Genomic DNA, 71,402 nt, shown 5'->3' with positions numbered 1-71,402 from the left:
CATTCTCAACTTACAGGTTACAAAATGGGTGCTCAGTCACCTTTGGAGAGCAGTGCTATTGGACCTTTAAAATGAGGAAACACTGCCATCTGGAGGGAGTCGTACTCTGTCGTGAAAGTGGCTAAAAGCATGTCAAACAAACCGAGATGAATACTGGCTTTATCAAAGTTATTTCAGGAACAGTGTGTCCTCTGGAGTGGCATAACTCAACTTCTGTTAAGTTGGAAGCACAACAACATGTCAACTAGTCTCTATAAATAATAGAATATTTAGAACACTAATAACTCCATAAAATAATATTTATATTAAGCTGACATTTCAGTACAATTATCCCAAACGATGAAACCGTGGGATAAAACGCTACACATGCATAGTAAATGCACTATTTATGCCTTGTCAGAAACATAAGAAACAGACGCACCATTTGGTCATTTACAAAGTGCTTTTTTTCCCACCCTCCTTGCTGGATGACTCTAAAAATGGCACCCTGCTTTTTCCTGACTGAGAACATAAAGGATACCTGGATTTGGTGGCAGCCAGTTCAACAAATCCACAAGCCTAAATAACATTCCTTCACTGAGGGAGAGGAGATCATTAATTGCGCCTCTGTGGCATTTTTATGGAGTTTTTGGAAATGGCTGGATGGCTCCAGCAAAGAAGAAAGAACGGAGGAAAGGTGACAGAGACGGAGTGCAACGGGAACCCGCGAGGGCACCACATTCATCAGTTTCGAAAACATATGGAGTGGAAAGCCATGTCTGACACACATCTGAGCCAGTGGGATCAAAGAAACAATGCTGTTTGAGGTCATCCAAAATATATCAAGACTACGTCCACGCTAAGCTGGTTGAAGATCATTCGTCCCCCTGCGTATTAGTTATCTGCCATCCTGAACTCAGCCTCTGTTTCTTAACTACCAAAAACAAGCTTTATGCAAAGGCAAGAATTTTCGAAACAGTAGTCTCTCATGTTACTGTGGATTGGGAAAATAAAGCCGCTGCAAAATAATCAGCGAGTAAATCCCATCGTCTTAGGCTGTGCGACAGTTTAAAGGGAAACTCTAGAGAAGACACGCATCCAGGATAAATGCTGTTGGTTTTTCCAACCAAAAGACAGCTGATTGTGAATTTCTCCACCGCTTTTTCTCACTGTTGTTAGTAAAATAACTTAAAATGGTTTGTGAGGTGACAAGCCATTACACAGCTAAAATGCATTTTTAGCTGTATCCACCATCGTCCAAAAGCTTAGGACACAAACTGCTTTGACAAATCCGTCAAGGAAACAAAGTTTTTTATTTTTTTTATGGCGGGACAGTCCTTTACATTGTCAAGTATTACCATAGCTCATTCAGCAGGGTGAAACAATAAGCCAGGTTCAACACAAAGCTTAGAAATAAGGATCAGTTTTAGGTGCTCACCTTTGGTTAAACATCCCTCTGAAGTTGTAATTAGCTCTGTAGTTGGGCATGGGCTTGGGATCCAAAGGCCTGTAGATAGCTGGCTCGCCCCTCTTCATGGCCAGACCATTGAGCTCCACTGTGGGTGTTATACTGCCTGTGTGCAAAGGCAAGAACAGAAACATGAAAACCAGGACGATGACAAGTTTTGAGCAAACATAGACGTACAATGATTTGCAAAAACAACATATAAAGCTGTGTTTTGTCACATTAGCAAGTAAAGCCTTTTTCTGAAAATCATTGAAGTCATCTCTGAGGAAATCTAAACACATTGCATCACATTTTACAAAACACACACAGGAGCAGCAACTGACACCATGTTAAATCATGAATGCCTGCTTTCTACCCCAAAATTGTCAAGCCTCCTTACCTGCCTGATTCATGTACCGTTAATCCCACAGGTTCCCCACTGACGTTACATAACCTATCACAGGACTTCCTTAATCTCATTAAGAGCTGGCACTGAAGTCTTTTACTACTACAACGCCACAGAGGGCAGGAGAGGTAAGACCAGGCTATTCGGCCAGAGATAAAACATAAGCTCACCATTGGGATTAATTGAGAGGGTCTGTACAGGCTTTGTTCTGATTATTGATTTTTTTTTTTTAAATAGCACTCGTGGTTCGAGGGCTACACCTGAAAGCCTTACTTGTTGACACACAAAACCAAAATACCAAAACATTCCACTAACAGTGGGGACAGAAAGGCGTTGCAGGGATTATAATGCTTTGTCACAACTCATCCCTTCTCCTTTAGCACTCTACTTTATAATCACATGTGCACATGAATGTAATGCAAAACTTGTTCTGTGATAAAACATGTGAGTTCTCTCCATCTCCCTGCAGTTCAACATTGTATATTTCCAAACTGCACCTAGCTGCAGAAATAAATGACCAGTAGTGGGCACTAATCCAATAACAACGAGTTAGTTTTACAGTTTTCTGGCATAAAGCACAAGGAGTTACTCATTGAAAGTGTAAATGCATGCACTCTAGCTAAGGATAAAAAGTACTGCAGATAGAAGCATGTAGAAAGAAACTGCAGACATTCTCAAAAAATGGTTTAAGCCACAACAAACAAGTAAAAACTGAGCTAAATGCAATACAGATGCAAAGGTTTAAAATAAATAAATAAATAAATCCCCTATTTTTCTAGCAGGTCTTACACTGACTGGCTGCTATAGCCAGAATTAGCTTTCTGTAGGTGCAGCTAGTGGAAGCATAGCATTAAAAATATTAAACACTAATCTGACATGGATAAGTACATGCAGAAAGGGTTATGTGCATTTACTAGATATATTCCAGTTGGAAAAAAAAAAAACCTTTCCTGAGTTGACATTAATGCTGATGAAAAACAAGCATCGGTTTGTTTTGCAGCTTTTTCCAATTCAATATTACTCAGCTAAAACTGTAAAAAATAATAATAAATAAATCTATGCATGTGTAAATAAATGTATTCCAGGCATATCACTTCATAACAAGTGGATTTAAAGGTAATCATTCTCGTATGCATTCATTGTTGACAGTATAATGAGACTTTGTTGTGGTTGCCATACCTGGGTTGCTGTTGACGTCAACTTTAGGGGAGCGGGGCGCTGGCCTGGGAAGGACGCTCTCAGCCAGTGCCTTGGCAGCTGTGGAGTGCTGGGCCTTTTTAATGCTGGTGCCCTCTGCCTCCCACACCTGCTCCCCAAGAGTCAGCTGCACTGTGAAGATCTGGAACAGTGACACCCAGAGGGGAAGACGTTACCCAACAGCGTCTGCATTTTATTTATTTATTTTTTTTTACCATCATTCCTCAAGAGCCCATATGGCAGGAGGATGTAATCAGCATGACCAATAAAAATGTACAAAAAAAAAAAATAAATTAAAAAGTCAGAATCATATACTTCATCATACATGTATGTAGCAAGAACAAGCATGAAACTGAACAACCAAAAAACCACTAAGATGAGGATTTCTCCTGATATTTACATCGTATTACTTCATGTCAACACCTGAACTCTGATTCCGAAAAAGATTTTTTCTTCTGCACACATACAGATGACTGTCATGTCCCAGCTCCTTACCTTAGCATGTGCAGGACCTCTCTCATTGAGGAGCTTGTACTGTGGTTGGATCCTGTTGAAACGGGCTAACTCATTCACCAAACACATTGGAGTTTTCTCTTTAGGGTTTGCCATGTTCTCCTGGGGCGGGCCTAAGACAGAGCACAGCAAAACATGATATATGAGCAATATGGTAAAGACATGAGAGACAGACATGTATGCATGAATAATCATCATGTTTTAATATTGAATTATATCATTTTAATGAGTGAAAGGGCACGAGTTATTCATTTATTAAAGCAAGCAGCCTGTGCAGCTGTTACATGTAAGAAATGCAGCATAACACAACTTTTATATCCAATTAAGTCATACGCAAAAGTGAAAAATTTCATTTGATTTGTATGAGAGTATTTAAGCTCTTTTTCCATTCAGCAGATGTGCAGCACCTCAGGGGAGGCATCTTGCTGTCTAATGATTGAGACATAAAAATGTGGCTTACAGTGCAGTGAGTTAGTAATAAAATTAGTAAGAAATTAAGTGTATAATAGGGTCACAATATCATGTAGCAAGCATTTGTGCAGAGATCCTTTTGAATTTAGGTTAGGTTATGAGATTCAATAAGCAGTGAAGAGAGCAGGATCTGGAGGGATTTATGTCAGCCAGTTAATTGGCTATTTTAGGGCGACCTTTTTACTATAGAATAATAAATAGTACACACAGTGGTACTACTACAATGTTGAGGCAGGTTGTCTACATAAATTTTTCCTTAGGGCTTGAATCAATATCAGTATTACTTAGATATACAACACAAGTGCTAACAACACTGAAACACTGCATCTCCCTCATATGACCAGCAACAATTCCAAATAAAAGCTGATGAAGAAATAAGACGAGTCCATCATTTGTTGGAAATCACAGAAATTAACAGAATAATAATTAAGGCCACTCGTAATGCAAAATAATAACTAATATCCCCCAAAGGGAAACTGTTCTGCTGGTGTTGTACCTGGCGGTGAGGCAGACACAGGGGCGTCCCCATATCCGACTGCAGGAGCAGGGCAGGCGGGTGTGGGGGCCGGGCCTGTGCCGTTGACGGAGGGCTGCAGACCCAGAGATCCTGCGCTGGCCATGGCCGTCGGGGGAACTCCGGGGGAGAGGCCAGGACCAGCCAGGGGCGCTGAGGTCTGTACTTTCACTTGAGCCATGCTCTATTCCTGAAACAAGGCCACATGTAATAACTTGTAACTCCATTAGACACACTCTCCATTGTATAGACTGTAAACAGATGAGAATAGAAAAGTCAATCACTAATGAAGTGCACATTATACTGTACAGACACCATTAAGCATTCGTGCACGAGTCTACATTTGCATGCACAGATAAATACACTCTACTTTTTGCACAATTTAAAGCTCTTTACTGTCATTTGACAGACTTCTGCGGGCTAAGCCTAGAGAACAGACTTCGAACTGAGCAGCCCTCGGCTATCTCACATTCTGATCCACAAGCAGCTAATACACCCAGACAATGAACCTTTATTTGAAGGAGCTTTGCTCATGTTACTGCTGCCAAACTCTCCGGAAAAAGGAGGAATCCTGTGATAGTGGCCCGAACAAGACAATGGATGTTCAATCAGATTTTGTTTGGGACTAAAGAGAGGTACATGGGCGTACATCCAGCAGACAGAGGTTAGCATTGACAGTAGAGTGGGCACAACAATGCAGTGAGAGTCAGCAAAACACATATTTGATTACTTTAGCTTTGAAGGCATGTGTGCAATATTATGGTCACACAGTTGGTGCCTGTGGCTATTTCATACAAGTAACATAATATGCTAACCAGTGTTTTTCATCAACAGAAGATGAAGACGTAGATAACTGCAAAAACTCAATTAAAAAGAGACAAACCACATCTACCAAAAAACGGCCCCAAGACTGGTTTACATCAAGCACTGACGGGGGAAATGAGGGAAATTTATTTCCACGTCCCCACAGAGGTCAGAGCAAAAGGTTGGACACAGAACTGAACCCCTGGAGTGGAGAGAAATTTACTGTCTTGCCCTTGGACACTTGATGAAATGCCAGTTTTGAATCTGGCACACTGGTGATTGATAACGCTGTCAGAAATCTGAGTCTATCTCATTAGATAATATCAAACACAACAGGGCTGTAGATATTACACAGGCCATAAAGACAGCTTTTAGATCCCAACTGTTTTCATGGGCTTCACCCTGCAATCATGATTACAGCTGCCACCTGTCCATACAGCCCAGAGACCAGGCTGCACAGTAAACAGAGCGGTTTGCATTGCTATATCACACCCGATATCGACAACGTGCACCAGATCAAATGCATTTTTACTCTGGTGTGTGACCTTTACCCAGTGCATGCAATCAAGTTTTTCCCTGTCCATGCATCTTGCGTGCTCGTGAGGTTCTCGGGGTCACAAACCCTCTTTCCTTTACTGTCTTGCACTAGCGTGCACGAATTGCACAGCAAAACAGCAACCTCGGTGCATGCTCGTCTTTCGCAGCAACTTGAATATGGAGGTTGCTGTAACGTTAGGGTTGACTGACAGAGCTACAGGGCTGTCTGCAACCCCTGAACCTACATTACAGCCTCGACTGTGTCCAGCTTTAGCAAGGAAGCTAACGTTACCACCAAGAAAACGGCGCTTCCTCCAAATGTCAGCTGCTAAAAACACGCCAACAGAATGGCCAAGCGTGCATGCTGTCATGGATATGCCGCTGTGATTTCTCCTGATGAACATATACAACCCAGCCGCCTCCAGTTACGCTAGTTTAGCCGGTTAAAGCTCATCATGGCTGATCGGCCGAGCACCCCTCTTGCTAGCATCTCCATACCGCCCCATCCTCCACGAAAGTCTGGGGGAATTTCAGCCCACCCAACATCATACACGGGCTGGCGACAGCGTGGCAAATAACCCGGAGACTATCCGACGACAAAGGGACAAATATTTTAGGGTATTTTTTACCTTTGTCCAGGGCCAGACCCCAGTTACACCTCCAACATTGGCAAACACTAAAGAGAACTGGATGGAAGAGGGAACAGACCACGTTATTTTTCTGGGTAAAAAAAAGGAAAAACTACCCATTAGAAGCAAATGACTAACCATTGTGATATTTCATGTGTAAAGTTTGTGTTGTGTCCATTTTTTTCAGTGCGAAATGTTGCAAATCGTTATCTGTGGATCGTCGGAGTTTGTGGTGAATCCTGAATGAATCAGCCACCCCCGCCGCGACAGGAATGGTTTGGTCCTGGTTTGCTTCCTCAGAGCTTACAGTGTAACTTTTGATTCAACAGCAAAATTAACCTTTTCAGACTTGTTTTCTGCACAGGGGACTTACATTGGGTGTTAATTTGGTTTTCCAACCTTATTTTTACTTTATGCATAATTATCGCTAAAAGTTAATATGAAGATCAGTGTATAAAACTTGGAAAATATAATTTTACTGTCCATATTTTGTTCTCAGGGAAGCCTTTCCATCAAGTGAGTTTAATTATACAGTTAATTCTACAACTTAGAGGTGGGCTGTCATTTTGCTTCTTTTTTTTTTTTCTTGTCGGGAGAACATAAGCTCCCATAAAAGAGTACTTTCTGCTGCTTGTGAGGGTTTACAGCTTTGGCTCAGGAGCCCTTCAACAGGAGAATTCAAAGGAAGAGCAGCAGATGTGTCTCACTAACCACAAGACCACAAGGTCTGGATTCAGAAACACCAAGTTCCTTGTGCAGAAATCACAGTGGGGACTGTTGTGTTCTTGCAAAGAAGACAGGTAGCGATGATTCTGGGATCCCACAGATGCAAATAAAGTCCAGTGTACACCTTTTATCTATAATAGGGAATAAGGACCTACAGGTTAAAATACACATGTAATGCAGAACCTACAGAGCCTGCAGATATCTGACAGGTACTGTTGTGTTACAGCCAATAGAGGGTGCCACTACACCACTTTTGCAGTCCTGGTTGGCTCCTTCACAGAAAGACATGAACAGAATGCTTTCCTTTACAAAGAAAACTTTGTACTACTGTGCATAATAAAACCCAGGGACTAATCATTAAATGAGAACACAGTAAAACATCTGGCATTATAAAGGGCACAAACTGGACTTGTATTTGCTTGAATAAATAATTTTAGCATCTACAAAACCTATAGAACCAAGTTAGGTTCAGATATTTTTTCTCAAACATATATAGCACAATTTCCTTTTTCAAATAAACACAGGACCTACAGTGAGCTGAATAAAGTTTAACTCTAGAGCATCTGTGTCAAATTTTAATAATCATTTCTTAAAATTCGACAAAAGATGTAATTTCACCTGGTTGATGTCACATACTGCTCATTACATCCGACTAAATGAGCATCACATGTAAGCTTGTCCACTATTTCTGCAAGATTATCTCAGTTTCATGTTTCACAGTTTTTATCCACATGCATATTTGTGGATACTTCTGGCAAACACAGGACAATCCCACAAACAAGCGCACAAGCCGTGTCCTTCACCATTTGTAGACAGACTGAATTCCTTACGTTTGAAATATCTGATAAAACCCACTGACCCAATGAGTCACATTCAGGCATGCACTTTCTTTCTGAGTTTGTCAGTATTGTGTATCCCTTTTGAAAGAAAACAATACATAAAAAGGCTTTTACAGGATCCAGAACAGACACAGAAAAACGCATATTCACATACTATGCAAACCAAGGTTGAATAAAAGTGAATCTTTGCTTTTATTATTGATTATGAAAATGAACAGGCACCTATTACATGGAGCTTGCACATCCCAGAACAAAATTTCAAATATAAATAACACACCCTCATTAGTGTTGATCACTCACAACAACCTGCAAGCTAAGAGTTCAAACCACATTGAAAAGGAAAAAAAAAAAAAAAAAAAGCAACCTAAGAAAAAAAAGAAAAAGAAAAACATCACATCCAAACCCTTGTAACATAGTCACTCAAGTTTTTTCAAATCTCCTCTGATCTACTGCCCATTGGATGAAGGCCTTTTGTCTCTGCACGGATGCTGTTGTGACTGCATTTACACAAGCATTTCAGTCCTACTGTCTTTTCCTCCGAGCACAGCGACAGCTAACTAGACCCATTGCAAAGAAGCTAAAAAAAAATAAAATCATTGGTTAAATAGATGTCTTTAAGTTATCAATATAGTATTTTTTTGTTGTTGTTGTTGTTTTGAGATAGCGGTGTGCTGTGGTAATCTCCTCTACAGTATAGAGTATCATCACATTCACTCAAGTTCATTCAAGAAACTCAGCTAGACCCTGGGAAAAAAAAAAAAAAGTAAATACAAACAACCCAAGATGGAAAATTCAAGTATCTCTGACTGGATGGCGATAAACATTTCTTTAGGGATGGAGTGATTACAGTCTAAAATGACCACAGCCTCTGGAGGTGAGCTTTGTAAGATCCATCCCATAAAACATTACCTAAGGTATGGAAAGACTAAAAGTTGCCACAATGTTTGATGCCAATAAGAAAAAGTAGGGTTTAAAATTGCATGCACCCCCACTGTAAAACTACTTCTTTTTTTTTTTTCTTACCAACTTACATGTTTGTAGCTGACTGTACACATCCTAACTAGCAAAAGATGCAGACTAACTTCCAATGAAATAAAGCACTCCTATTATCATTCTGCTATAAAGTAAATGCATCCTCTGCTAAGTTCTTTCACATCATCCAACAATTTAAAGACTTATATATACAATAGTTTCAGACGTGTTATACGTTTACAACATAACAGTCTCTTTTGGTGAAAATATAGTTAAATTCAAAATATCTGATAGGTATCTTTTTAGAGGTGATCTCTTTATTGAAAAAAGTACCTGAGCCAAAACTCTGACCAGGGGGAATCACAAAAGCCTTGTCATTCATTGCCGTTCTGGAGATCAAACAAAGATTTAAATTAAATAACAAATACAAAAAAAAAAAAGAAAATCAAAAAAAACGTACTGACCCATCAAAACAACCCCCCTTTTCAAAGCATCAGCTAGTCAAAAAGAAAAAAAAAAGTACAAAAAAAGACATTTAAAATCAAACATTTTAGAAGATTAAAGCATGAAATTAAAAAACAAAACGGTATCATACAAATAAAAATGGATCATGCGACAACGTTCTCTTGCAGACATTCTTTAAATGGAAGAGAGGCCGCTGCACATCCTAAAGGCTGGACTAGTGAACACTACACGAGTTCGGCCCAGCGTTACGAGGAGATGTACACTGAGGTCATCGGATGACTACAAGTTCTATCGTCATATCTGTTTTTATTCCCATCTGTACTGACATTCTGTCCAACGGCAGGAAGAACTGCAACCCGGGTTTCGCCTCGGAAGATGAAGAAAACTGCGTGTACTCTTGATACAGTGGTTAAAAACTAAAACCTTTAAACCTGACAAGTGGAGGACTACTTACAGTACATCTGCAAGTCTGGAATAACGTACTAATAGTGCCTTTTTAAACTAGATACTTTCACAGTGCATATAATAATAATAATAATAATAATAATAACAATAAACAAACAGATGAAGCATTTTCTTGGGGTGTTGATGGTCAGATCCCTTCCAGAAGACGATTAGATTTGGATTTCTCTTTGTAGGCCCAAGCATGCATCCATCAGTTATTATTGCACAACACAAGGACCTTAAAATGCACCCACACACAAACGAAAAAGTAACAATAATAATCTGAAAACAGGAATTATAATTATCTCACTACAAATCCACCTTTCGTGCTCGCTGCAGTACGATCTTTTTTGCCAAAAATCGGTCCGTCTTGGGTGCATCTAAACGCTCCTTTTAATTCGTTTTCTATTTTACAACCGACTAAAACATGCAGCCAACTGCACCGCAGGGGGGAAATGCAGTCGAGAGCCTCCAGCGCATGGTGTCCATTGTTCCAGTCAAAGGTCAGAGTTCAAAGACTGAATGATTAAAAAGTGCTTTACGTAGGTCAGTAGGACTTCTTTCTTCTACGGTTATTACAAAGTTTGTACATTAGCATGTATCATCTGTGAAGGCAAACGAAATATATTTAAATTACATCATAATTACAATTAAAAGCATTAATTATATACCCTAACCAAAAAAAAAAAGGAAAGAAAACAGCTTAAGATTGAAAATACTCACCATGATACCACCATTTTGTTTTCTTTGGATTTTTGTTACATGTTCTTACATAAAAGGAGTTATCAGGCGGTCGTCTCTGCAGAAAAAGCAAAAAAGCATTTAGATTTAACATTTAAAAAAGGGAATCATTTACATCAGCTACTGTTATTTATTCTTGGCACAGTGCAGAGTTACCTTTTCTTTGCAGCTGGACAACATGCTGATAATGCTAAGACAAACTGATTGCACTGAGAGCGCTGGCGACCAATCTTCCGTTAGAATAGATAGACAGATGTGACCATTGCTATACACATGTGGGTGGACAGGTATATTCTCTCCTGTGAACATTACCTACAAAGAAAAATCAGTCAGTGGTTATTGAGATCATTCAGTGAACATACAAGTATAGAAACCCTGTAAAGGTGGTGAGTGATTAATGCTTTAAAAAAAAAAAAAAAAAAAAAGCAGACTAAATCCTTTTACATTTTAAACGGAGTTCAAAGATACAAGTTGGGAAAGTACTTGTCTGGAAGAAGTTGAGATTTTTTCATTAATGACAGAAAATAATGAGACTTGCTGCATAAGCTCAGGCTTAGCCCTCTACAGCGACATGAGGCTCTAGGATTAGGACAGAGGGGCCGGGATGGGGTGAGAGAGGAGAAGGGAGTGTAGGGACAGGAGACTAAGAGAGGACATATGTTTAATAGGGAGGGAAAAAAAAGAGACAAGTTCTATAAAAAGAACTAGTGAATAACAGCCATTGAAATTGTGTAACAGTGAGAACCGAACGGGAAGATACAGCAAGTGTGAGAAGACAGAAACTCAAGACTGAGGTGCTGAAGTATAGAGAGAAGGGGGAGTGGGGTAGAGAGGCTAATGAAGGGTAACAATGGGTTGAGGCAGTCTGGCACCAGACAGGGCCTCACAGGAGAGTGCAGGCTCCACATCACGGGGCTGGAGGGGGTGACGGGGTGAGTGTTACCGATATGAACACAAAGTAAAGCTAGCACTGCGCCCAAAACACCAAGATAAACAAAAGCTCGTCGCTTGCAAAAACTAGCATCTGACATACACAAAGCTCTGTGAACCTGGCATGACCTCACAGAAAACAGGCACTACAGGTAATCTACATGTTGGGTTTCTGCTTTATGTTTATATTGCATCTAATCCTTTGCTTATAATGTGCTCTGTGCAAAACAAATCACCAAAGGACAGTTTATTTTTCAGCTGCAGGTTAGATAGCTAAGGACGTTACCTTGCGCTTCAAGAAATTTCACTTTTTCTAACATATCATTGACCAAATAACTAAATGTTTAAGAAAGAAAGCAATCATCAGGTTAATTAATTATGAAAACAATACATTTTGGTTGCTGAGCTGCCATTTTGCCTGAATGAATGAAACAATTTGAGTTGAATAGAATTAATTTGTAAAGTTTTTCTGGCTAAAACTTCTCAAAAACCTTCACAACCGTGTTTGCTATTTAAGTAAACTATGCAGCCAGGAATATCAATTAGTGAATAAACTAGACAAAAAACTGTCACATTACAATGGTGACAATGTGTAGCCCATGGTGTGTTGCAAGGTGCCAGCCAAGGCTCTGAAGATTGGCAACTTAGGCACAGGGTTCCAAACAAAATAACCAACGATAGTACTATGTTTTGGTAGAAAATCTGCAGTTTCTTGTGTAAGCATGTAGCAGAAATAAGTACAAGGTGACCACTGTAACAGGGTTAAACAGAAACTGAAGCTACAAACTGTTAATGCAAAAGTTATCAACTAAGTTTGAATAGGCCAATGGTCACAATGGTTTTTTATAGGCCCTAATAGCATTTGCGACAGGAGGAGTGTTTGTAAGTGCAGTACACTTGCTTTCAGAACTACATGTTTGTGCAATGCAGCGTTACTCACACAGCCAATAATGCACTGCAGCAGTTGATAGCGGAGTTTCTCTAGAGGCCCCAAGAGGAGTCAAATCGTGGACAACTCTGACAGTCAGTCCTTCCCATTAGAGCGGGGTTGTGGCTAAGTAGCTCAGTTTATCTAATTTTCTCTACAGTGACTCAGTGCCTATTTTTAGGTGGCCAGGCTCCTGATGAGTCAAAAAAGACTGTTGAGTTAAACTAATCCCATCAAACATGGCTTCAGTAGGACCTCTGCACTGGTGTCTCTGTCAGTGATTCCAGGCTCCAGTGTTTCCAAGCCAAGATTCATTCCACTAACAACTACAGAGCCACAGTGTTTCATGTGATTATTACAGGCATCCAGACAGTGGATATAGAGGATTGTTTGCACAGGTCTTTTGGTTTTTGATTTTGTTTGGAAAGGGGCACCTCTGTACTTCCACACCGTACCTCCAAAGCAACAGTGTATGACTTTGTGTCAGTAACCGCTCTCACAAATGTCATTCTCTGGTGTGATTGGCGGACATTAAGTGCAATAGAAACGACATCAAACCATGCTAGGGGTCAGTTTGTAACTCTGCTAATAGCATCTTCAGTATTCAACAAAGGCACTTGCAGACAGAAAATTCCAGGTTCTTAAGACAAGATGGTATACTAACTAAACTTAAATAGCTCTTTTCCACCTGAACAACAAGACACAGTGCTTCACAATACATCACATTCACTCCAATATGAACACATGCACATACAATGATGGCAAATCAGCTTACCTGAGGTGAATCAAAAGGATATCGACTACTAAATTTGAAAAGCAGCTGAAATTTCTCTCCTTCATACAGTGTACCAGTTGCTCCCTCCATATCTACAATCCACCTGAAAGAAACGCACAATATTAAAATATGTTTTAAAAAAATCCCACTCGAACAAAATGAATATAACATTAAAAACACAGGTGGGTCCAAACATCTAAAACAAATGTCTACCTTTGACTATAGAGTACATTGAAAAATGTAAGATACAAAGAGCGGTCCCATTTTGATTCCTAAAACACAGATGTTAGTGTTTCTAGGCCGCTTGTTTGACCAGGAGTAAAATTAGAATCTTGACTGTTCAAAGGGGTTTTAGTTAAATTATATTTCTCACGTAACTGGTTTACTGTTAACCTGCAAGGTCTGTAAATCACCCAAGGATGCAGCTGTGTGTGAAGGCTGACTGAAAAATGGGTGAATCAAATTAGATTCCATTTATTTACACGTTGTGACAACATTCCTGCTAAAAGGGTTGCAAAATGTTCTCTACAAAAATGGACCGGATTACATTACAGGTATTAAATTCCTTCTAAATTTCGTCAAGTCATGATATCAGGTTTAGCATTTCCTTTTAGACACAGATCTCTTCTGTGTTTTGGAAGGAAATGGTTTTGACTATGCTATGAATGCTGAGTTTATGTTTCAAGGATGGACGAGTTTATTATGTGTTCTCTCTACAGGAGTAGATAGAGGAACATTTGAAATTGTGGCCATGCTCTAATTTTTTAAACCGAGGTTTTATAATGAGCACTATGTTCTACTTTACCATTTTGGAGTTGATCAGCAAGCGACAAGTACAGAATCACATCTCATTATCATTTAGAAAGAATCATACACAACGTGAGCTGCCAATTCTGCAGTAAGTGTGTAATCAAAAGCTTTTAGCCTGACTCATTCCAGCGACATTCAATATTCAGCTGGGTTATGACAGTGGTTTAGTAATAATGTGATACTCTATTGATCTAGTGGACAAAATCTATTTTCGCTTCTGTAGCCTGGCTACAGAACACTGCTGACTGAGCTGGTAGCAATTCAATCCTGCTCAGATGATTGCAAATACAGGGGCTTGGGTCTTTGGGATGAAGGACAGTGTACCAGCACCACATTCTCTATATGCCTTTAGGATAAATGTAGCTTCACTGGCAAACAAACCAAATGTGTAAGTATTGTGGAGAATATTTATGGGGATTGCCTGCTCACAGTAGAAACCTCAGAGGAGAAGAAAAAGGGACACTGATGGCAGCATCACAATCTCTGACCTAATTTCTTCAATACAAGCAGTGCAGATAGGACACCAAAGAGACTTGTGGCTGTTATCCGGGGTTTATAGCCTTGTGTCTCTTTAAAAACTAGTCCTGGGCACATGATCATTTAGACCTACATACGAGGTCAGTCGTCCTTAAAAACTTCACCCGTAGAAAGTCTGACTGAGTGTCAGAAAGGAGCTCCATTTTCCTTCAGGAAGCAAAGTTTTGAGGGACTCATTATCACTGTACATGATGCCTGACACAACCCACGCTGAACACAGCCAAGGACTCCAAGGACATTATGCACAACGTGCTCAAATTCCCCGTAGCTTGGTGATTATATGATCCAGACAACAAAAATAACATTAAGCCATTTACTGAAAGTGGGGGAGAAAGGACAAAGTGAGTACACATGTGAGACCCAGCGGTGCTTTAAAGCAGCAGTTTCCTTGTTTGCCGCGCCTGACTCATTATGCCATCACGCTAAGCCATCTGCACAATCACACAGTCAACTAAAAGACATTGCAATCAACTGAGCAGCACAGAGAGACAGTGTGCCATATATAAAAAAAGCCAGATAACTGAAAACACATTGTCACCTTATCACATGCACAGTGGTGTCACCAGTGAGGTTTCCCCCCCTTGCTTGGATAAGGTTAGCTTCAATGACAAGCAGGGATGGAGTATTTGTGTCTTACTCCAGTCAGGACTCACATGACAATCAGGACAAATCCCCACCACTGTCAATCACTTTAACAGAAAGCCAACACAGGCTCAACAGACCTTTCAGCATCAGACTTAAACACAAAAAGGCACACCCATACATACCACCTCAAACCTGGGATGCGCAGTGATCACAGAAACCAGCTGAACTGGTTGAGGGACTTGTCAGTCATGCACAACATTCATTCTGCCTGATCACGTGATTGTTACCTAATGGGAGGATGCCAGCATAACAACGTCTTACATTGTTACATTGTTGTTAAGATTTTCTAAAAATAACAACAAACATTAACTTGTGTTGTGTCTCTAGGACAGCATAACAGTCTAGCAATGATGCTGGGAGGCATTCTAAACACTACAACGAGGTAGTAACTTTGAAAGTAAGTGTTAAAGCTCAAAGACATTTGAATGACAGCCAGAAATTTGTCTCAAATCCATTTACAGGATGATCCGCAGTGCTTATCGGGCACAATTTGACACACACAACAACAGTATTCATGGTGTTTTAAGGTAACACCAAGATACCCAAACAGAAAGGTCAGCTAAGCAGGCTCTGTTCCTTGCTACCCTAGCCCAACTCCGGCATGCCAACCTTTAAATATTTTATAAGGATGAATAGTGACACTGTGCATTAGAGACACTCTACGGAGGGGCCTGAGCTGCCAGTCACTGGAATGACCCCAATTTCTGCTCACCACTCACTGCTGAGGCTTTGTGTGTTACCTCCAACCACAACTATTGCAACAGCAACCCTTCCTGCATGCGAGGTACCGGGCATGCTCGCCACACTGCCCTCTCAAACTAATGAATGGTGACACTTCACAAAGCCACATGAAATTTGTGTTTATTCTAACCTTCTTCAGTGACCACTTCAGGTGTAAGACTCAATGATTAATGTGTTAGAAAATACTGTTACACTGACACAAGTGAATCAAATGTATAAAATTATAAACACTTACTGCGTAATGGTGTTCTGTACACTTTTTTCGTTGAGCGTCATTCCTGGGGGTGGATCATTTTGCAGGGCTAATAATTCCTTTTGTAGCCTTTTCTGTTGAAGACAATACGTTGGGTTTGTACCATTGTCAGATTTGTTTTACTCTAGCACAACATAATGAAATAAATAGTAATAAAATAAAAACAAAACAGCGTTTGAGTAATATTTCCCTCTTGTTCTTTCAATACGTAAGATCCATAATCAAACCAATGGGACTTATCATTGATGTTAGCATTTAGCTAACGAGAGCCGTTACCGTACTATAACATTAGTAAACGTCCAAACTCCACCCAAATTAAACAATTTGAGACTGATACGGGTTAAAATCGAGCGATAACCCCTGTTTATCAATATTAATTAAAAAAAAGAAGTTGGCTTTATAGTTGTTTTATATAAGGACAACTGAATTTCGACTCAGCTATTTTATGAAAGCGATGCACCTGTTCGGCTCAGGAGCAAACTGCAACTGGTCAATCTGCGCACCGTCTCGTTAGCACGCCGAGCTCAACGTCGGCCAACTGGCAACCGACACTCCGTTAAAGTATTAGACTGAATTTCATCACCGCAACACCACATTCGTTGTTTTATCACCCGTGTGTTTCTGCTAAATAAAAAAAATACACACAGCCATCAACATGTAGTTCCAGGAAGCTAGTTTCTATGCTAGCCCTGACTTGCTGTTGATGATGATGATGATGTGCTAGTTGTATTGCTAGCAACGACCGAGCGCTAAACCGGAACAGTTTAGGCTAAAATCTCACCGCTTTTACTCTAACGTCACCGCTGCCTTGGACAAATACGCGTAGGTAAATGAAGTGGTTAGTAAAAATACCGAGAAAAAGCAGAGTGGAGGTGCGGTAAATTATAAATATGCGATCGCTGTCAATTGTATTCTTACCTGCATCGACGCCATGATGGAAACCCCCCTGCATCAGCGCAGAGTGGAGGACGGTACGTCAGGCAGTCACGTGACCGGAGGAGTTGTTTTGACAGACGAAAACAATCCACGCGAACGTGTAGATCCACGACCCCGCTCACCCTTATGTCATTTCAAGTCGTGAACGGACTCTGTATTGGCGTTGAAGCAGGATTTTATAAAACTGGGGGGAAAAAATGCATGCGGTGTTAAAATACACCGAGGCCACAAAGGACATTAGGGAGGGTCAGTGACCTCTGCTGAAGGAGTTCTGACCTGCCTGACATACCTGATCCAGTCATATCAAATACCTTTCATGCCTCATTTTGTCTTTTAAAGTGCTAGCAGTTTTATTTAATAATTAAATAACATTTTAATTACACCTTTTAGGATAACATCGGTGTCTTTGTTACCCCGTCAGCAGCTCCCTTTTATTAAATCTGCACAAACTTTTAGCTGCAATCTCCAATAAACGTGAAAAAGGAAACTTGAAGTATTTTCATTTCCCCTTTGGCCATCAATGCCAAAAGTGCCCGAAGCGCAGAAAGCACATTCATTTGTCTGCGTCAGTCGAGTTCAGAACATTTTTATTCATCTGGATTGTAATTTGATCACGTCTGCTAAGGTTTCCTGGTGAGGGAAAAAATTTGTGCCTTCTCTTCGCAGCCGGTGTTAAATGAGATGTGATATAAGCTCTCACCTGACATGGTTCACACAAGGAGCAACTTAAGCTAGATCACAGTACAGCCGTATTATTGACAGCCACTTCACTTTAGAAAATCACAGCTATCGTTTACTGGTTGACTTGTCAGTGGCTTACAGGACAAGTTCAAATACAAAACAAGTCCGTTCATGCATATGTACTGTGTGACCCTATATTAGATTAGAGTATTATCACTTCCCCAAAATCCATATCCAACTCCACAGACAATATTGTCTGTTGACTGTCGATTTTTAGCACTAGTTTGACTTTCTAAGTGTAAATGATTACCATTTAGGGAGTAAAATATTCTTGTAATGCAGTTTCAATTGTGTTTATAATGAAAATGCCAAAGATTGCAGTTTCCCTATTATAAAAAAAAGGAACACATGGTAAAATTAACTTATTAGAATATTCCCCCTCTGTTGTGTACTACATACTAATGGGAAAAGTAAAGAATAATGTATTTGAGTAAAGCCTTTAAAATATTGTGTAAGGTTTCCCTAAAGACAGACAAAAAAAACACAAAAGTATGAGGCAGGTTTATTGTGAAGGTGGCATTTAAGTCAAATTACGTGGTACAACACAGCAAACTGGAAACAACATGCTCACCAAATAGGTCTTTATTTAGATGCAGAGGTGAGGTAAGATTTCAGAGGAAGGGGGGCACATTTATCACATTATTGGCCTGCCATATCCATTTATTATATTAAAATGTAATCTTTTAATATCAATGAAATAATGACAGAAAGCCAGGAGCAGAAAAGAAACCTCATGTTCCATATGAAGAAAATGTCAAACAAGTTAAATATTCAGAACAAAACAAAACAAACCAAAAAAAATCTAAAAATGTTTTAAGCTTTTACATTATCTTCATCACTTTAGCAATCCAAAAAGTTTGCAGCCATGAGCAGTTCCAGTGCGATCTCCGGAGCGATGGGGAATTCAGGTATTTCTGTGGAGCTGTTGGTGTAACGGACCTTGTAGGTGAAATACATGCAGACCTTGGACAGGACATGGGATGGGATCTCCCTGAAGTTCACTTCGTTGGTTTCGTTCTCAGCAAACTGTCCTGCAGACGGAAGGTTATAGTGGGTGTCAGCTGTTGAAATACTAAACGGATCGCATACAATTTTCCACACATTTTGATAAACATACCATATCCCTATTTGGATGTAGTCATTAAACAGAATTATTTTGCAAGATGCCATCCGTTTACATACAAAAGAGATCATACTGAGGTAGATTGTCAGTGAACATTTAGCAAAAAGCTCTGTCTATAAATAATCGGAGGGAACAAAGCCACACAATGGAGGGACCATAGTGCCACCAACTGGACAGGCAGAATTAACAACACCACCTTAATTATGATATCAAACATGGCCGAGTCAATCTCTATAATCTCCAAACACGAGACACATGCACTGACATGACGAATGCCAGGAGCACAGTAGTGTACAGTTAACCGGAACATAACACCAGTGAGCACACCCTGTGTTGGACCTTAAAACACGGGTGCCTAAAGCTATTTAAGCCAACTTTTTTGTCCTCAATACCTTTATAGCTGGAGCAACACTCACCATCCTATCATCAGTGTATCTATCCAAATCTAAGTTGTGTTTCTCATCTGTCATTGGACTCTCAGAAGAGGAAAACAACACATGACTGCCTATATTAAGTAAATTACAATGCAAACAGAAGCTCCTCAGGAATACCAATCACTACTTACACCATGCTGGTAAAAGGTAAAAAAAAACAAAAAACAAAAAGGTAAACACTTTCATGTGAAGAATTTAATTTTATAAAAGTCTTTCATCCCAGGCATAATCTGCAGAAAATGAGAGAGTGCCTTAAACCTTACTGTCATACCTATTTCAAACAGCATAAAGAATGGCCACAATCCAGAAGTCTGGAGAGAAATCACCATGAACTAATCCCACACTTATTGCTAACCACCACCAAAAAGCAAGCACATTGCAGAGCTTTTCCTGGCTTAGAATGAGCCTTTGGAGGATAACTATGCACAATAAGCGTGACCGGTCTGTTTACATTAAAGGCAATAAGTCTCTGTTACCTTATTTGGCAGAAATCTATGTATTTTCCTGTTATTTCTAACCATCTGATAAACAAAGATGTCTACTGTACTTAAGGAAGTGTAACTCCAATTACCATAATTGGTTGAAGAATTCAATGACTAATGTTATTCTCAGTTCTCACAATTTTGGCACTGCGGATTTTCCTTTTGAGAATGACTCAAAGCTCTTTTGGACGGTGCCAAAATTTCCTCTATGAATAAAACATCCTGCATTGTTAGTGGATATGCCAGATGACCACTGGATGCTCTGTAAACTATGGCTGAACAATGAATCCTTTTCATAGTAAAACTACAATGCAACTAGCAAATCACAAAGGCAGGAACTTAGGATATACGATGTACAGCACATCTGTTCCAGGGTTTAAATGGTTGTGGCACTGCGATGACAAGCTCCTGTCATATTCCTTGTGTGACAGTCATCCTTTTGATAGTGTTTGATGATATATCACATTGAAATGCTCATCAATCTATCAAATACTGAACTGAAGCTTGACACTAAAAAATGACATTGCAAATAAAATCACAACATCTGTCAGAATATATGCAATTAGCTTTTTAAAAAAAAAAAATAATTTAGCCCCACTGTTAACTAGTAAATTTGCTGGTATGTTGCTTAAAAAATACAACCCCATCAATTCTTCATTGATTACCAATTAAATTGTTTAAGAAAACTAAAACGGTTTCCTCTCGAAGTAATTTTCCTGAATCCTCACCTGGCCCGCTTAACATGGCTTTGATAGTCCCAGATGTCAAGGCATGTTCTCTCTTCACTATGAATTCATGGCCATCTGAGGAGATCAGTTTCACATACATGGCATCTGGCCCTTCACAGCCACCATAGGTTCTCTCCTCACCGTCTGTGAAGCAACATAAAGGAACAGGTGAAAGTCACATGTTTCAGAACTACATACAGAAGCTTCATAAGGGTTGTCACAAGAGACAACAGACAGTTTGTTGCTGACGAGGAAAATTAAGAAACGAAACCTCTGTGGGCCACAATACACATTTACTCTGATGTTTTTTTTTTTTGTTTTTTTTTTTTAATGACAAACAATATCACGAATTAGTGGAAAGGTACAACATGAGCTTTAGCTTTCGGTAAATTGGTCACTTACCCATTCTGTTGTGGTATTTCTGTCAATCCTGAAACGGAAAAATAAAGCATCACTCGTATTAAAGACTTTTAACTCAGTTCAGACATAAAAAGTCGGCTCTTCTAGAAATTGGCTCCAGTTTTATCATTTAACACATTCCATTTGTAACAGATTGGGGTTATCGTTACACGGGCCTTCAATTTTTTGTTTTTTTTGACACTCACCGTGTAACGTTGAGCAAGATCAAGTAGCTAAGAATAATGTGCCAAAAGGTAGCCATCATCAGAATAGGTCTAAATAAGCACCACTGTGACTTCTCTGCACAAATAGAATGAAAAGTAAACTGCGGCTGAGGCTTTTTTATTTGACAGTTTAAGATTTCAAGTGAGTTCGCAGCCGTCAGCGTTAGCTAGCGCCGGCTAGCAGGCTAACGCCTTTCCAAACAATCGATACATTTTTTTCAACGCTTGATTACAGTTTAAGACTAACATTGAATGTTTAGTCCCACACGCAGCCCCACAAAATAACGTGTAATCGAAACACAACAACGTTTCTTACCTCTATGTAGTTGAACGTGTAGCGGAGACTGTGTGTCAGCTAACGTTAGCCAACAGGATGTTGATACCCGGAACCAGTTAGTGCGGACACCCGTCCGACAAAAATATATTCCGTGGAAACCAAACTGTCCCCATTCGTTGTTTATCTATTTCAGTGCAAATTTAAACAAAAATATTAACAGTTTAATTTGTTTGATGAATCTCTATATCTCGAAGAAGAGAAAACATGTTAATAAAATAATATCTGGTGAAATCACAAAATGCTGAAATAAAAAAGCTTACTGTGCAAACCAGATGTTATGTCTGGATAATAGATATGTACACCTCTGCTATTCTGTATAAACCACTGTCTCTAAACAATACATTTATTCAAGAGAGAGAGAAATTATATTTTTGATTTTTAGTTTTAATGGAGACCTAAGATGACTAGTCAAATTTGCACGTTCCGGGCCACCGTCCTATTATTCCTATAGGGGGCGCCTGTGTTTAAGGTTAACCTTTCTGACTGTCTCTTCTGGCTGTGATGAGTGAGAGCAGGTGCTGATTGGACACGACAGAGACATTTTGTAGGGCCATAAATCTGGATTCAAGAAAGAATGAAAGAGGGGGAGGCACGCAATCTGCACCTTTATACATTCTCCAAAGTCCACTCAGTAAAAATCAGTCTGTTCACTTTGTTATTTTGATTTCAGATAGTATAGTAGGACAGTTACAGGAGTATTCACTATTGCATTCACATTTAGCAAGTAGTGTTGCAAGGCCAACTGAAAGGACCACATTTTTCAACTAGGAAATGAATTTTGTTGATCAGAAAATGACTCGATTACAGCTCACAAAATCTGTTCTGACAGGTAAAGTGTTGTCGGTGCGAGGGACAGTTGAGAAGTGGGCACATACTGTAGTCACGGTCAGGTTCGGAATGTGACTTTGCCATGATCCTGCCTGAAGTTCTTTCATGCAGGAAAAGTGATGACTGTTGAAATCCGAGGCTTCCAAATGGATGCACAGATATCTGAGCTGTGACACTAAGAGCAGAACACTGAGCGTGCCTGTAAATTGTGCAGTTTGACCCAGAGGTGCTTTCTGAAGGAGCGTAATGTTGCTCACGAAGGATGGTGAGCAATTTTAACATTTTATTTTGTCGTTGATGTATACGCAGATATTTAAAGATCCACTACTGACTCACAGAAGGAGACCCTCTCTGGCCAGTTTTGCGTAATTGACTGTACTCCCCGCTGCCACAGATGTCAGTGGAGACATATGCAGAGGTGACATCTGACCTAGTATTTATCTTACATTAATACCAGGTTTAGCTATGCTGTCAGTTTGTGTTCCAGAAAGTTCTGGTAGCCTGTGTTGCTTGTTGACTCTCTCTCTCTCTCTCTCTTTCACACACACGCACACTCTTACACACTCTCATACACACAACCAAAAACAATCACTGACCTTCCAGTCCCCCATTACACCATTAGTGCTTATGATCAGAGCGGGCGGGTGGCGGCAGCCGCTTTGATGTCTCTCTGATACGACCCACCCGGCTGCAGCTGCTCTCAGCTCTATTTTGGGGAGGCTGCTGTGGGCCCTCAGAACAGGGCTTCCTTAACGCACACACACACCACACACACACACACACACACACACACACACACAATGCATGCAAACACTCTTGTCTTGCCAAGTGATATCACCCATCCCTTTAACAGCTCAACTCTGTGCTTTCTCAGATCGCACTTTCTTGTACTCACCTATGCCATTCTGGAAATAGTGGGATGCAGTTAACTTGCTAGAGAAGGCACTTGTCCATCTTTGTGCCCGTTGGTGTAATTAAAGGTCTGTGACGGGCAACACACTCAAAGTGCAACATTCAGCATGATTTACAGGATCGCAACCGTGCAGATGCAGGGATGATAACTTGATTCATGTGCAGTTTAGACATTACTCCTCTTTTTTTCTCATCAGTAATGACAAATATTTCTGTAAAGGTGGATATGGTTTTGCTGTTATTCCTCACATGCCTTCTTTTAACCAGCACGCCTCATTTTCCACTTCTTTATGCCGCCAGCGTCAATACCAGCGAATCGGTCAAATGTCGATACATAGGATCATATATAACGAATACAATGGCTTCCCCCTGAATGAAACCAGGTCAGAACTTTAGTCATGATAGGAAAAGATGGGGGAGGAATGTCTTTGGGCATTTCCTCTCTGAAAAGAGGAAAAGGCTTGTCACAATGAATTTGAGGGTACGGTTTCTTTTGCCTGCAGCCAGTCACAGTGGCCTGCAATTCTGGTCTTAATCTCATGAACCTTCACTGTAGAGATGCATCAGCACCCCATGACATGTCACAACAGGGCTGTCTCATCCAATGAAAGATAATCTTGTGTAATGCATTTTAGAATACATAATTGTTTCAATAATCTTAAAATACACCCCCCCAAAAAATGATGCATGCATTTTAACAGCTTTTTAAAAAAAAATATGTAAAGGAGTTTTGTTCATGTAGGTCAAGAAAATCTGATATTTTTATGGTGTTGTAACGTGTAAAAAAGACATATTAGATTGTTGCTTTATTGCGTGATTTCAAGCCCGGGCGTGCTCCAGCAACTCAGCTCTTACTCAGGCCTAAAGGCACAACAAATGTGCTCACATAATGATGACTTACGAAAACAAAAAAGAAGTGTGGTCATCACAACTGCTGGTCTGTCCTTTATGTACCCAACAGAGCCGTGGCGTCTCCTCCTGTGTTTCTTGGATAAATAGATGATGGGGTAGCAGGGATGTTTATCAAACAAATGTGTCATAGAGGAATGGGATCTGACTTTATTTTACTGAGATGTTTTTGAAAATTACAAGCTGACGGTGAAAGCAGCGGGGTAAGACAATGAGCTCTGAGTCAGTGGAGCGGCGTTACGATGACCCCGTCGTTTACAGTGGGATGATTCAAAACCCATGCTGCCGTTAAGACAAAGCTAATAACCTGGCTACATGCATGGAAAAGCAACATCTTCTGAATGATCTGCAAAGTCCATTCTTTGCTTGCTTTCGACCAAACAGTGTTAGTTTACACCCTCTACTCGGCTCACGATGAAAGCTTCGACAGGCAGATAAGTGGATGTGACAACCATTTACTTTGAATAGCTTGAGGCGAATGCATTATGTTGAGGCCTTGCTTGTTTGAACTACTGTATAATGACGCACCCTATGATAAAACCTTCACCACAACTCACATGTTGCTAAATGAACAGGACGTGGACAGTGTTGTGCTTAAATGGTGGACGTTTTGCATTGTGCTGATCTTTTAGCGTTCATCAAAAAAAAAAAAGAAAAAAAAAATGGCACATGGAAGCAAGCCTGACGAGAACAGAAAGTGCTGCATGTTTGAATAATCAAACGCAGATAATAGTTTACCTTAGATGGCAGAGTGACAGATTTATAGTTTTATGACTGAGATTTGTCTCTGTGTAAATATAACAGATGAAGTGATGCTATGCTAGGCTAGCTATGCATGGCATGGAAAGGGGATCTGCTTAATACTGATGTCTTAGCAACAGTTTTGAAAAACGCTGGCCACTGATATCCCCTCACTGCTTACAAGCCTTAATCCAATTTTAGAAGCACAACCAAGTTGCATTTTAGTCGGAAGGTGGAGGCCCGGTCTCAAAGTGGGAAGTTAAATATACACACGAGAAACTCTCATCTTCCTGAGTCCGAGCCAGCCTTAAGATATCTACGTGTCCAAGCCAATCTTTACACAGCAGATAAAATAATATACCGCCCCTGATATTGAATTCACTTAGTCCTAATAAAACCAATCGGCAGCAAGTTTACACAATTTACCAAATTCATAGCATTTTTAATTAGGCTCCCTCATCTAGTACATATTTATTTAGCACAACAAGAAATGCTTTATAACGCACTTTATGTAAATACAGTTGTTACTTATTGTATAATGTAACATATCTGTAATCCAGACATGCCTACACACAAACATGCTACAGTACAGTGTGCTGCAAAAATGTTAAATCCTTAATATATAAATGTACAAATCATTCATCTCCAGGTTTAAAAATGACTTATTTCTGTATCATTATAATCATGTTATTACACAGCTTCTGGTAGCTGTTTATGTACCAGTTATGGCTCATTCATAGGAGGAGTTATGAAGGAGGAGTTAGAGTTGTTGACAAATACAATGGTAAAGACAAAACAATAATATCCCTACAGTGTCTTACATTATGAGCAGTTATAAATGATGTATTTATCGTTAATGATGCCATTTAACCTATTGTAATCTCTTAAATTATTGTCTTTGGTCTAAATGTTTTATTCTACCTACTTATGAAGTCGTAAAAGTGTTACTGTGTCGAGGACCACAAGTGGAAGTTATACCAAAACCAGTTTTAATTATTAATAGATTTTACAAACTACTTATTCTATACATTAGAAGAAGAGACAAAATTACTAATTTTTCAATGGAGAATAAAAACAGCAGTTTAAGAAAATAAAATCCAGTTGAATATATTAGATTCTCATTTTGCGAATTAATGACTTTGTTTTTGTATTTATTGTATTTTTGCTTTTATTGTCCATAGCTTGCATTTTCATAATGAGCATTTTCTTGACACTTGCAGTCTTCCATAGAATTTCTTGACTGTGGTTATTTTGCTTCTGGAAAAATGACTGTTAGTAGCTGCAAAAGCTTCAGAAACAAGTGGCTGATAAGTTCATTAGATGGCAAGGGGGGAAACTTTATCAGGATCTGCTGTGTTGCTGCATCCATCAGTTATCCTGGAGTGAGTTCATCCTGGCTCTGTCCCCTGTTTAGTAGATGGCACATTCCTCTTTGCTGAATATAAACAGGATTACTGGAGAATCTCCAGTCTGGTCAAAATTATAGCTGTCAATGGAATTTGTTAAATGGCCTCTAAGAAGGTACGATACACTTATAAGGTTTTGGTTTATATTTGTCCAAGACTGCTTGTGCAAACACATCTTGTCCAGCTTGCCGTGCCATATTAGAATAGTAACAGAGATATTCTATACTATTACTGACAAGTTCAGCTTCACGTAGGAGAGCCAGGATTGAAAATGTACCTTTGATAAATAAACAGTCTGATCAGTGTTTTTAGAAACTCTGTGATGCTGCAATGCTATTTTTGGAAAACCAACATTAAACTGTAAAATGAGATAACTCTCTGCTGGTTTTGTCGGTATCTCCTGAAGTCAGGGCAGAGGGCACGACGAGTGCACGACACGGTGCTGCTGATTCCGGGCAGGTGCCTCCGCCGCTGTAACTCTACACTAATCCGAAGCTGATCAGCAATGGAAACAGTACAAACTGACCCGAGACAAACTGGGGCACCTGCCTGCACTTGCTCCGCTAACGTGAGACCCCGACTAAGATACTTTGATTTCATGCCTGGTCTTCTGTCTTCTCCCCCCGGATCTCATTATGAGAAGGTCAACGTGAGGCCACCGTTGCTTAGAGATAAGTGAGCACGTGGCTGGAATTTAAAGCGTTGTTAAAAGACGATCCTTGCATCCATCAATTGAATTCCATTTGTAGATTTTATGCAATGTAGTGAAATATAGTGTGGATATATATATGCTGTGCTGTGTAATTTCTACTGTCATCAAAATTTCTGACATTTTGTACCCAACCATGACACCTGGACAGTTGAAAGTTATGATCCTTGTGGTGATGCATGACAAGAGCATTAAAATACCAGCAGAAGGCATAATGTTGTTTAACAAGGCATAACATCTTTATTGTTATACACATAACTTCATCTCCAAAGACTTTGCACAAATCAGTGGGGTAACATGAACCTTGAGATATCAAAAGTCTCCCACAGTTCCTTGTTATGTCCTAAAATACTCAAACAAGTACATCTGCCTTTCACACCCCCAAATGGTACGTACAGTACAACCAATTAGAAATAAAGTATTTTTTTTTCCACTGTCAAACATTATCATATGTGCATTACATTACCAATTACAAACAAGTTATATTCATTGTCAAAATACAGGTGTGCAAATTGTTAGAAAAATACCAACTCATACCAGATTCTGGATTGTGCTCTGTAAAAATCCTTACAAATAGTATATAATAATCTATATATAAATGTCTCCAACATGCAATGTTGCATTTCAAAAAATATCCCATAAACAGGCTGTTCAGTTAAACCCTCTAAAACTCCAGTCTTCACCATTTTATAGTCTACACAATATTTTGAATTTTTGTTTTTCCAGTTGTTATGTGGACAGTTTGCAAACGTCAAACTGGTTGAAGAATTCTCTAAATTTTAATGTGCTGCTCATTTTATAATCGACAATACAGTCTTCAAAATAAAATCGCAGCAAAGAAAACCTAAACATATTAAAGCCCTTTTCATGGTGACCAATGTTCACAAACACATCAGTTGTACAATGAATAAATAATTAAACTTGGTAGTGGTGACAGTAAATGTCCACCATATAAATAACCACTTTGAAAATCAAAGAAACTCATGCCATACCTGCGACAAAGACTACAAGCAGCTACGATGAGGCAAGTTCAAAGCATGATTCAGGTGATGACAACAGTCAGAGTATCCCCCACACAACAAAGTTAAGACAAGGATGGCATCGATTTCCCCCTCCCCCCCACCCCCACCCCCATTCCTCATCTTTTCTGAGGTAAACAGTAGTACTGTTAAAGACTTTTAAAGGCATCTGTCCTTCTCCCTGGAGCCACATTCCCCATGGCCTCAACCTGAATAAACTTCCACTGTCCACAAGACTGTCTTGATCCAGTCTCATAAGCATGCAAGCATTGCCGGGCAAGCAGCCGTGTGAGCTGCGTTTTTGCATCTTAGTGGTGTAGTGACACAATGAAAGCAAAGAATAGAGTGAAGAAATTCAAGCAAAAATGGTCTAGGCATGTACAATGAAATTATTTTCCTTCTGATTTCATAAATAACATAAGACATTTGTTACTTCACTCTCACAGAGCTCGCTGGCTTTTAAAGTATAATTCAGTTTCCTAATCACAATGCCTGCTGTCAATTAACCTCTCAAAGCCAGTCTAATAAAATTATGCAAAAAAAAAATAAAAATGAAAGGTAGGATTTTTCTAATGGTACAACCCCCTTTTTGGCAAAATATATTATAAGCTTTTGAAAAAAAACAAAAAAACATATTGCACTTTCAGTAACATGTATGTGTAATGTCAAATTACAGCTCAATTGTTAGAAATGAGTAAAATTCAAATAAAAAGGGAAAAAAAGAAATTTATTAACTCATTCTGAAAAGAGAACAAAAAGCCTACAAGCATGTGACTGCAGGTAACCAACATTCAGAGTACAACAACGAACGAAAAGATACGATAGAACAAAAAAATAAAAACAAACAAAAACAAAATGTTAAAACTGTACCATGCACGGGGAGTGTTTCAAAGCAGTGTATTCTGGATAACAATGGACGGAGCTTCAGAAAGCTGCGGTGATGTTTGGGTTAACAGAGTAAGACTGGCTAGTGACCGTGCTAGCACTGACTGCTGGCAACGGCCGTGCCCAGTTTCCTCTTGCAAAGAGTGGTGTGAACCCCAGAAAACGCTCCGAACACCCGAGCACGCTCCCGCCGTGACCGTCCCCCCCGGGCCGGGCTCACATCTCCCCATCAAAACGTCAGATGGCAAAATAGAAAGGCAGCTGTTTGCTCCCGTCATCTAAAAGTGCATCTCCACACTCTTCCAGCAAGGCTCCATCAGCCCACCGCTATCTCTGCCAAGGCAGTGGAAGTGGGCTACAGAGACCTGTGCTTGGATCAGCACACGTGTGGGTTTCAATAACTTCTTGTTTTCTTTTTTTTCAGACTGTGTATGTTTAGTTGCATTTTTTAAACTTTTTTATTTTTTATTTTTTAATCTCACTAGACACGACATTTCACCTCAGCTTTTACAGAAGCCAAAGGAGTGCTAATTCACGGGGCTGGCCCTAAAGAAGGCCAGTGACGGGTTGGTAGTAGTGATGCCTTCCTCCTGATTCTCTTCGGTGTCATGCTGATTCCTAAACACCTACAGCCGCCCCCGTGTCTCACTGGCGCCATTTTCATTTTTCAAGGCCGGCGATGCAACTGTACCGGTTGCCATGGTTTCACTGCAACATAAAACAGTTTGTTTGGATTTAATTGGGCCCTTGTCACATTTTCACATACACATTGTGGCACACGAGAGATGAGCAGAAAGGACAGATTCATCTTGTGATGCATTCATTTTTTGTAAATGTGGAAGAATAAGAGAATAAAATTAACGAACTTGCCTGAGAAACAGCATCATCATGTCAGAAAATGGACAAATATAATTGCAAGGCCGATATTCAACAGCATTACCATAGCAACAAGGATTGAGTTAGGACCCTGCAAAAAATAATAATATAAAAAGATCAGATATCACATAATAATCATCTAACAGTGAATCAAATTGCGAACGTTCCATTTCACAAATCAGTGCTATTAAGAATTAAATACAAGGCAGTGTTAAAATAATTGTTCTAAATCTGTAAGAAAAAAAAAGATTTGAAACAATATCACCCTCAAGTCTATACGGTAGATATGAAGCTATAGCCAGCAGCTAGCTAGTTAGCTTAGCATAGCATAGCATAAAGCCTGCGCACAGCTAGCCTAGCTATGTCCTCAGATAACAAAATCCATCTAACAGCATCTCTAAAGCTCAATCATTAACATGCTATTTTGTACTTGCGACTGTTAGCAGACATCCACGACAAATGAAACGAAAAATCAGTCTGGTTCACAACCCAGCATGAAATTGGGAATTTTAAAGCTTTAAATTTTGTAGGGGTTACAATTTTGTAGGGGTTACCATTACCATACAAACACACTACCTCTGCCTGAACGTCAGTAAGTGTAATTGAAAAAGTTCCTTTGCAAAAACAGGCAACTTTTGCAAACGAACTCTTCAATTAATCAGTGATACTTACTGTTTCTTCTGTACTTTCTGCAATCTCCATGCTAGCTTTCTTTGTGTCTGCGAGGCTCTTTGGCTTTAGGGAATCCTGCTTCCTGAGTTTCTGGTCGCTCTTGCTCTCCCGTATGGAGGCCGGCTTAGGAGTGGGGATACTATAGGACTTGGGGGGTTGTGGGGGCATACGTGCCAGGGCCAGGGCACTGGGCTCTTCTTCTATATCCTCCTCTGGGTCTGGTGGTGGAGGCGCCCTTGTAGGGGCCTTGACGTAGTAACTGTGGTACTCGGTGTGGAGCTGGCCATTGACTGGAACTGCAGGAGGCTGTGGAGGAGGAGCAGGAGCTGGGGCAGGCTGCTGGACCTTGGCGGGTTTCGGTGGAGCCTCGTCGGGTACATGGGAAGCTTTGGGGCCATCAGTAACGGACGGCCTTTCTTCTTTACTCAGCTTCCTGCTAGATCGCTCATCCTTGCTGGTCTTGTGGCTCGACTTCTCTTCTTTGCTTATTTTGCGGGAAGGTTTTTCTTCTTTGCTGGTTTTACGGCTGGTGCTGTTGGCGAGTTGACCTTTCTTCTTGCTGGAACGAGGCGAGGGGGGAGGTGTGGTTCCAGGACTGGTCACCGGGGAGTGGGGGGGAGTGGTGCCTTTGCGGTAAAAGTGGGGAGAATCCTTCGGGGAGCCTTCCTTCTTCTCAACAGGGACCTCCTTAATCTCCACAGGCTCCTTTAACTGCTGTTTTATGTAGTCGGGTCCTGAGGACATAAGAGAGGTGACATGTATTAACATGACAGATAACAGACGCTTGTCCCGCCTCACTTTAAATTATCATTAAATTCAAGTCACAGAGCAAGAACACAAGTCATTTCTTACTAGTTTGGTTTAGATGCAATGCCAGAAAAGAAAAATTGCACATTTGATGGATATTTTTCTCACTGTTTTGAAGAATAGGACATTTTGGGAAACACATATACAGCATGGTTTCTTGCCAAGAGTTAGACAAGAAGCGAAAAACTCGTCTTGTGTTTGCTGAACATGAAACCACTGCCAACAGCAGGTCAGCTTAGCTTAGCACAAGCAAGCCTGTCTCTGTCCAAAGGTAACAAAATCTGCCGTCCAACACCTCTAAAGCTCAGTAATTAACACATTATGTGCAGTATACTGAAATGTAAAAACAAAATGTTGTTGTCTTACCGGGTGTTATGTCGTATGACAGAGCCAGGCTAGTTATTTTCTCTCTTTTACTTCTATCTTGTTTACTATTTCTGTGACTGTGCCTGGCCAAGAAATAGTCTGGCACACCAAATCACAATTTGTTATTTTTACACTTCAGTTTTTGTACAGATTAAACAAACAAGATATAATGTGTTAAGTAGCGAGCTTTAGAGGTTCTAGTAGGCAGCTTATGTAACCCTTTGGACAGAGACAGGCTCGCTGTACCTCTCTTTAGACAAATTTAAAAAAACAACCACGCTGTGTTCATCATACAGACATGACATGAGGCAGCACTTTCTCCTCTTAGTATAAAAGTGAAAAGTACATTTCCATCTGGGATTTATTCAGAAGAACAAATCAAGCCTTTGCTCTATGACATGAATTGGATGAAAATACGTAAACGTCACAATAAAAGACACTGCATACTGATAGCCTTGAACATACAGCACTAACATCATTGAAATGCCCCATTATCTGAGGTTCAGACATAGGTCAGTCATGACTCAAGAGATTACCAAACCCTAAACCGTCGCCAAGTGCTATTCTGAAATTTCTGTTGCAGCTACTGTCCAAAAATCCAGATTAGGAGAACAGAGAATTCTTAATTTTCTGTCCATTCTGCCTGACCGGAGAGTTTTACCGTGATCCAGATTTAAACCAGATCTGGCCTTAAGCGTAGTTAAACTTTCAAATAAAATATTCATGAATCAACATAATATATGCAGTCATTCCGCAAAGACCGAGGGAAGGAGGGAGATAGAAGGAAATGGACTGATTAATGCAGGGTCACAAACACCATTTCACAAAGGAAGCCTCCCCCTGCAGGCTCATCTTTATCATCAGTCATTCTCTTTTATCAGCATGTTGTTTTCCTGGAAAGGCCCTTTCACATCAATTCTGAGCATCCAACCATCACAGCTGTATAGATAATGACAGTCAACCCTACAGTGCAGCAAAGACACTTTTAGGTCCCTTTTTTATCTCCAGCATGAGTTTATGGTCCAAGGTTAGTGGACACTCACGGTCTAATGATATTGCTGCTCCTCGAGTGAATGAAAACTCATCTTTCAACGATGCATGTTTTGAATTTTCCTCTAATGTGCTCTAATGTGTGAACAATAAAGCCTCAATCTGAATGTAAATACCATTTTGCATGTAATAGAAATGACACTTTATCTGTCCCTTTGTTCTGTGCAGAATTAACATTTATTAGAGACATGAGGCTCTTTGTTTGCCTGTTTTTCTCTCTCTTCGCCTAAATTAGACGGTGTCAGAGTGACTAAGACAGGGACAATGCCGCATTGTTTGAAGCACATCAGATGGTATGAGCAGAAAAGGATTCTCCGCATCACATGTATATACAATTTGAAACGGAAAGAAATCAAGAAATTATAGAGACAATGTTTAAAAGGAAAGGTTTTAAAGACGCATTACCACACTTTAATTCAGGATTGTACTCAGTCAGTGTAAGGTGATCTGATGCTAATGTGCTCATGGTGGTTTGTTTAGGATTGACTTATGGATTGGGTTGGAAAATGGATTATTTCAAAGATCAATCCAAAGGATTTTGGGGATGTCTCTTACACACACATCACCTTTTAAGTTTGTACATGATAATTCAGTGGAAAAGAGTAAATATTGACTTCGATTTGACACTCAACACTTCTAGGAACAATTATGCAAATATAGGATCCAGAAAGGAACAAGTGCATCTAATCCCATATCAGCGTAAACAGCCTTATTGCGGAATCTTTTGGGCCTCGGTACTCATAAGCCCAAAGTATTCTTCAGCTGCGTGGCATTCCTAATTTGTTTCATAACCACTACAACCAATAAGACCCACTACAAAGAGACAGGGGGACATTTGAACATCTGTGGGGCTTAATATATCTGCTGAGCTTAATTTCACACCATAGCTCAATAAGAGTTAGGGCTTCGTGGGCGGGCCCGAGCAATTTCAATCTGTTTGGGGACAGATTCCTGCAAGGGGTTCCAAGCATTTTCTGAATGGTTTTTGCCACTTGAACGACCCCCACTCCCAGTCCAACACTCATATAAGACTGCAAAGCTGGCAGTCAGGGAAAAACTACTTCCACTACTGCAGTTATGTTGAATTCCAAATTATGTTGAACATGTTTTTTCTTGTGTTAGGAAGCATGCACATGCAAAAAAAAAATCTTTGAATTAGAATTGTGTGGCTGTTTCGTAGATATCTGAGCTGGTGTAAATCCTCCTGACAAGTGAGTGAAGATTTATTTGATGCACTATACTGAGGAATCCTGCCAGGTCAGCTGGAACATGTACTGGGACTCAATTACCCAAATGGCTGTGGTGTTTCTTTCATCTAAACATTGATCAACTGGGCTGAGTCTGCAGCCTTCTTAAAGAGGGCTATTAAAATAGGCCATGGTAATAGCCATGACCGAGACAAAAATACTCAAAACAAACACCAATAAAGATGCCAGTTTAAGCATTCAGAGCATCATTTGTCGCATATAAGACACGCGCCTTTAAGTATTTTAATCCTCCGTTCAGTCCTTTTCAGCAAAAGCTTAACTGTAAAATGTACTGTGACTTTCTCTTCTAACATCATCATTGTCGATTTGAGGTTATTAGAAGACAAGCTTTTGTTTAAGCTGCAGGTTGCCAGTTCTCTTCATGTTAATCCACAACACATTTTCTGCTCCAGTGCTCTCTTCGCATAACACACACACACGCACACAATCATATACCCACACAAAACACTATGGATCGGCTGTTTAAGACCCTGCCTAACCCCTGCTGACCTTAATATGAGATGAACAGCGGTAACAAGAGGGGAGCTTCACTGAAACGTGCATCCATGTGTGTGTGTGTGTGTGTGTGTAAGAAGTACATTATGTGCAGTTACCACATCTGTTGCCATAGTGCATCAGACTACCCTCAGCTGAAGATTCATAGTCGTTTATAATCTAGTGTTATAGTTAAAAGAGAATCTTTGGACAAATAGGATTGTTGTTTTTTTTTTTCTTTTTTTCCTCCAACATTTGAATCTTTTTCACAGAGCTCTGGCAATCAAACACTAACCCAAGGCTGTTGTTACTATATGACTGATGACAGGTCTTGGCTGCTGCCTTGTCAGATGCACAGAGAAGTCATCAGGGAGCAAAATACACATCACCACAGGCAAAGTGTTGCTTTAAGTGTGTCATTGTGTCTATATGTCAAATATAATGACAAGCCTTCCGATTGGTTGTGAAATGGATTTGCATTTTCCAAGTTTGCGTTCTTTGTTTAATTTGATTAACACACTAATATTGATATGTTGAATTATACTGGATATATATGAGTCTGTTATGTGGGTTGTTATCTCAGCATGCTCTCAGCTGTTATATTTAAGATTTATGGCTCAATTTGTAGCAATTTAGATGTTCTCTTTCTTCCTCCTACTCACACTGGCAGATGGGCAGGGGGGAGCTGCTATTGTTTGGCCGGATTACATTCACTATATTACATGTGCACATGCACACAGACACACACACAGACTCATATACATTTGCACTCATACACACACATGTAAATAAATATTCCCCGATGGCTGTGGCTATTGGTCCAATGCACTCACAGTGACTTCCTGTGCTTTGTTTGCAAGTGGCCACATGCAAAGAAGAACATGGAAGGCCTCACGTACACTGACACTGATAGATGGAGAAATGGCATGCTTTATGTATAAAGTCAAATTAAATGTCTAAAGTCATTTGCTGACTTTTTCCAACCATGATCTTTTCCTTCTATAATGAAGGGCTGACAGAAATATATTTTTACATGAATGCAATAACCCATCTCTCTGGTAGTTATTTTTTTTAAATAGCTGTTTCAACAATTGGGACTGAGGACAAATATACTCTTGAAATCTGAGAAAGGATATTATGGGGTAGCAGTTTCTTATAATTTATGTTCTGTATCCTTGAAAGTCATAAGAACTTTCTGCATTACTTTAAACTTCACATGAACTGCTGTGTAAAAACTTACTCCACACCTGCTGCTATGAATATACAGCAGCACCTGCTCATGTCTGGTTTTCAGCCCTGACAGGTCCAAGCTTTTATGGTTCCACCTGGTCCAAGTGCACCTTGACTGGGTCAAACAGGGAGGAGCAGGATCCCTGCTGCACCCCCCCCACCCTCCAACCCTCCTCTAGCGACGGGCTGAAGGAAAGGACAGCTGCTCCATGTCAGCCCCGGAGAGGGGGCTAGTGCAGTACCGAGCTCCTCTCAGTGCATAAGGATTTCAGCTATGTCTCCATTAGACCCCAGTGAGCAGACATCGGCACCAAATATAGCCCAATTAACGTCACGCCGCAGGCCACGCCTAGCTAACCCTCTCTGCTTCCCCTCCAGGGTGCTGTGTGTGAATCAATCATTTGGGTCAGGGTCCTGTTCCCTGTGACTCTCTCGTCTCTTTTGAAGCACACACTCCCAATCTTGGTGATAATCTGCTATGAGTCTGAAATGCCAATTACAAACAACAAGGGGTTTAGACCCCTGGTTGTTACCCTAGAGGATTTGTTAAAAGCTGAGGGATGAGGTGTGAGTGAGAATATTTCCACTGTGAAGGTGCACATTGAGGAAGCAAAGCAGATTAGTTTGGGAAAGTCATACAATTTTCTTCTAGTGCTATTTGTTCAGCTAGAGCAGCTTTGCCCCACTGTAACATTAGGATGAGCAAGGTGTTGACAGAAGTATAATTATACCTGGTCTAGGGCACTTTTTTTTTTTTGTCTGAGAGTAACACCACTGGTGGTCATTTTGCCAGGAAGCTGCAAATAGAGGAAAGTGTTTACACTCAAACATGGCATAACCTGCCAAAGGACAGACCATGCACCAACAACAAACCTAGAAAATCTGGCTTATACAAGACACGACTAATTCTTTTATGCACTAGAAATGAATTAATTTATATAAAACGGGTATGGCTATCTGCAGGTGCCTGTCTGGCTTTCAGTTGAGCTTACCAGACAGGCTTACGTAACTGAACGTTTAAACGCAGCGGCTCAGATGTCGTCCTGCACTGCACATTATTATGACATCGGCCACTCTCTCATTCATGATCTGACTTATAAGGCAAGGACACTCTCTGCACAGACTTGTGAACCTTGAGATCGCCCAGCCTGCCAAGCATGACCACTGTTTTCCACAACACAAACAAGCCGCAGGATGTCTCTGGCCTGGGCTGGCCATTTCTGTGGCTTAGTGAAGAGACATGCTTGAATGGGTCCCATTGTCAATCTATTTGTCACCCACTATTTTGTGGTGGCTTTTGGCAAGGCCCCAAGGTCACTAGCTCATAGGCCTAAATATGTCACACCCAGTGGAAGAGGCAAAAATAGTATGGATCTTACACTGTAAATAAAAATAAATAAATAAACAAAAAAATGTAAAATATTAGAATGGGCATTTTTCATCTAATATCAGCAGAACCCGTGCCTCAAAATGACTGCTATAAAACCAATTTACTGCACGACTTTGCTTTATCAATCTTCTGACAACATGTATGAACAAATATGAGCTTTTCTTGTTGTAGCTGAATGCGTGAGTTTTTGTTTTTTTGTTTTTTTTAATAGTCACCACAGAATAATTTCTTCAAAAGTAACATATTAAGCTGAAGCTAACATGAAAAAATAGTCTAAATGGACTCAAACTATACAAGAATAGCACCAATTTAGTTCACCCTCTGACCCCACCTGCATTACAATTTTTTTTCAAACAAAAAAAGGATCTTTACCTCTGACTATTTATGTAGTATTATATATCCTGCAACACCTTGTAAAACTCAGCTTACCTTGTAAATGTACTAAACAGAGTTGAGTTGACACCCTATGCTTTGACTGCTGTATAGTATGGCAGTGTGCCTGTTAAACCTTCAGGCGGATGAAAGATGAGAAGTGCTTGGTATTAGGAGCAGGAGACCTTTGTAGGTTTCCTTTACCACCACTCATATTTCTGTAAGCCATTTCTACACTTCACCAGAGCATGAGTTTGATATTTCCAAGCTGTTACAACAGGCTTTTTGAGAGCTAAGACATGGCTTCTATCCAGAATACTGCTTCAAGCTGCCTCTGCTTTGTCGAAGCGCAAACACAGTCCTCCATTGTGGTGTTACAAATCATCCTCAGTACCTCTAGTCTTCGATTACAGTCCTGGAACACCAATCCCTTTGCTTTTGTGCACCCAAAACAAGCACATTACTGACTCAGACAAAGTCAGTGTAAACAACTCTAAAACTGTGCAAACATCATTATTCATACACAGTACCCAGCCTCTCAGCAGTTACCCATCTCACAAAAACATGGTTTAAAAATGCGCTTGAGGATGCTGTAGCTTAAAAGGGGATATAGGGGGGTGAGGGAGGGGGGGATTTTAGAATAGCTTGGCTGGGTATATGTCCAACCGTTGGGTGTGAACCACTCATGTGTTAAAGCCCCCCCTCCAGGCTCATGCAACAGCCTTGCCAACGCCTGCAACTTCATCTCTGGGTCAGTCAAGTCTAAAATGTCTGAAAACCTGGTGTAAAACCATACTTGCATGCATAGCGAGGCAAATGTTTCAGCAAGTTTAACCACTTGAAAAGTATTGTGTTTCACCAAAGGGACTGACCTTCTCAGTGTACCTGCAGTCTGCTCCATATGTAAAGTATCAACGTTTCTGATGCTTCAGCTCACTTTAAGGCTGTGTTTTATCCACATTTTGCCACTGGAAGCTTTACAATATACAGGTGTGTGTGTGGTGTATGTAAGCTTTTTCTTAATAGTTACCCGGTTGGTAGAAGTTGGGTGAGAGCTCCCTTGCAACCGCTCTGGCAATTTCAGAGTCATGCACAGCAGAGATCGCGGCCTGGTCTGCAGCCTCGCTTTTTGTCCTGGCATGGGCCGTTCTGGAAACACACAAATATAAACAATATTATTAATGGTAACCATGGATAAAAGAAGTATGTCTGAAGTCTCCTCCACACATGGACACTAACTAAACAGACACACAGTGTACAAACACACATTTTCCATTGGTCTGTGATTCTGCATACTGCCATGTCATCCATGACATTCGCCATCTTCACAGTTGACGCGACAGATTCCCTCTGTTATCTTTTTTTTGTTGCTTCTTTTCCATCCCTCCCTGCCTCTTCCCTCATCGTTGAGCTGTATCACTCAGCCTGTCCCTCTTGGGGATAACGTAACACCTCCCTTGTGCTTCTATCTCAAATCCAAATCCCGATTTTCCAAATGGAGCTCAGCCACATCCGAGCAAGACCTTAATCCAGTCTGGAGCACTGCACTGCTGCTGGACCACCCGGGAGTAAACACACACACAGGCTGTGATATCATATCGTATCATATCATATCATATCATATCATATCATATCATATCATATCATATCATATCATATCAGTGAAAAATATACTGTGACTGAAAAACCATCGAGTCATTTGTGCATTTTCATTGTTTTCAATGATTCACGATTGCAAAAGTTCTCTTTGGAAGCTGTGTTTAAATCCCTCTCTATAAACTTCTAATTACAGTGAGCATAAAACAAAACAAAGCAAAAGCATGAGGCACCTCCTATGACTGCTATAACATGAGCCAGTGTTAAAAATCCAGCAAATCAGTGGATTTTCATCTGTTCGAAAGCACTGGTGGATCGTGTATCTTCTGTACCACTGCTTAGAAACTAAAAGGCACAAGAGTGATATGTTTTCGAATCAATGTGAGCTCAGCATTAGCACTGCGAGGCATTACGGGAGCATACCATGGTGAGAAAGCGAGAGGCCAGGGGTGACCTGCTTAACAAATCCTTTGAAAACTCTACCAAGAGATTCTGCGTATAGGCACATGCGTGTCCACACGCAAACAAGCAAATGCGAAAAAAAAAAAAAACGACATGCGCTGTAGAGAACATCTGTGAAGTGGTTAGAGAAGATACGTCCACCGCCTACCACCAGAGTCCCTTCAGAAGAGACCAAATTAAATATTACACATCAGTTAAAGCTTGTGGATTAGTCACTTATGCATGAACAGATAGCGACAGCGAATGCTCAAACAATACATGACAGTGCAACAAGGAATGAAAGGATCCAGATGGGGAGTTCAAGTATTGCTATAAGTATTGACAGCTGTGCCTGCTGCCCTGCTTAACCCCACTCATCCATCTTCCTCTCCCTCTTTCTTTCACCATCCCTTCTCTCTTTCAATCAATGCCCCTGTTTTTTTTCTTTTTTTTCTCCGATCCTCCTTCATCTGGCTATTGACGCACGCCCCTCATCCTTGCGCATCCCCTCGCCTCCCCTCCCTCCCCACTGTCTTTCTGTCAGAGTGACCCCAACGGACAGATGTCTCTATTTCAGACTACTTCTCTGTCCTTGGACTCTGAGCTGTCCTGTTTTTGACGACTGGCACAGTTAGATATTAAAATGCATGAGTAGATGATGGACCCAGAAATAAGTCCCTGCATCACCCACAAACAAAGAGACGCACTGATGATGTGTTTACAGGCACCCACAACCTCTGGAAACTACTGACCAGTTGCAGATAAAAAAAATTTGGATTTCAGAATTTCAGTCTCCCAGTATAGCACCACAATGCTTTGCTTCTCACCGAGTACAAGGAATGTCACTGGTGTGGCTAAATTGGGGTACTGTCCAGCTTCATGGTCTTACTTAAGTTAAAAACTGACATTAAAGCATTCCAGTGACACCACACCACTGACATGCACACTGCAGACATCCACTTGTCACACATGGGACCAGAAGGACATACAGACTTCTATTTCTGAAATGTGTGAAATGTGCTGCCAAGTGAAAGGAGGCATGAATGCGTTATGAATGTATACAGCGTGCCCGTGGCGTATCCTGAGGATCTTAACAGTGGAGTGGGCATGAAAGTCACGGGCAGACAGAGGAAGTGATGCAGACTGTTCTCAGACAGGATGTCTGGTGGTGGGAGGTGACAGGCAGAGAAACATGAGAGTTGAGGTGTGATGGAGCATTGGGACAATAAGAGAGCGAAATGAAAGGTGAGAAAACATGGACATGTAGAAGGAAGAGATGAAATGGTAGCCGGGGTTCTTCATGGTAAATATTACAAATAGAAACTTACTTTAAAGTGGCAAGAGAAAACTTATTAACCTCCTCTCCCCCCTCATTGTATGTCTAAATGGAATTAGTGTTGGTGCCGCTGTTGCAAAGACCAGATTGCTTGTCATTTTCTTAGCAAACTACTAACAGCACAGGACACAAAATGATCATCACTATTTAGAAAATAAGAGAGAACAAAGGAGCTCCTGATTCGTTTCCTGCCTGCTAGTGGCTGTGTTGCCAACATTGATACCAATAACAACCTGCCACGGTCCAAAGCAAGAAACAAGCATAAGAGTACCAATTTGAAAGAGAAACCCTGATCTCAGTACTATAATAAAGGCAGAATAAAACACCTGGCTGTACAAATAAGGAGGCAGGCCCTGTTATTTACTGACTTAGTAGAAATAATGCCAACTGAATGTCATTTTTGAACCCTCTCAAGTTCCAGAGCTCTCTCTATCAAGTGAATGTTTTACCTCTTCAATCTCTTTACCTCCTCCGACAATGGAGATCTGTTTTCTTTTGCCAGGTAGAGTTGCCACAGTAATTCCACTTTGTGCCATAGATCAAGCCTTAATTTTCCTGGGAGGTTTTGGAGCCGACGTTGCAATTGCATAGTGAGAGGGAGGTTTATAGGGAGCCAAGCTAATGTCAGTGGTGTCGCGACTCTATAGCCATTACATTGTGTAATCAGCATTTACTTCATATTGATAAGTAAACAACTTGTCTTTAACTTTAATAACTTCCCACAGAGCACAAGCTGGCCTGTATTTTTGCAACATGCTGTAAACACAACATCGGCATGTTTGTGCTTGAACAAGTTGTCATTGAGAAGACAGAAGAGAAAAGTTCTCATTTTGAGTCATATTTGTGTGCAAAGGATCACATTTCCAGCATTCACTCTCCTTTTTGCTCCTTATCTGCCAATTGATCTGGTGGTGTTGCAGAGAGCATGCTGTTGGTTTATCAGAGGTTTTTCCATCAACAACAGCTTCCTGATGTGGAAGTTATACCCTTAAACCCCAAAACAATGAGCTAAAAGATGAAAAAAATGCTTCACAGAGCAGATGATAATTCTCTATGCTTCTGACATGATCATCAATGCGAATCCTTCTGACAAAATGCTAAAGCACACATGAAAAGAAATGCATTTCAAGGACGAATTATAAAATGCGCTGTCACAGTGCTGCCAAATTCAAGGCAAAAATCTGGTTTAACAACAAAATGCAAGCTCAAGCTTGACCTTTGAAAAAGTTTTGTGTTCTATAACTTGTCAGACAGTCTGCAGCCTCCTTACTTGAAGCCAATCTGCTTCTGAATATAAAGCAACACCTGTTCACTCTGCAGGTGCTTCTGTTTGGGGATGGGTCCAAGCAAAACAAACTATTTGAACCTGTTGGCACAAATGCAAACTATCACGCACGCACGCATGCACGCACGCACGCACGCACGCACGCACGCACAACAGTTTGTCAGAATCTGGACAACATTTCGAAGGGTGCAAAACCTTGAAGCAACTCCTTTTGGACTGAAGCTCCATTTGAGCAATGATATTGATGAACGCCTGGTGCAATCCAGGGCTGTTTCATTACTGTGACAAATGAATTGTGTGAAAAGTGTTGAGTCAGTTTGGCAGCGACTGCGGCGGATGGCTCTTTCTCTCCGTGGAATGTGTTTCTGTGTGTTTTTGATACAGAGGATGGTGGTGAGAAAAAGGAGGAAAAGGTGCAGAAAGATACGAGGAAAGGGTGGAAAAGGAAAAGAGAGTGACAGAATCGGAGAGTGAAAGAGACTAAGACAGTGAGAGAGAGAGAGAGAGACAGATTGCCCCCTCTAAAGACTCCTGGGTATTTAGAACTGCTGAGGTATGCACCTCAGCCTCTCTAATTTTACTGTAGGGTTAAATTTCAAACCACAGTTCCCATGTTGCATGTTGGTGTATCCCGCTTTAAGGTTTGTCATACCTTGGTCTCCTGCTCAATACAGTATGAGGGTGTCTGTAATATGTGAATGTTGTGTTTGTGTGTCTGTGTGTGTGTGTGTGATTTTATGTGTGCACGTTCCCCAAAGAAAAGCTTCAGTCCATCACTCCCCAGGCTATGGCCTATTTGAGGAATCTCTCTCACATATGCTGACACAGTTTTGAACCCCCCCTTCGCTTCTTGGTCCCCTCCACCCCCCTTTTGCTTCTTCACTTATGCACCCCTCCCCTTTTTCTTTTCCTCATCTTTCTTCTCTCCATCACACTGAACCGTTCCCCTTCCCCCTAAGTCCAAGCTTGGTAACTGGAATGCTGACTGGTACAGTATATAATAAGATAGAAGATGAGTCTTGACCTTGCCAGTGGTAAACGTCAGCACAACAATCTTCCCCTCAATTCCATCACTCTCTTAAATTGCCCAATACCAAGAGAAAACTACCACTGTACAACAGGGGTCATATCATTTGCTAAATGATGCTTGTGTGTGTGAGCGCATAATGAAAGGATATTATACATTACTAGAAATTGCAGGCCTATATCGCGCCCAAACAATCCCCAGGTCCAAAGCAGCAGCACAGACAGTCTGCACAAATTAGCACTTAGCTTGCCCTGCACATATATTCACGCAGGCCGGCTATTGAATTCCCGGCTGGTGCTAATTCAGGATTACTCAAGCATGACTAACACCATTAGTGGTTAGCTAAAACCGACTCTGAAATTATTCAGGAATTATTCCTGGACTGAGGTCTGGGCTCACATTACCAGGGGATGCAGCAGTGGGGGGACAAAAGCTACAGCAAATGAGGTTTTAAGCAGGAGATGGAGTGGCTGTTATTATGAGATAAGCTAACTTTATGCAGAAGAGAGAGTTACGGTGCTGTATAATGGATATATTAGCGCTCGGGTCATCTCTAGCCGATACCATATATTGTACTTGAAACAGTCATGGTGGTTTGAAAAAGCTTGGGGTCCCCTTCTGCTACATTCATTTACCTTTTTCAGTAAAAGTAAAGATGCTAAGAAACAATTTCTTAGCCCATTAAATTGTTTCCAGTCTTACCCGAGCAAAATAGCATGCTTCCTGAATAAGAAATTTGAATGCATTTGAATGTTTCCCCCGACACACTGAGAGGATGATTGATCGTGACATAACATAGTATGCAAAAACAAATACACAAAACACGGCAGCAGCATAAAAACACAATGACAGGTGCAGGAAATTGAATAAACGGTGCAACAATACAAAAAAAAAAAAACGTCTTTGTGCGTGCAGATCACAAGGGACAGTCGGCAGGAAGAAGAAAAACTTTGCTGCATAATGAATGAATCTGTCCGAGTAAAAGGAGACAAGAGAGAGGGTGCAGACACGCTAATCCTACAGAATCACTGGAGAATAACAATCAGATGAACTGTACAACAAAATCAGACTTCCTCGGACATAAGCTTATTTACTTTCTTGTGCTAAATGAGAGGTAGTGAGAAGATCACTGCCACTATTATCCTCTCAGCCGAGTTAGGACGATGAACACATCTGCCTAACAGAACCTCTTTAGAATTCAATCTTGATTCTTAAATTTGTACGAAACCTTTAACAAAAAAAAAGGTATGCATGAAAACATCTAACTAAACTGTATGCCCCTGCTTTCATTTTTTTGCTAAACTAGGCTAATCAGTATTGACGACAAAGGATATATTTAAATATAGCTTCGAAATCTAAAAAATTGAAACCAACGAGGAAGTGCCTTAAACCTGCATCCTTTCTAATATCTAGCTGAGCTAGTCATCAGTGGTCAGAGTTCAGCTCAACCAGAGCTGAAACATACAAGCTACTCTTTATTGAAAGACTGAATTGGAAATGCCACGCCAAGTCTGTTGACAGAGCAGACGACTGAGCATATTCATGTTGTGTTTATACACATAGTTCATTTTATACTTTTGTAATATGTGTTTGTGATTTATGTGAATTCTTACAATTTGCAATGCTGCAATTTCTAATACAGAACTTTATCATAGTACGACAGAGGGTATTATTCTTGGTTCATCCAAGGTTCCTCCAGTGTTCCGGTGCTGATATCAGCAGTTAACTTGGTCCCCTCGCAGCCTCACACTGTGAGAGGGTGGTTTGTGCTTTTATATAATCCAGTACAGACAATAGGCCTTACATGCTGCAAACTGTTCTCGCTCAGTGTATAGCGACAGCATCAATCTTCTCATCTACCTTGGCAAGAAAGCAAATCAGCACATTTTACAACGCGGTTAAACTATATTCCTATAAGCAGTAATCATACAGTACGTTGCAAGGTTACAAATGTGTTAAAACCACATTATGAAATCATTTCATACTTTTGAATAAATCTTATCTGTAGTGCCATGACTTTTCATCATTTCAATGTTAACTCATATCACGTTTACCATGTTAGCTCGTCATACAGAGGCTGTACTGGCAGGTAGAGACAGATTGAAAGACTGTTCCCAAACCCAGACTTCATTTCTGGGAAGAAGAATGAGTAGAATCAGTTTTGATTAAACAGGAAAAAATCCCCAAACTCTGCTGACATTTTTGGCCATGGATTACAAACAGACCTAATCTCCCGCTGGTGTTCTCTACACAGGAGCTCTGCACTGAACCCTCCACTGAGACCTCTGCCTGGCCTTCAACCAAAAACAAATGTAACTTACAGGTACGTGATTGTATCAGTGTGTAAATGTGTGCAGCACATGTTTTTGCAGGACTGTGAATATGCATGAGCACGGCCTTACAAGACAAAAAAATAATGTTTGTGAGCACATGTGTTTTTGTGATACAATCTATTAAGTTGAAGGTCTGAGTGCTGATATGAATCCTGAGGTGTGTTGAGAGAGTGACACAGAATCCCTTACTGAGATGATCCCTCTGGTTTTGGTGAAGGGCAGTGGCAGGGATTCAGACCTCAGCTCTGTGCTCTTTGTGTCAACACTGCTGGTGAAACATGGCCACAGCTGATACAGCTAATGACATAAAGGGGGAGGGAGCGATGGTGGCTAAACCATTCACAGCAGAATGCAATGACTTTGATGTCTTAAAGCTTGGATTTTGAAAATTAAAGCTAAAACAACTGTCAATGGAGCCAACATGGCTCTCCTTTAAAGGTTAAATATGAATCCAGTTGAACTTAATTTTAAAATCTCCAACAAGAAACACATCGAGACCAGACTTACCCCTAAGTATATCCTGAAAAAAATGAAAAATGTGTATGTTTTTCTTGTATGTGAGTGTTTAGGAATCAGTTCACTTATGTGTTACACTATATACATTTGCCGCTGATTTAACTGACAAGAAATCAGCAATTAGTTCTATAAGTTAGTAGCATAACTGTGGCAATTATGCACAACATTAATATATACTAAATTTACCAGCTAAATGACAATGCACAGTAGTTGTTGAATAACTATGTGGAGAATTATATGCAATCCTCTACAAAATAAAGTAGGACCACAACCTTTCAGTTCTTGCATTACTGGTTATACTGAATTCTTGTTAACTCATTATAGTTTTAGAGATGACCAGACCCGATCCAGTGATGACAGTTTCAATGAGTTCCATGCGTAGACTCTATACATTTACATATAGAATTTTTTTATATATGTGCTGCATTTATTTATATACAGTCTGTGGTTGAGATTTTAAATGGCACTGGAATGAGAATCAGCACTGGCAGATTAACTGAGCTGAGGTACTGGAAACAGCATCAGCAGAAAATAAAATCCCCCAAACTGGCAAAAAGTTATTTACTTTAAAATGACATCAAAGAATTGATGGTACATTTATTCAACTTAAAGGATTAAATAATTATAAAAATGATTGTTGACTCGTTTTCTGCCAACTTACAAACTGTTTTGCCAAACTGGAAGCAGTTTAAGTGACTTAAACAGGATTGTATCACATGCACTCATACACACAAAATCACACACATAGGACTTCCATGATGCAAATCAAGTGACTACACAAACAATATACACGTACCTACTATAAACATGTACAGACAAACACACATATGCAAAAGCTTTTGACTTACACCTTGGAAATATGAGCTACCTCTTATGCAAATGACCACTTTAACTCTAATTTACAAACACACACACACAAAATCTGTATGAGAAGTTGAAAGTACAATTATGTGCCATAATGAGATCTACTGGGAATCAGGGAATCAGTGCGAATAAAGGATCCATGAAGTGCTGCTGCATTATTACGTTAAAGTAACCTCACAGCGTCCGCCTTATGACAAGAGTCGATGAATCTGTTGTAAATCTCCTGCTGGAAACAGACGTGCCGTACAAGCCTTCAAGGATGAATACACGCAGTGGTAAACTAACAGCGCCTTTTCACTCGGCTACTTTATAAAGAAAATCAACAAATGGCTGACACGATGATGACGACGGTGAGGCAGTCACCATGGTAACCACCAGAGACACTCGAGCAAGCTGTCCAACCAGGCATCTGGTCTGTATTAATGAATTTGCAAATGAACGATCACCCATTACAGCCTACTGTATTGGTGTGCACACACACACACAAACCGTCAGAGACACACAAACACAATCAAACTGCTTTCATTTGATAAATATAAATGCACTTGAACAAAATGATACAGTATAACGGCTTGTGACTTGGTGGGGGGGAAAAAAAGCAACACACATACAGAGGAACACACAAACAGCCACTCCATGGTGTGTTTCATTTAACTACGAGGCTCAACATCCGAAGCTGAACCTGTGTGAGTAAAGGTCACATTGCCTGGCAACCGCTGGAGCTTAAGGAATAGTTTTAATTATGGCCTGTGCTCGCTCTCCTCCAATCTCCTGCCACCATTCACCCCACTGTCTGCACTCACGCACGCACACACACACATGCAACCATCAATTTCCTTTTCAGTGCAAAGCCAAAAGGAGCATTAGCATTAGGTAACATCTGCCCACAGCTAAAAAATTGTGATGTAAACTTCACACGATCTATGTATCATGGCTGTTGCACAGACTAATCAGAAAACTCAACACAGAGAGTGACATAAAATGCTATTATGAAAGACATTTATACAACAGATATTATTGTATAAATAAAATATCAGCTGCAGCAATGTTATGTGAGTCAAATCCTGCATCACTGAAATGTGGATTAAAAGGGAAAATGATTGAAAAGGTGACAAAGGTAAAATATTTTGCAAAGCTACACATTCCCTTCTACTAGGGGCGTGTATATGTGTAGGTTGTATGTGTTTACAACAGTGATTGCATGCTTCGTGAAGAGATTCTGTGTGGAAAAGCAATACTCTGATTCAACAACAGAAGTGATAATTCCATAATCCAATCCGTGAACATCTGGAGTGAAAGCAGCCTAGCTAGCCAATCAGAGTGGCTGAACAGATTTAGTGGGGCACATCAGTAACCAGAGGTTAGAGACACACAGCTGTGGTAGCAGGTACTAAATAAATACATTTAAAAAAGATGGATTTTAAGAGTTGTTTCAGGCAGGACAAACTGAAATGATAGGCTTAACTGTTGTTTGTGCTGGAGGTAAACAGATGTTTACAATTATACCTACATCTCATGTTGCTGCCACTGTTTGTTTGTGCATTACAAGTACTGACATTTATATCTGTTGACTGTGGATATTGCGATATTTGGTTGTTTGATATGTTATATATTATCATTATCAGACAATGAATAAAAAAGTAACTTTTTCAATCAGCCATACCTACATCTGTTTTATGACAGGACCTGAATGTTAGGTATTCTTGCACAAGTGTGATGAATTACCTTAATTTTTTTTATTAAATGTCAACAGAAAACACCTTCTGAATTTCTAGAATTTGGATTTAGAATTGGATCTACAAACAAGTTAGGCAGTCGACTATCAATTTTAATAACTGATGAACATGTGTGATTTTTTTTTAATGCAAAAATGCAGATATTTGAACATTTGCTGTTCTCCTTAATCTGTGAGCTGACTATCTTTCAGCTGTTGACTGTTGCAAGCATTTAAAGATGCTATTTTGGGCTTTGGGAAATCGTGGTGTCATTTTTGTGACATCTTCCGAACTAAATATTTGACCAAGAACATGAAAAAAATGAGTCATGGTAGAACAATACTGTAATATTGTGAAACATTTGAAACACTCTATGTGGCAGATTTCTACACACAGAACACCAAAATCCAAAAATAGAAAATTTATTTCAAATAAATTAAAACACAATAAAATGAAGCTGCATACATTTTAGGGTTGAAGGTGTGTTCTGCCTCTGCGGTGCATTTCTATTTATAGACACTGTCACAGTCTACATGCTGCGGACACTATTTTGAGAACTTGATGGGTTTATTCCCTATCGGTGATGATATTAGCCTGTAAATCAGCTCACAGAAGCCAGCCCAAACGATAAATTACACTCAATCAACAGTTGTTAAGAAGCATCCCCGACGTTGAGCAGCAGTTCCTTTAGCTGGACCCTCAACTCAGTTACAGTGTGTTTGTTAAACACACACAAATCAATGACTTACGTATACATGCAATCACCTCACAAGAAGACTTCAGGACCATCAGTGCTATTCTGGTGAACATGTATGAGAAAAATAATAAACATGCCAGTATAAAATGACACAGCTGAAAAGGTACAAAGAATTATACACCACTGCACAGTGACATTTGGGATTTTTTACATAATATCTTGTCCTGTCGCAGGGAAATTGTCAGGAGGATAGTTCATTCACATGAGCACACACAGAGGGAAATCCTTAGAGATGCTGCTTGCTTCGTGAACAGAAACACTGTTCATTTCTGCACATCGCTGTGCCTAATACAATACTTAACCCACTCCACTGGATCTAAATCTCATTACTTACACTTAATACAGAGAGAAGATGCACCACAAAGAAAACAAGAAAGAAGCGATGCATTCATTTGCTGTTTCATAATAAAACAAAGACAATACTGTCAGAAATTCATCACAAACTAAGTCAAGGGAAGACTGTAGAGGAAATAGAGGGGTGGGCAATACCAGCTGTACAAGGAGTACTTTTAAATTTTTCATGATTGCAGGTGAACCACTACATGAGTTAACCTCTCTACAACAGCCAAGGACTCCACATGACTCCCTCCCTCTCGCCTGCCCGCCTGGCTGACTCATCCCAGTGTTTCTTGAGAAGCTGCAGAAATATGTGCCATTCTCAGAGAGATTAGAAGCCGCAGCCACACAGTTTCGGCATGTAGGTGAAACTCAATCCTATCGCCCCTGCCGTTGACACAGTCCAGCCCTCCACTCACATTTACACACAGCCCTTTTCCCACAGTCCCGCAGTCACGCAGTCACTCCAGAACAAAGCTTTCACACAATGTGCCAATAAGTCAGCGAATTTAGTCCTAATTTACGAATACTGTATATAGCCTTCCTCCTCCTCTTGATAAAATGTATCTCCATGGTGCTGGGAATTGGTACAAACTCCTGTTCCTGGAGGCTGTGGATTGATTTCTGCCAACATCTTTTTCTTTCCGCCTTCCTACTGTCTCCCACAAGGGAGGAAAAATATTAAGAAGGAAGTGAAGAGAAAAAATAGCTTTCAACTCTCACTCTGACAGCGTTTTTTTTTTCTTTTCCTTTTTATATTTCGAAAGGTCCTTATCTTTCAAACTCTACACCTTAAGTCCAATTCAACATAACCCCAATGGCATCCTCGAGGTTATTTTTCAGACCTTAAAAAGCTCCTTTCAGAGCCATGTAAGACATTACACAACAGTTTTTTTTTACAGGCTGAGTGGTGAGCAAACTGACCTTGATAAAAGTGTTAGAGAGTCAATTTTTTATTTTAAAATAGTGATTGGCTGCAAACTATTAAATAAATCGCCAACTATTTTCAGAATCAATTGATGAGTTTGAGTAATTTTGGGGAAAAAAAGTTTCTTAAATTTGAATATTTTCAGGTTTATTTGCTGATTTAAACGGCATATCTTTGCGTTGTGGACATAACAAGACGATGAGGGCTGTAAGTAACACTGATAAACATTTTTTTTCACCGTTTTTTGACATGTTATAGACCAAACAACTTATTGAAAAATCAAGAAAGTAATCATCTGATTCGTCAGGATGACAGTAATATTAGTTGTAGCTGTATTTTCCATACATTTGAAACACATACATCTCAGGAAATGTCCTTTTTAATACAGCAACAATCATTTCAACCATCTCATCCAGACATAATTACAAGTCACCACAGACTCAGTCTTTTCCTATATCACTACTTTATTTATTTCATCCATTGACGTCTCTCTAGACAGCGAACTATGACTTCATATAATGGAAATGTGATGAAGCACTGAACAAGATTGCATTACACAGCGTAATTTGATTGAACTCTGGGTCATTTGAAGACTAACTCATGATGCATGTGCCATTGCATCAGCTGCATTATTTATAGCCCTTTTATATGTACTAACTGGCAATGACTCTGGCCATTAAAGACAGCGATATAGATAACTCGAGGCACATATGGCCAGCGATTTTAAGTGTGTGTGTGTGTGCATGGGCATTTGATTCTGTCAGCAAAAAAATGTTGTTTTACGTCACACCACTGCATTCCGTAAATGCGAGACAGGGAGAGAGGTACATGTCAGGAGATAAATATACTGTATGATGTGGCTTGCTTTACTCCGACTCGTGATTCAGATTGCTGGCAGTCCTTCCCACAGTTACAGTCACTGTATGCTCCGTGCCTCGTTGCTACTGTACACGTTGTCACTTCATAAAGGGACAAACTTGACATGCTTTCGAAAGGTGCGTGGCGCCACTTCGTAAAAACTCCATAAGATCAAAGACATCCGGGTACAAATAGGAAAAAAAATTAGCCCAACTGTGAGTCTGCTCCTGTTCCAAGCGGAAGAAGGGAGAGCCGAGACGGAATCTTACATGATGTACAGAGGGGTTGGGGATTATTTTGTTCACATGTTGAAACACAGGCTTGATCTATAACTCTCTCCAAAAAGGGCAGGTGGTGAGTGGCTGAGGTCATCCCACAGCAGGTGATAAACAAACACCCCTGGACACAAACGCACCGCAAACATTGCACACAGTTTCTCTGTTCTCTTGCCAAGTGATAGCCACCTTATCTTATCTCTCAAACAGACAGACAGGTTCCCCCATTCTCTTTAAATCTTTTCGTCTCGTTTTGGCATATGGACACACGTGCACACACACGTGCACATAAACACACACACACACACACACAGAGGGAGAGATGATAGTGTGAGTGAGATGGCGGGCTGCTATATCAGTGTTGGGACGGGTATATATTCCTGGCTGGTGCTGATAAGCCAACTGATGCCTTGCCTTATTTAGGCAGTACTCACTGCTGACACACTAGCAGAGCAGCACACACTGCATGTACGTATTTCGACTGTATGTGTTTGTCTACCAATCCGTGTGTATGAGTGTGAGAGTGTGACGAGTCCCTGTGTAGAGATAGTTGGGTAGTGATTAAATGGATGCATATAGACAGAAGTGTGTGTGCACGTGTGTGTGTGTGTCAGAGACAGACATGGATACCTCTGCACTCGTGCACCTTCTGTTTTACTGCCACATACAGTTGCTGCTATCTATTTAAGCAAAAGTGTCATAAAAAAGCTTAACATGTAACATTTCCTGATACTCACTGCCTAATTTCTAAATGATTAAAGTAGTTTAAGCCTTAGCCGCACAGTCAAATGAACCACACACACCTTCAAAAACAGTTTACATGAAAATAATTTGTGATCCTGAAGCGTCTTTTAAAGATTTGGAAGTGACATGTCAATAACATATGTCAGTTTTCATCATTCAACAGTCATTTTTTGGTTGTTCGTCTGTCGTGATCCACTGCACTCCAGCACAAAATTATACATAAAGGATCTAATATTAGAAACCCCAGAGCTGGAACACTAAAAAATGGAATCGAAATGTTTGTCCTAACTCATACCTGTCAAACCTCAAGAAAATCTAAAAGTATGTGTGGCTTAACATCCAACAAAGTGGGCCCAAAGGTTAAAATGTGATGATGGGACACAGTTAATGGATATTAGTCTAAACATTCTGCTGACTGCCATGAAGACAAAAAAAAAAAGAAAATCATTATATAATATCAGTCTTGCATATTAGGTGTTGGTTAACCTTTTACTAGAGCCTGCAAAGGAAACAGTGCTATCAAACTGTACACAAACAGTAGGAACCCATTCACTGACTGGCCTACAATAGGTTTGTTTGGCCATTTTTCATTTTTTTTAATCATTCTTAGAACTATAGAGGCCTAATTAAACTAATATGCAAGCATTACTGTTTTTCTGCAGCTTTTGTAAGGTCATTTTAATACTTCTGCTTTTCAGAGATAGCGCAGGGAGTGAAAGTTTGGACAGGGGGGGCTGATGTGTAGCAAAGGCCATAACAGTAGATTACACAGTGCATACAGTGACAGACCGCTGAGTTACCAAGTTACCTAAAGTGCTGATCTGTAACAAAAACGATTTATGGGAGAAGCGTCATGACTCGGTAAACTTTTGAGTGGCACAAAGAGTCACTTATCTCAGTTCACAGACCTCTACAGCCACACCACACAAACGCACACACCCACACGGACACACTGAAAGAGCTGTGAGGAGAAGGCTACTTTACATAGATAAGGGCGACACAGCAACTGTGAATGAGGACCACACAACTCCACTCCACTGCATCACATTAGCTTTCTATTGATTGGCTGATCACGAGCATGAGGTCATCAGCTCTACCCCACAGGCTGATGGGATAGCTCTTCTGTACTGTAATCCAACAGGGGAGGGGGCGGGTGTGTCCTCTCTATGCCCTTTTTTAAAAATTTTGCTTCCTCTTTCCTGTCTGTCCACTCCGAACTCGTCAGAAACCCTCTTGCTCAGCTGATTCGCCGCATCTCCGATCTTATTTAATCACCACGGCTTCCTTGTTTCAATCCATTCCACTCTCTGTCTCCTCTACTATCTCCCTCCCCTCCTTCCCTGTGGATCCACTGGGTGCGCTCCACATTCAAAGACAGACAGTCATTTGACTAGAACCGGATCAATACGAGCGCATCTTTTGCCATGCACTGTACTGTATAATGAGACTTACATAACCTGCTTACAACCGCGACAGTCTGCCGTTCTGAGTGTTCGTGCCACAAACCCTTCCCTTAAAAAGAAAACCAAATCTTGATTTTAGCCAGGAGGACAGAAGATCTTGTTTTGAGATTTCCAGCTGCACATGATGTAGCGGCATGTGCCGTCCAGTAATTCGATCACTTCCTTCAGTACAGGGGACCTTGTTTGCTGCCATAAACACTTAGCATCAGCCTGAATGCGTTTACTGTTGTTGCTTTAGCGCTATGCATGGAGTCATGTGTTTCCTCCTGTAAATTGTTACTCTAATGCACAGCCACAGAGGAGATCAGGTGCCTAGACATTATCCATATTTTCCTCTTTTCCCAGTAGATTTAGCTCAACCTCAGTGGCCTTCACTGGCACAGATGAAGACTCATAGTATCATGGGTCTTATCTGCAGTATGCAGAGTTTTAATAGAAACATGTTAAATCCACATTATGTAATCTTTATCTTATATCCTCGGAATCTGCAGAATAAAGCATTTCATCTTCCTGCTCACTGGAGAGGAGATATTATAATTTGAAAGAATGTTTGGATATTATAATAAAGCCTGCTATTCATAGTCTGCTGTGACTGTATTGCTCTAAATGACTGGGTTCACATTGGAGTCAATAGATTCATTGTATCTGGTGTCTTAATATTTAGTATTTTATTTCCCTGGTTAAAGTACATTGTTGATTACTCATTTAGTCCACGAAATGTTGAACTATTGGCTCCTTTATAGACACAAAGTGGTAATTTAATATAGTTTTGGTGGTTTTATAGCCACATTAGTGTTGTGGCTCTAAACATACATAACCCCCTCCATGGTCCAAACTGAAATATCTCTACAACTACTAGATTAAAGGCAAAATTATGGAAAAGGCCAAGAGAAAAAACAAAGGAAGAATTTGAAAATGCAACCCTCCTCCTGCAGGCCTCCCCCTCTCCGCTCCAAGCCCCTCCCACCAGACGAGCATGGGCATATGGACATGCTTCAAAAGTGTTCAAAATAGCCAAGCCAAAAATCAACATTTATTGACACTTTCATACTGGACTAGAAGCCCACTCTCCTGCGTGAAAGTTCTCTGTTTAACCCATTCAGCCACCACCTCCTACACCGAGTGTGGATTTTTATTTTATATATATTTTCTCATCTGATCGGTTCTGAAAAAGACCTGTGAATAGCCAAAGTCACCATTTTAAAGCCTGAAAGCAGAACTAAAATGTGGTACAGAGGTCTAGTTTCCTTTTAAACTGCCTGAATTACAATATGCTAAAAAGATCATTTGGAATTTTTACCTCATCTTTAATTCCCATAGCATTTTGTGCTGATATTCTCAAAGAACCCTACTGGCTTTAGTGACACCCCAACTTCTCTCCATGAATCTCCATGAGAATTATATTTTAGTTTTTTAGGGAAATGTCCCAGTAATTATTGGATGGATTGCTGTAAAAATTGGTAGCAATATTATCGGGGTCCAGAGGTCAAAGAGGTCAACATTTTTCCTTAACTTGAGAAATTTTCACAAGTTGTGCACCAAATTTTGCACAGACATTCATATGTCCCAGACGACTCATAATAACTGTGACATCCTTGGCTTTTAGTGAAATGTCTTCACAACTGTTGCATGAATTCCCATGAAATCTGATACAGACTCATGTTCATTCCTGAAAAATGACATTCCCATCAGCCTCAGCAATGCTTTGTTTAGCACTAATTAGAGAATGTTGTCATGTGAACACGCTAAACAAGTTCAAAATGTAGACAAACTAAAATCTGGAATTTTTTTGAGCTGCACTCATATAAATGAAAGACTAATTGAACTGATTAGCTTATCCAGTAAGATAAAAAGTCAAATTATGGTTTAATATGTTTGTCTCAATTATCTGATTGACAGACTTATAATCACAGAAGTACACATTATGTATAAGGGTCTCACACATGTCTGTGCTTTTGAGTTTTATAAATGCTTGATGATTGGTTTTCATACATGCAAATTCATGTGCATCTTTTGAGCGATGGGAAAAAAAACTCAAAATATGCACGATTGCATAGAGACCTTTTCACAGCTTGTACACATCCACTTAGTCTCCAGTCTAATAATTCCCTGATGCCATGAAACCAGAGGATGTCAAAGCGATGCTGCGCACCCTGAACTGTGTCCCAGTAGGGGGGAGGCTTTAAATGAAAAGGTCACGTCTCATCCACCTGTTAAAGAGCAGATGCCACATCAGAGCATTACTTGGCAGGAGGAGCAGGTATCGTTATTGGGCACACGAGACGCACTTGGCATAGGTGCGGCTATGGCTATACAACTCATGCACATGAACTCAACAGACACACGAATCTCATACGACACACACACAAACACATAAGATGCCTGACCCCTCTCCCTGGGAATGAAAAACACGGGCAGAGAATAGAAACAGAACCTTTTCCAGTAATGATCACACCGGCTACACAAAAGCCTTGACTGCTGATGATGTATAAAGGTCGGAGCCGTTGTCATGGGACTCCTCTTACACAATGCTGAGCCTTCAATCAGACCAGGAGATATTTGTCAACCAGGCCGCTGCTGTGACTCTTCAGTAGTGAAAATAAACACCTGAGGATGTTCGCCCTGTCTTTTTTTATGTTGACACAGTACACACCCATATGCACGTACAGGAGCATGAATGAACGCACACACACACATGAACACGGTACCTGGAAGCTGCTATTTCCACTTTACTCCTTGCAATGGCTGCAGCCCTCTGAGCCCCCTCCACAGCCCGATCCACCTTCTCTTTGGTTTTGGGGTTCTTAAGAGGAATCAACTGCTTTCGTATTCCACGCACCAGCACGTTATTTTTGTACTTCCCTTCTTCTTTGGTGCCATCTGGGAAAACCGTGCACCCGTAACCATGGCGCTTGTTGTTAAGCCATTCTCCTTCATACTTCATCCCGTTGGATCTCTCTGACACACCAAATCCATTGCGCTTGTCATTCTTCCACTCGCCCATGTAGGTCTCGGTCGTGGTGGCATCCACATGGTCCTCCAGAGGTAGGTCCTCATCTTGCAGCTCGCCATCGCCGATGGATATGGTAGAGTTGGCATCACTGGAACTGATGCGGCTCATGGTGGCGTCGCTTCTGGCAGAGCTGCGCTTGCTAGAGATTGAGGTCCGAGAGTCAGACTTGCGCAACTGTCGGAGGCTGCCAAAGAGTGAACCCCGGCGGAACAGGCCCTTCTTCTTGCCGGTGACGACCTCGCTGTCTGAGTGGAAGTTGAGGACGAAGCCACCGCGACTGCCTGTAGGCGTGTCTGCAGGGGAGGACAGGTCCTGGAGCACGGTGCCGTTGCTCTGCTCAGAGCGGAGGGAGGCCAGAGATGTACGAAGTGGAGAGCGGATGACGGTGGCCATGCCATAGGGTACACTCTGACGCACACCATAGCCATGTCGCATCCCACCCATCCACTGGCCTTGATAAGTACCTGAGGAACAGGTGGACATAGAGCAATGAGTTGCAATAGTCTTAATTACTGTATATATCCAGTTCTATAAAGCAGTGTTTCCCCACAGCTTTTACAAGATGATACCTTCAATAAAGCACTTGTCACATGCTGCATATGCCAATAAGCTGAAAAAAAAATCGAATTTGTCTTCTCAAATGGTTTCATTTGAATGATTTTTAGGCCTGAGAAGGTAAAAGTCTGACGAAAACAGTATTTTGTGAAGCAATATAATGTAGATAAAACTTCTTGAGGCCCCACAAGTTTATGTTGAACACTGAAGGGGATTTGGAACTACGAGAAACTGTGCAAGACAGCATGAAAATTTTAATTCCAATGGAAATATAAATTCCAATACATCTGCAGATGGCATAATCTTTTTGAAAGTGTTTCCAAATGTTATATGTTGTAAATGCATTATTTCTTTTTCACTGTTTTAAAGTTGAAAATAGTATATTTAGCAGCAAAAAATGTAAATGCATGAAAGAATACCAAGTTACATAACTTTGCTACCATGGTCAGCTGCCACAGATGGCACGATTTGGACAAACTTATCTGGCCCTCACTTTCTGAGAAACATTCTCGGTGTTGCCCACCACTTCCAGGAGAAGACATACAGTCTTGACTGCACGGCACAAACTGAGGTGATTTTACAACGATGAAGCAAGTGCATACTGAAAGCGTTGCCTGCGTATGTAAAGCGTCACTGGGCTCAATTCCATTAAAAAATGAATAAATAATTAAACCAAAATAGTGTACAAGCCTATAAGTTATCTGTTGAGGCTGATTTTCACAAACAAAACAAAAAACAAAGTGCCTCTTTATATGAAGGAGTCCTAACTGGGAGTGCTTGCATCAACACTGATAGTAATGTCTGATTATACGCATGTCTGAAAAGCTTATCTTGTTTTGCAAGGGCTTTTAAGTCAAGGATAACATTTTCCACAATGAGTTTGTACTTCTGGCACTCGTGGTCTATTCCCTCTGTTGTACACCTTGAATCTTGTCGGCCTGATATTCTCCATATCAGCACTAAGTCCTTGTAACAACATTGCATAGGGGAACACAGAGGAGGCTTGCGGTAGGGGTGCAGAGTATGTCCGCTAATGAAATGTTTTCTCTCCTTCCACTCAGATCTGGGACTGTGAGCATAGCTAACTCAATCATAGAGATTTGATTAAGGTACTGATACTGAGGATCACTTGGGATGAATGTGAATCACTTAGCTAGGAGCCTATTTTCAGGCGGCCACTAACTCCCCCACTGACAGTAGGCACATTCACCACCATCCGTTTGTCTCTGACGACAGGGAATTGCTATGAGTCACATAATGAGAAGAATGCTTCATTAATCCCATTTGGTGCTGCTGAGCCCAATAAGCATGTGCTGGCCTACTGTAGCTTCTTCAAAGCATAATATTACAATCCCAATCCTGATAATAAGAAAGGCTTGTTAATCCATTTCTCGAATCTAATTTACCAATACAATGAAATAAGCCATAATGGTCAGATTCGAACAGAAAATGATATACTAGCCTGGGCACGAATTTAGAAGGATAAACAGTGTGAGATTAACAGGCTGGCTCTGCGCTGCAGTTCAATTCGGTGACCCTGCAGATCAAGTTATCAGGATGTTGCGGGGTCAGACAGCCAGATGTTCTGTAGATCCTCTAGGATCAGCTGATTTCCCAAGCCCAGCAATCTGCAACCATCATATGTGAGGCATTTATTCTGCACCATAAGGCCTCTGTTAGCGGAGATGATGCTCACAAATCACTGAGACTTTGATGTTTTATAACAAGAAAGGACTGTATGTAATACACAGCGGGCTTTACTGAGGCACTTGTTTTTTTAGGCTGCCTGGGATCTCGTCTCACTGATCACACACAGGTCTTTAAATAAACACAATCTGCGAACACACCAACAATTAGTGGGATCAAAGCTCTGGGAGGGGTCTCACTGACCTCTCACTTTCAGCAAGTCCGAGGGAGTTTTCTGTGTGTGACTTAACGCAGCTGAATGAATAGATGATGGTTCAATTTGTGTGCATTTTCAGCTCTGTGAGGGTCTGCATTGAGGAGTCAGGAAACTGAAAATCTACTTGTTTTCACTTGTGCTCTTTACACTTACACAATGACTTAACTGTCACTAAATATGGCACCTTCTGGTGTATTACACAAGCTAAATTTCATTTAAAACTGTGGCATGCACATCCTAAATACACTGATTTGCTTTGCTTTGAGGAGACATGTTGCCACTGAGGAGGAGTCACTCTGTCATATGAGGAGCAACCGGTAGTTGCAAAATGAGATGCACGTAAGAATAAAAAAGGAACCATTATCTAGCATCCAAAAAGTTAAAGCTTCCGTGATTTTAAAATAAAAGTCCGTTTTGAGGGGTAAATGATGATGCGCTTGACCACGATACGCAGTGCGCAATCTCAGCTCCAACTTAGCTCATATCAGATGGAGATTGTGATGTGTTACCATGAGCCACCCTCACTTTGAGTCTGAGCATCCTACACACAGCAGCTACATAACACACCACCAGTTAAAGCAACACACACGCACTGTGCCACAGTCAGAAAATCTGGTTTCTTACCGCCATCGCCATAGGTTTCGATTCCATATCCATCCTGCAGCCCGTTGCTCCAGGTACCGTCGTATCTCGCAGGTGTGTTGTGGCTCTGCCGGACGCCGTATCGACCCTTAAAACCATGACTCCACTCTCCCCGGTAGATCCACTTTCCTTTATTCTCCACTCCGAGCCCATGCCGCTTCCCCTGGGACCAGTAGCCCTTGTAGGTATTCCCGCTGGGCCAGGTGTACACCCCTACTATCTCAAAGCCGTGCGACCAGGACCCGGCGTACTCTCCTTGGCCCTTGGGTCCGGTGCAGATGCCGTGTCCGTGGGCTTTGCCATCCTCCCACCCTCCGCAGTAAGTGCCACCGTCGTCGAAGTCAAACCTTCCGCCCGTCATTCAGATCTCGGCTGGAAATAAAGCAGATCGTGCGCTGCTGCAGACTCAGGCGTCTCCAGGACCGAGGCTGGGGGATCCAGGACCGGTGGTGTGATGAAAGGATGAGCCAACAGAGATGATGACTAGAGGAGAGAGAGAGAGAGAGAGAAAAAGAGAGAGAGAGAGAGAAAATAGGAGGGTGAGGATAGTGGATTGGCACTTCCAGACACCGACCATGTAACACAAAAGGCATGCGTAATGGTGAGTGTAAAGGTATGAATGGTGGGCGTCATTTACCGGAGGCGCACGCCGGGTTCTCCGTTGTGTGTTGCTCGTCTCCCCCCTCTCACCCACTGATCACAGAGGGAGAGAGAGGTATCGAGACCCTGCTGAAGAAAGGCACTGGGCCAATCGCAACGTCACGCCACAGGGACCTCCCACTCTCTCCCCCATCTCTCTCTCTCTCACTCTCTCTCCCCCCTCGGTGAGGATCCTGGGCGCCTGAGCCCCGCCAACATAAGGCGCTTCAATATGCGTGCCAAACTTTGAAAGACGCGCCTTACTACACACATTTATTTTCAGTTTCTTATAATAGATTCACTCATAAAATTGCAGTCATCAATTTTTTTTGTTGCTAACCTTATCGCCCATATTACATAATAATATTCTGTGGCCTATTTTTTTTTTATTGTGGTGAGGAGGTGATGTATTAAGATACTGTATAAAACGTGTTTCATCAGCTGCGGTTGATTTTATTGTAGAATGTATTATATTGTTTGATTGTTCACTCTTATTATTATTATTATTATTATTTTTAACCAGTAACATTTTTTAGAGCTATTCCTGGCAGCTTTACTGACATATTTTAGCGAACAGGACCACATAGGCCTTTAAATTACCACATAAAATTACATAAAAGCTGTTAATACGCTAATATTCAGTTGCACCAAGCAGATTAACACAAAATACAATTTCCTTCAGTTAAATTGCGCTGTAAGATTCAGCTTTTTAATTACACGACAGTAATGACCTTTTTAAAATGCCTACTTTTTTTTTTCTTATCAGGCCTGTCAATAAAGCTCGAGGAGACCACCAGTGGCCTAAATGTTTAAGAAATAGCTAACAGCGACCTCTGCTGTACAAATACGTTCATGACTACGAAATAGTACTACTCAAATTTATTCATACCCTTCTATTAAAGAAAAGACAAAATTCACAATAGTCACTCGAAAAATCAGTGAAGTAATCATGAAACTGAAAAAAATAATAATAAATACACATTTTCTTAATTCTGATTTAGTAAAATAAGACATTGCTTTTGAGTTGTGGTTGAAAATAATAATGTAAAAAAACAAACAAAACTGTCCCGGACAAATTAGAGCACTTTGCTGATGAGCAGTGGGCCAAAATCAGAATACCTGTCAACAGGTGCAGAAGTCTGATCGAGAGTTACAGAAAACATCTGATGGCAGTGATTTGATTGGCTCAAAGGGTTGTTCAGCAAAATGTTAGTTTATGGGTCCCATCATGCTTGTTTGCTTTTTTTTGTTTGCTGTTGTTTGTTTTTTTCTGTTTAACCACAAAAGCAATGTCATGATTGTCATTACATTTTTTATTTATTATTACTTTTGTCAATTTCAACTGTTGTCATATATATCTTGGTTTATATCTTATCTCAGTGACAGTTTTTTCCTTCTTTAATGGGAGGTTATGAATAAATTTGAGGACGACTATGTATACATATTAGTGAAGTGATGCAAATAAGTGAAGTTGAGTAAAATACTTACTTTGTAGTGGAGGTATCAGCAAAACAACGAAGAAGAAGAAGAAGAAGAAGAAGAAGAAGAAGAAGAAGAAGAAGAAGAAGAAAATTGTACACACTTACACAAATCGCAGATAACAGCTTGTCACAGGTAGTTAGACCAGTGTCGTTAGGTGAAATTCGAAAATAAATGTCTATTTTTAAGGTCGATATATCGTATTAAATATCAATATGTCCCATTTCCACTCCGAGCCAGCAGGGGGAGCATGTCGTGGACCGAGCCGCGGTGCGCTGTCCTCACTTGTCCCCTAAAACACTAACAGATAAAATGGCGTCCGAAAACGGCTCAGAGTCCAAGGAAGAGAAAACGGCTCTTCTAGAGACGGAACCGGCACAAGACGAGCATCCAGAATGTGGCACGGTGGCAAAACAAGGCGAATCCAAGCTAACTCTGTATCACTGGACGCAGTCCTTCAACTCTCAGAAGGTGAGGAAGTGTGGTTGGCTTTCAGCACCGCAGCTCAGTGGACAGCTCCCATTAGGTTTAATTACAAAGCTGTAAAATGGCTCTTTTCCTCAGCATGATTTTAGCTTTATATAACCCATTTATCTTCTGTTTTAATTGATAAAACTGCTGTACAACTCATTAATGTCGTAGTATTTAACAGAGGATTGTTAGTAGTTTGTTTACCTTTCAGCACTACCAGTTTGTAGGCGGCTATGCTAACATTTTAGCCTCATATTTCAGTGGACTGATGTGAGTTTTACTCCTTCTGGTACTATAATGCTTCTCAGTAGATCTTCAGACTTGCTTGTTTTTGCTTTCCATTGGCATTTCCTTGCTCCTCCTCATTCAGTCATACTATACTGATCAGTGTTTTACCTCAAAAATGCTTTTCATGTGTAATTTATGAGCTGTGGTGTTTAATTAAAACCAGCTGTCAACCATAAATCATTAAAACCACAATAATTCATTGTTAACAGCAAACAAGCAAACAAAAGTGCTTAAAAATGGGAGAAAAGGTGGCAAAATCTCTGATCAAGACATGAAAATAAATGATTTACTAATATATTGCATTTATAGAGCTGCAACAATTGATTAGTTAATCTGTTTGAGCAATTATGTAAGAAAAAAAAGAGACAAAATTATTGCAGTACTATCCCATGTTTCTTTAATTCTCTGTGACAGTAAACTGAATAACTTTGGTTTGCCATGATGGTTGTTAAAATCCCAAGGATCCTAGTTTAGTAGCAGAGAAGCCAATAACAATGCTTGAAAATGAGATGAAAATAGACCGTTTACTAAGATTATATTGCATTTATTTTATTATTTTTTTCCATAGTGTTATGCAGTTAGAGCTGCAACAACTGAACAATTAATCTGTTTGAGTAATTATGTCAGGAAAAAACTACTTTTTCCAGCTTTCTAGATTTCTTTAATCAAAGCTAGATTCATCAAGATATATTTTTGGGCTTTGACAAATGCTTTTTTGACATTTTATACCAAACAACAAATAATTACAAAATATTAGACAGCTTATTTGACAATGAAAATAGTAGTTGCAGCCCTAGTGTTAGGCACCGCACTCACAGCTGTTGTTTTTTCCAGGTACGTCTGGCCATAGCAGAGAAAGGTTTGCATTGTGTGGAGTATGATGTGAGCCTACCACTCAGTGAGCACAATGAGCCTTGGTTCATGCGTCTGAATCCAACTGGCGAGGTGCCAGTCCTAGTCCATGATGACAACGTTATCTGTGACCCAATACAGATCATGGACTACCTGGAGCAGAACTTCAATGATGGTGAGACCTGATAAAGTCAGTTTATAACAAACCTGCAGCCCAAAGCTTTCCTTCACAACAGTGTAAATAACAAATTGTAGCCACGCTGGTGGTCAGCTCCTTTAAACATATTTGCCTATTATTTAGGGTACTGTTTGTTTTGTTTGGTGTGTTTATTGTGTTGCACATTTGTTGATTTGATTTGATTTTTGTTTTTCTCTTGGTTTGCACTGATCCATAATAGCTATGTTGTAAGGTTCTTCAACCAATCCACTTAAAAGGAGGGAAATTCTGGTAAGCATGGAGCTGTTTAAGCTGATACCTTTAAATGTTTATTTAGTTCCTGTTGAAATCTTATCTAAAATTTTTCTTTTCCTCATCTGATCTCCCTAAGCCAAGGGTGGAGTGTATAATCACTTGTATTACCTAGACTGTCCGTTTTTCCTGGTAGAAATCTTTTTCAGCTTCACCTTTTGTTTTATTTGGAATGAAAAAAAATATATATGAGGAAGCAAAACTGCAAATCACACCATTGCTTTTTGTTTTTCATGTAACTCCAGAGGCCATTCCCAAGCTGGTCCCTGAAGAGGGCAGTACGTACTATCTCAGAGTGCAGCACTACAGAGAGCTGCTGGACTCACTACAGATGGACGCCTACACCCACGGCTGTATCCTCCACCCTGAGATCACTGTGGACTCCCACATACCGGCGTATGCTGCCACATGCATACGAAGTAAGACATTCTGAGATGCAGCAGTATAAGTTTCAGGTCTTACAGCAGCACGACGTATGCGACAGTTTCCACTCAGCTGCTCCTTGTATTGAATGTCATGGAGGCTGTGCAGATTTTTCTCTGGTGAACTGATACTGTTGCATATCTTAAATTCTTTCCTACCTTCTTAAATTTTCTATTTGAAATGGAGCAAAGGGGGTACAGAAAAGTTTTTTTAAAGGCTGTGGAACTTTACTTTGATGGGCAAGGTGACTCTTATTTTGTAAGTTATTTGAAAATTGATTTATTTGATCCTTTTTTGTTTACTTTATACTTTCAGTGGAACTGTTTAGAAGAGGAAATTACAGATTGTCTGATAAAGTGGAATTGGCACAAACAATTGGACACACACAAGCTGATGCTATCATTGTCATGGATTGTTTCTGCAAGAAATGATTAACTTTACAGTGAAGTTTTGTGTTGGTGACATCTGCTGTGCGCCTCATCGTGTCTAACACTCTCCTGTGTTCTTTGTGACAGCACAGATCGGAAATACGCAGACTGAGCTGAAGAAACTGGCAGAGCAGAACCCAGAGCTTAAAGATGCTTATGTAGCAAAACAGAGGCGCTTGAAAGTAAGTTATTCAATTGAGCAGAGTATCAAATGAGCAAAACTGGTGTTGGTTCATTTTGTGTGTGTAATCTATACACAAGGTTGTACAATCCAAAGCCAGAGGTACCTTTCTACTGCCGCGGCTACATCAGCTGCATTTTGGTTTTGTAATCCCTGGGCTCTAACCACTGTACTGTGTTCAAAATAATCGCATTCACTCATTCACTGGTCTATATATAACAGAAATTCAAAAGTTCACTCCGCAATAGCAGCAAATTGATGCAACAGTAATTTTTGCATATGGTTCATTGCACTGGGAGTTGAATAGAAAATGCTGTGGACACTACTTTTTTGTTCCAATGATGGACTTGTGAGGCCATTATCAAGTGACTGAATATACACATTCAAAACTCAAACATTCAAACAAAGTGGCAGCTGCTACATGTAATGCACTGCATAGTAAATGTGGAGTGATTTATTGACACTAGTCAACCAAAACATAAGAGCTGACAAGATAATGAGATCCTTTAGTCATGGCCAGCATTAGTGGAGTTTAAAACTAAATTCACCTTTCATTTTTGATGAACAAGCACCTTGTAAAATCCGTTTTGTGGTTTCACTGACTGAGGTTGCAGTTAAATCCAACCAAAACTAACTGCTCGCCACTTAAGCAGAAACTGAAACAATTATACTTAGCTTTTGACCAAGTGGAATTCTTTTGATTTGGTGTCTATATTACATTTAATGATTTAAATTCAAATTCTTTATGGTTTTCATTTGTGAACTTAATTGCATTTAATTAAATTGTAAATTAGGGTTTTATGTGATTTAATCATGTTATTAGTAGATGGACGATACTAAAACAAACAAAAAAACAGCTCCCTTTAACTAATGGTCTGCATGTAACCAAACAAACAGCAGACGGTACACATTTTATTTGTAAATTTGCAATACGCACCTTTTGGGTATTCTTTAGGTTTTTAAGCATTGATTGTTTTTTTTTTTGTTTGTTTGTTTTTTTAAAATCAAAAATAATTAGTCTAAAAAGGCACAAAATAAAGACATTACAATCATTCTATGTGTTATGCAGTTTGACAGCCAGCCTGAAGATATGAAATCCTTTTTCACGACTTTCTCTTTTTACAATGCATAACAGAAGTGTGTGCATCTACGTGTGTATTTATCTGTGTAAATGTTTCTGTAGTCTAAGCTGTTTGACCATGACAACATGAAGTACCTGAAGAAGCTTCTGGATGAACTGGAGAGTGTGATGGACCAGGTGGAGACAGAGCTACAGAGGAGGGTGGAAGAAACACCAGGTACCAAAACAGCTTCTCTCTTTGCCATTACTACGATTAACTTATATGTAATTAATGAAAAAACAGATTACTTTCAGCCAAGATACAATGTGCAAGTGCTCATTCCTTACATTAGTGCGATTGTGATAGCAGCAGCAGTCTGAGTGTTACCTTATCTGCTATTCTGACCTCTTTTCTATCCCCTTCCACTCACAGAAGAAGGCCAGCCATCCTGGCTGTGCGGTGACTTCTTCAGCATGGCCGACGTCTCTCTGGCAGTCACCTTACACCGCCTGAAGTTCCTCGGCCTCTCCCGTCGCTTCTGGGGCAACGGTAACCGTGTCAACGTGGAAACATATTACGAACGTGTGGTGGAGCGGCCGGCCTTCAGGAGAGTGCTGGGCCACGTCAACAACATCCTGATCTCTGCTGTCCTTCCTGTTGCGTTTCGCGTGGCCAGAAAGAATGCACCGGTTATTGTTGGTACCACTCTGTTGATAAGCATCCTGGGAGGAGCTACGTACCTCGCTTTTCTTTACATGAAGAAGAGACTGACTGCCTTTAGCTGAGGGAGACTGAGGTGGTTTGGGACCAAATGGGGTGAAACTAATTTAAATCATCGGAAGATAAAATACATAGAATATTATGACCAATTAAAAAACATTGCTAATATGTACTTGAAACAAAACTTAATCGTTTTCCATGTTGCTGGTTGCACAAAATGCACTTTTGGCCATCCTTTTTGAGTTTGTGACTGCTGCGTAATACACAAAAGCATTTGCTTAAAGGACCATAATGGTGTTTTTGCATGTTTTTTTGTCTTGTCATCCATCACAGATACCAGATCTGGTGAGTTAGCATGCGAACAGCATTAAATTCACAAGCCAGATTTGGGAGGAGGTATGACAGGTATGCCAACATATATGCACGCAAACACGGGTGGTCTGCAATAGACAATGGAAGTTTGATTGCAGAAAGTTGCTCTGGCTGTCTAAATGTTTTTACAGCACAGCTGCATATAAATGCACCATTCCTCTTTGGCAAACTTTAAAATACAGGAATTCAGTTCATCCAATCATACATAAACAAATATGTTAAGTAGACTTTCACATTGTACTAAAGGTAATGAAAACAAAAGAAGAATGGGTGACCATATGGATAATCCCACATAGAATAAATACTCGACATATGGTAAATGGACTAAAATGTGTAGAAACACCACTGTAGTCACTAAGCACATCTTTTTGTGTACTCAAAGAGTCTTATATGTGTTGCTTAATGTGTGCTTTTCATTTGTTCCATCATCGACATCAATATATGCATGGTAGGAAATTAAAAACAAGTACACTCGAAGCCCACAGTCTGCTTTCTGTGACCAAATTTGCCAACACTGAACAAGATCAGCACTGCAGTCAAACTGTAGTCGACATGACAAAAACATATTTGTCAATAAAAACACATTTATGTTTTTCTGTAAAACTGATTATCCAGTGTATGATAGATTCCCTTTGCAACTACAGCTAAATGGATACTTTTTCAATCTATTATATATACACACGCACACAGACCCTCATTTCCAACATCTGTCTGAAATTAAACTGTTCTCAAACAACGTCAGTGTTTCCTGTCATTCAAATATAATGTAGAATGGCATGAAAAATTCACTAGCTCATTTATTAAGCTATCATGTATCGTACAGGTTTTAAACAAGACTCAATTGGAGAACAGCTTAAAACCACTCACATTTCCTAGAGTCTGGATGTAAGTCAACATCTACGGTAATCTGTTTGCTCAGTCGGAACCTTCCAGGCCAACGCTGACATTTAACATACACTCGGCTTTGATTTAAACTCCTCCTCACGTGAGCTCGGCCTCACATAAAACAGACTCGCGCTGGACCTTTCAACAGAGCCTGGCCTTTGTTTTCAGTGTCCAAGGGGCTGGGTAGCGTAGCTGTCAAAGAAATGCCTCACACGTGTTAAAGCCGCATGTGAGTTGAGATGTCAAAAGACCATAAGCTCATACCTTGCTCTGGAAAATCATACTTTTGCAAATGGCAACCAGGATGACATCATTTTTTTGCTCTAGAGGCATATCACACAGGTGCCAGTTTGAGTGACAAGGTCCAAAGTCATAAATAGAGTTTAAAATGCAATGCTGCAGGAAAGTTAGTGAACTACACTGTTCATTTTTAATCAGTTTATTTATTTGTGGAACCACTCTGAAACTTTGGAACTCTATAGAAAGACAACTTTGTGTGAAACAATATGCCAACGTAACACTAATATCAACATTGAACTATACATATAATATAGCTGCGTGTTAGATCACATCTAGGAGCAATAATTACTCATACATCAAGAACATTACCCTGCTCCTGCAATAAAATTAAAATTTGAAAATGCATTATTCTGTCTTTTCAATATCATTAGAGAAAAGTGTATATTTGTCCCCACTAGAGGGCAGTGTTTCCTCAAGCAACACTCGGCTCTGTGGGAATTCTGGGAGAGCAACATTCGCCCCATAATTCACAGGGAAATGAGGCATGCTCAGTCAACTTCTTTACTTTCCAAGTGACTTGTATTTTCAGAAAACTTCAAGCAGAGTAATATGGATGCCATTTAAGCAGTGCAGTGATTTGGATAAATTAATTTTTGTGAGCGCTGCCATATGTTGGAGCAATGTTTGCAGCCAAAAGTGATTGAGCCAGCTGACAAAATAAACCTCTTGTTGATGCTGGATGTGATCACATATTGCTCAGATGATTGGCTGTGACATCTCGCTATTCAGTTGTTTAAAATCCAGCAGGTGGTTGAGAATAATTGAAACAAAAGTTCTGCTCTCTCCTCACTTTACAACAATGGCGAGTGTTTTCTTTGTTTGCTGAGTCATTTAGATGTTTTACTAGAAAGAGCAGTCGGTTTATAACTGTATCATTTAATAGCCCCGGACACCTCTGCCAGACACATGCAGCAAAATATTTGGATTGCTGAGGCAAATGTTTATAAGAGCTGGGTTTGATAAATTGGCAAATAAATTGAAAGGACATGTTTCCAGTATTTATAATAAATGCTCTCTTCCTTCGCTTTTATTAATATGTGGATCACAGGTCTGACCTTTTCTGCCAAATCCATGAATTGGGTTTCCTTATTGCGGCTGAACTATCTATCATCATTTTATGAGGTTTATGAATGTTGGACTTGTGACATCCCCAAATTGCAATGTGCAGAATTTAGATCAGCGAGTGACTTGGAAAGCTTTTCTGTCAAGTATATTTGGGGCCAGATTACTAACTGACACTAACTGGAGACGATGCTAATGACTCTCCTCTTAGCGGAATATGAATGAATATGAAAAGTGTGGCCGGACAGATTTACCACAACATAAAAAGTTTAGTATGACCAAACATTCAATGAGGTTTTTAACAGTGAATAAGGCCATGGCTGGTGCCAAAGTTGTCATGACAACTTTTTAAAGACTAAAGTCTCTGTTCAGTTGATGATTTAACCCCTAAGAACCCAGCTCTGTGTATTAAATATATATATTTAGATTTTTGTTTTCTAATAAATTAATCCTTCTTGCCTTGAAATGGCATCGATGTGTAACTAAACCATTGTTTCCCTCCACGTGCACCTCAAACCTGCTCACTTCCTGTTCTGCTCAGTGTAAAACTACATTGTAAATAATAGGAATATTTTTGCAACCAGTGCCCCACGAAAAAAAGGAAGATATTAGAAAAGAGCCATCTTTTAAAGATAGCGCAATTTTCCATAAATAATATACACATCCTATCCTTAATTTTACATGAGCTTATGTTTTGTTTTTTTTTGACTTTTTTGCTTTTATATGTTTGTTGTATATAAACACAAACACATGCAGTTTCATCTAAAAAATTAAAAAATGTAAAAATTTATTTTGTCAGAAAAATGTAACTGTTTCTAAAAACATTTTTAAATTTTCTTTTTTTAACCATTAGTTTTGCAATTTTGTGTATTTCAAAAATACATAAACATTTAAATACATGTAAATAAATAAAAGCTGTTCTGTAATATTACAGATTTATTTATGATTATTATTATTATTTTTATTTAAAAAACAAACAAACAATTTTTTCAATGTATTCCACCTTTACACAATAGGAAGTTAACCTTTCAGCCATATATATATGAACTGGAAACCAATTCTGAAGAAGACTACTGATTCAAAAAATCCCAACCTGCTTGTTGACAGAATTGGTTCCTTAGGTTTGAAAGGTTTTTGAGTCATTGGTACACTACAGTTTCAAGATGTGAATGAAATGGTTTTCCAACATAATAAACACTGTGGACATGTTAAGAAGGTAAATTAAAAAAAAAAAAAAAAAAAGTAGATTTTTACCAGAGGAGGTCTTTAAAAATCAACTTGTTTTAATAGAACAGTGCCTTCTGACAGGTTTGGGGAAGAAAGTTAAAGGAGTCAGGATGCTTCAAATGTTTGTAAGAAATGTTGCCTGAACACAAAAGAGTTCTCAGTGGCTGCACTTGAAGTTGGAGCGAATCACAGTGAAGGATGAGAATCTCATCGGATATAAACGCACACTTTCAGACAGTTGTGCCTTCAAGGCAGCAGTTTCCATTACTTTGCACTGGGTGCACAACAAAAGTAATGCAAGCTATGTGAAGAATGGAAAAAAATAAAGCTTGACAGA

The 71,402-nt window shown here is 40.2% G+C and overlaps 5 protein-coding genes and 1 long non-coding RNA gene across 6 annotated transcripts; 2 read left to right on the top strand and 4 right to left on the bottom strand.

Annotated features, from left to right (window-relative positions):
* Nucleotides 1–1,383: 1,383 nt before the first annotated feature.
* On the bottom strand, nucleotides 1,384–6,556 carry LOC103354924 (double-stranded RNA-binding protein Staufen homolog 2-like). The gene is made up of 5 exons (XM_008278521.1): nucleotides 6,498–6,556; nucleotides 4,510–4,717; nucleotides 3,525–3,655; nucleotides 3,012–3,171; nucleotides 1,384–1,553 (listed from the first exon to the last, which is right to left on the bottom strand). Exons 2-5 carry the CDS (start codon nucleotides 4,706–4,708, stop codon nucleotides 1,414–1,416), a joined length of 630 nt encoding a protein of 209 aa, XP_008276743.1. The 5' UTR covers nucleotides 4,709–4,717; nucleotides 6,498–6,556; the 3' UTR covers nucleotides 1,384–1,413.
* A 100-nt stretch (nucleotides 6,557–6,656) lies between these two features.
* LOC103354921 (uncharacterized) lies at nucleotides 6,657–18,771 on the top strand. Its single transcript, XR_520066.1, has 3 exons — nucleotides 6,657–6,667; nucleotides 7,015–7,017; nucleotides 18,494–18,771. It is a non-coding gene; the product is annotated as an uncharacterized LOC103354921 (long non-coding RNA).
* On the bottom strand, nucleotides 8,231–17,261 carry LOC103354920 (probable ubiquitin-conjugating enzyme E2 W-B). Its single transcript, XM_008278519.1, has 6 exons — nucleotides 17,222–17,261; nucleotides 16,286–16,377; nucleotides 13,318–13,420; nucleotides 10,841–10,996; nucleotides 10,667–10,742; nucleotides 8,231–10,548 (listed from the first exon to the last, which is right to left on the bottom strand). Exons 1-6 carry the CDS (start codon nucleotides 17,234–17,236, stop codon nucleotides 10,535–10,537), a joined length of 456 nt encoding a protein of 151 aa, XP_008276741.1. The 5' UTR covers nucleotides 17,237–17,261; the 3' UTR covers nucleotides 8,231–10,534.
* eloc (elongin C) lies at nucleotides 18,545–21,772 on the bottom strand. Its single transcript, XM_008278520.1, has 4 exons — nucleotides 21,687–21,772; nucleotides 21,150–21,177; nucleotides 20,748–20,891; nucleotides 18,545–19,011 (listed from the first exon to the last, which is right to left on the bottom strand). The coding sequence occupies exons 2-4, from the start codon at nucleotides 21,151–21,153 to the stop codon at nucleotides 18,821–18,823; spliced, it is 339 nt and encodes a 112-aa protein (XP_008276742.1). The 5' UTR covers nucleotides 21,154–21,177; nucleotides 21,687–21,772; the 3' UTR covers nucleotides 18,545–18,820.
* A 5,655-nt stretch (nucleotides 21,773–27,427) lies between these two features.
* On the bottom strand, nucleotides 27,428–60,919 carry jph1a (junctophilin 1a). The gene is made up of 7 exons (XM_008278518.1): nucleotides 60,846–60,919; nucleotides 60,191–60,691; nucleotides 56,804–57,572; nucleotides 38,652–38,770; nucleotides 30,665–31,398; nucleotides 29,987–30,083; nucleotides 27,428–29,824 (listed from the first exon to the last, which is right to left on the bottom strand). Exons 2-6 carry the CDS (start codon nucleotides 60,567–60,569, stop codon nucleotides 30,003–30,005), a joined length of 2,082 nt encoding a protein of 693 aa, XP_008276740.1. The 5' UTR covers nucleotides 60,570–60,691; nucleotides 60,846–60,919; the 3' UTR covers nucleotides 27,428–29,824; nucleotides 29,987–30,002.
* Nucleotides 60,920–62,638: 1,719 nt separating this feature from the next.
* gdap1 (ganglioside induced differentiation associated protein 1) lies at nucleotides 62,639–68,267 on the top strand. The gene is made up of 6 exons (XM_008278517.1): nucleotides 62,639–62,797; nucleotides 63,920–64,112; nucleotides 64,652–64,825; nucleotides 65,345–65,439; nucleotides 66,622–66,736; nucleotides 66,932–68,267. The coding sequence occupies exons 1-6, from the start codon at nucleotides 62,639–62,641 to the stop codon at nucleotides 67,282–67,284; spliced, it is 1,089 nt and encodes a 362-aa protein (XP_008276739.1). The 3' UTR covers nucleotides 67,285–68,267.
* The last annotated feature ends 3,135 nt before the right edge of the window (nucleotides 68,268–71,402 follow it).

This window comes from Stegastes partitus, unplaced genomic scaffold, assembly GCF_000690725.1.
Source record: "Stegastes partitus isolate 25-593 unplaced genomic scaffold, Stegastes_partitus-1.0.2 Scaffold125, whole genome shotgun sequence".
NCBI lineage: Eukaryota > Metazoa > Chordata > Actinopteri > Pomacentridae > Stegastes > Stegastes partitus.
This window is presented reverse-complemented; position numbering and strand designations above follow the sequence as displayed.

What these genes read in the sequence shown, in the direction of transcription:
- gdap1 (XM_008278517.1), top strand. Translation starts at nt 62,639, where the DNA reads ATGGCGTCCGAAAACGGCTCAGAGTCCAAGGAAGAGAAAACGGCTCTT. An exon ending in CAAAACAGAGGCGCTTGAAA is followed by an intron (nt 65,440 to 66,621) that starts GTAAGTTATTCA and finishes ATGTTTCTGTAG; the next exon opens with TCTAAGCTGTTTGACCATGA. An exon ending in GAGGGTGGAAGAAACACCAG is followed by an intron (nt 66,737 to 66,931) that starts GTACCAAAACAG and finishes TTCCACTCACAG; the next exon opens with AAGAAGGCCAGCCATCCTGG.
- LOC103354920 (XM_008278519.1), bottom strand. An exon ending in GTACAGAACACCATTACGCA is followed by an intron (nt 13,421 to 16,285) that starts GTAAGTGTTTAT and finishes CGTTTCTTTCAG; the next exon opens with GTGGATTGTAGATATGGAGG. An exon ending in ATCCTTTTGATTCACCTCAG is followed by an intron (nt 10,997 to 13,317) that starts GTAAGCTGATTT and finishes TTTTCTTTGTAG; the next exon opens with GTAATGTTCACAGGAGAGAA.
- eloc (XM_008278520.1), bottom strand. An exon ending in AGCCATGTTAAGCGGGCCAG is followed by an intron (nt 19,012 to 20,747) that starts GTGAGGATTCAG and finishes TTCCGTCTGCAG; the next exon opens with GACAGTTTGCTGAGAACGAA.
- LOC103354924 (XM_008278521.1), bottom strand. Translation starts at nt 4,708, where the DNA reads ATGGCTCAAGTGAAAGTACAGACCTCAGCGCCCCTGGCTGGTCCTGGC. An exon ending in TGTGTCTGCCTCACCGCCAG is followed by an intron (nt 3,656 to 4,509) that starts GTACAACACCAG and finishes GCTCTGTCTTAG; the next exon opens with GCCCGCCCCAGGAGAACATG. An exon ending in GAGGTCCTGCACATGCTAAG is followed by an intron (nt 3,172 to 3,524) that starts GTAAGGAGCTGG and finishes TCACTGTTCCAG; the next exon opens with ATCTTCACAGTGCAGCTGAC.
- jph1a (XM_008278518.1), bottom strand. Translation starts at nt 60,569, where the DNA reads ATGACGGGCGGAAGGTTTGACTTCGACGACGGTGGCACTTACTGCGGA. An exon ending in GTGGAAATAGCAGCTTCCAG is followed by an intron (nt 38,771 to 56,803) that starts GTACCGTGTTCA and finishes GTGTGTTTCCAG; the next exon opens with AACGGCCCATGCCAGGACAA. An exon ending in CAGAAAGTACAGAAGAAACA is followed by an intron (nt 30,084 to 30,664) that starts GTAAGTATCACT and finishes TATTTTTTGCAG; the next exon opens with GGTCCTAACTCAATCCTTGT.